General features: G+C 45.6%; 3 pseudogenes across 3 annotated transcripts in view; 2 read left to right on the top strand and 1 right to left on the bottom strand.

Moving 5' to 3' along the window:
* The first annotated feature begins 6118 nt into the window (after positions 1-6118).
* Positions 6119-9528, top strand: LOC309869601 (mediator of RNA polymerase II transcription subunit 24 pseudogene; annotated as a pseudogene). The gene has a single exon. The product of its transcript is annotated as a mediator of RNA polymerase II transcription subunit 24 pseudogene (transcript).
* A 12106-nt stretch (positions 9529-21634) lies between these two features.
* Positions 21635-42925, bottom strand: LOC309869459 (cationic amino acid transporter 3 pseudogene; annotated as a pseudogene). Its single transcript, XR_014316496.1, has 2 exons — positions 42797-42925; positions 21635-24921 (listed from the first exon to the last, which is right to left on the bottom strand). The product of XR_014316496.1 is annotated as a cationic amino acid transporter 3 pseudogene (transcript).
* Positions 42926-61005: 18080 nt separating this feature from the next.
* LOC309869456 (cationic amino acid transporter 3 pseudogene) overlaps positions 61006-72089 on the top strand; it is a 180784-nt pseudogene continuing 169700 nt past the window's right edge. Inside the window, exon 1 of the transcript XR_014316492.1 lies at positions 61006-61038. The product of XR_014316492.1 is annotated as a cationic amino acid transporter 3 pseudogene (transcript). The remainder of the gene's footprint in view (positions 61039-72089) is intronic.

Here is a 72089-nt window from a genome sequence, read left to right as displayed (position 1 = left end):
AAGTAGGCAGAGAGGCAGGCAGAGAGAGAGGAAGGGAAGCAGGCTCCCTGCTGAGCAGAGAGCCCAATGCGAGACTCGATCCCAGGACCCTGCGATCATGACCTGAGCTGAAGGCAGCGGCTTAACCCACTGAGCCACCCAGGTGCCCCGCAGGGAGATATATTTAGCAGCTGTAAAGATACCTAATTTCTTGAACTTGGAAGACGAAGACCCCAAGTCCTCTGTCATGCTGGTGGACCATTCTATCACAGTGGACCTGCTATTCTGCAAAGTGGACACTGATGTCCTCCCCAAGAAGATATGACATAGAGACATTCAGAATCTCCAGTGAGAAATAAGGGAAAACATGAAGGAGGCTGCAGATCCAGGTAGAAGAATCTTTACTCATTCCAGGATCATGTCTAAATAGACTATGATCTGGGGCCTGTGGGAGAGAGAAAGATGAAGAAAGCAAGCTCTGCAGCAGGTCAGAAAGGAAAAGCCAGGAATAGGGCAGGGCAAAGAGGTGGGAAGGATGCTGGAGAAAAAGCACCAAGGAACAACCTCCTCTAACTCATATTTTGCTCACCAGAGCTGAGAACATTTCTGATCTGGAGGGAAACAAAGAGTGTAGGCGTCCACATCACTCTGACCCCAGCAAACCTACCTGCCCTTCCCAAACTCACAAGGCCTCTGCTCTGTACCCCACAATCCAAACACTAGCTCTAGTTCCAAGAAACACCCTTTGCTCGAACTCTAAGGGCTTTCACAGCCAGTGGTAGTACACAGTCAACTTTCTTCCTCTGTGGCTCTCAGTTTTCTTGCCAACTCTATAAACACAAGAAATCACTTACCAGTGGGCCTTTCCTGTCTAAGAGGAGAAAGACCTCAAAAGAAACTGCAAGCCAAACCCAGGAAGAGGTAAGGAGATTGACCAAGCAGAGTCAGGACTTGGAGTAGAGCTTAGCTTGGCCTTTATGGAAATAGGACCCTCAGGAGGGGGGACCTTCTGGGAGGAGGGACCTTCAAGAGACGTGGCATGAGCAAGACTGGGTCTCAGGGAGTTGGGGCCATTAGGAGGCAGATACAAGGGAAGGGTGGGAACGGGAAAGGAGGTGGCTTAAATAGAATCCTGGAAGAAAGCAGGAGGTGGGCAATGGAAGACTAGTGGGGCTCTGCGTGGGTAAGGAAGTGGACTGAGGATGGAACTAAATGGAACCTTGCTGGAGACCTTGTAGGAAGGAAGATGAGAATTTAGAAGTAAATAAGCTTTTCAGGGTCTTGGCTATACAGGTGGTCCTGGCTGACAGGAAGAGGGCGTGGGAGGCCTGGTGGAGCCGAGCCTGTGCTGATTTGGAGGCCAGTCTCAGATCCAGTTAAAGAGCCCACTCAACAGTCCTTTATTTTATTTTATTTTATTTTTTCACAGATTTTGTTTTTTTTAAAAGATTTCTTTTTGAATTAATTTAATTTTAATTAATTTATTTTTTTAAGATTTTTAAAAGTTATTTTAAAGATGAATATTGATTTATTTGTCGGGAAGGGAAGGAGAATGAGAGGGAGAGTGAGAGCGCGCATAAGCAGAGGGAGCAGGGAGAGGGAGAAACAGGATTCCAACTGAGCAAGGAGGCTGATGAAGAACTTGATCCCGGGGCCCTGGACCATGACCTGGGCTGAAGGCAGACACTTAGCTACTGAGCCTCCCCGGGGTCCCTCAGCAATCCTTTAAACAAGAACATAAATAAGGACAGACGTGCCCCCGCACTATGTTCCTCAACCACACTATCCATCCCCCACTCCCTCCCCCGCCCCCTCACCCATGTTTCCTATCACTCCAGGAATAAAAACAAAAGGGATCTGGCTTACGCATCACCACAAGGATTTCCTGAGACAGTCGCTCAGTGTTCACAGCATATTCTGACTGAATGAGTATTGAGCCTTGGGCTGGAGGAAGTAAAGATGTGGTCCCTGCCTGCAGAGCTTCCTGCTCTAGACAGTCATAATGAGGGGATCCCAAGACCCTGAAACAGTGACCAAAGGAAGGTGCCTGTTTATTTCCACAATGTTAATCTTCAAGCAGAGGCAAGACTTTTCAGAAATGCAGAAGGTGGGGCCTACTTAGAGACCCAGGGCTGAATGCACAGGTGACGCGCCCACGAATCCGTGGGTCTCAAGGTAAAGCGGCACCATCACTGTCTCCACTTGATGCTGCTGACATGCCTCTAAACCCTCAACTGTGTGCCTTAAAGCCTGGGGTGGAGATGAAAGGAATAGAGAGATGGTAATGGCAGGTCCCTAAAGGGTCAGAGTCTGTACTAGCTATAGGAAGAGACACTGAACTTGGAGCAGAAAGAATTGCTCCTGATCACAGGAAGAACCTCCAGCTGAGGAGAAACCATAAATCACACTGACCCTGCCCTAACACATCTGCAGGAGGCCTGGACCAAGGGCACTAACTGAGCGCCTCCTGTGTTCCAGGTACTGTGCGGGGTAGGGGAGGAGTGGCCCAGCCAAGACTACAGAGCCAGAATTCCCAGAGGCAAAAGGGGCAGGCAGGACTGGAAGGACAACTTTCATGACAGAACAGAAGGGGAGGGGCACCTGGGTGTTTGATCTGTGTCTGTTCCAACAGTCCTGGGCTGTCTCCCCGCCTCAACTGGGATTTCCCCAGATGTGCACCTGCTTGAGGGCAGGAAGGGTAGATACAGGGGAGGGTCAGTCTATCCATACAACTGGTCCCCAGAGCAATCTCTTCCCCTTTCTCCCTGTGCTACTCACTGCCTGCTGTATAGAGGGTGTGAGGCTGGGGAAAATGCCAGGTTCTCCAGACTATCAATAGGTAAGGAAGACAACTGGCCCAGGACTGGGGGAATGCAGAGGATACAGATTTGGGGCCAGAAGTCTCCCCTGGGGGAGGGGGACAGAATGCGGGAAACTGGAAGGTGGAGCTCACCCAGGTGATGTCACCAGGAAGTGTCTGCACTTTGAGGAGGGAAGGAGGGAAGAGGAGAAGAGGCAGGGGTGTGAGGCAGAGATAGGAAAAGGGGCTGAGAGAAAAAAAGATAAAAGAAGCAGGGAAGAGAGCTGGGAGGGAGAGCAGAGAGGGACCAGGGGTGGGGGAGGCAGCACAGGACACAGACAGGAGGAGATGCGGGGGAGACACTGACAGGTTCACAGGGTGAGACTCAGACAGATGTGATGGGAAGAGAGACCCTCAGACTCTGGGGGAGGGATGCAGGGAGAGGGACAGCCCGAAGGGAGAGCTGAGGGCAGACCCAGTCCTGGGACATCTCAGACCACAGAATATCTGCAGTCAGACAGACAGACAAACAGGCCCAAAGACAGACAGATGTGCTGATGGGGTGAAGATGAAGGAGGCCAAGCTGGAAGGAAGCAGACAGGGCTGCAGGGAGGAGGGAAGGAGCAGACAGAGAGAGAGGAGGCAGGAGTGCAGCAGGAGCCAGGCAAGGAGGGGGCTGCATAGTTGCTCCAGGAGCCTCTTCCCTCTCACCTGATTCCTGATGAGCCTGGGCCCTTCTCAGGAGCTGCTCCTGATGGAAGGGCACAGAAACCTGAGAAGGCGGGGCTGCCTCCCAGTGCCCACCTGGGGTCCCAGAGGCCATGCATGGGTATGGACCTCACCTCTCCTCGCCCTACAGTGCTGCCAGGCTTAGAGGACTGAGCTCAGCCTTCATTTCTCAGGATTCATGCAGCCTGACACACCCAGTGCAGGGGAGTGGGAGCCAAGGAGAAAGAGAAACTGGGTCAGGCAGGCAAGGGAGGCTGACAAGCTCTGGAGAAGGTGCTGGGACAGTCTGGTTAGTGATCCTCTCCATGTTCCTGCTCCTTGCTAGCTGAGTCAATATTCTTGTCTCCTCAAAAACCTTCCAGAGTTCTGTATCTTCCTCCATCTTTCCTCCTGTGGTCATTGTCAGTTTCTCATCATTCAAGTCATGGCGTCTGGTCCAGTTGCCCTTGAGCAACTCAGCTCACACACATTTGCTGAGGGAGTGCCCAGAGCACTGTGTCTCTCTGTCCTGCCATCAGCTTCCTCTTCCCAGCTGTCAGGGAGCTTCCCTGGCCAGGGCCCTTTCCCATCTGGGTCCTCACCTTTTTCACCAGCCTCAGAGAAACCTTGACAATTTTCTAAAATTAGATCCGCCCTAAAGGACAAAAATGTGCCTCTGGTGAGTATGTTCAGAGCTGTACTGAATGTTGTAACGGAGATCCTGAAACAGAGGACTCCAGAGCGGGAGATAAGGAGTCCTGCCAGCATTTGTCTCATAGGCCATCTCCCTCCAGCATCCCTGCCTCCTCCTGCCTGGCTCCAGCCAATCTGTCTCCTTTAAGGCTGATGCACTGAGCTCAGGCACAAATTCACAGAAGCCTAGACTCATAATCCCGGTCTGCTCTAGACCCATTCTTTCCAGGATGTCATACCCCTGCCGCTTTCTTTAAAAACTCTGCAACCCTGGGAGCTGAGGTTGTAGATGGAGACCAAGAGAAAGAGAAATTGCTCTCTCTGCTCAATATCTTTATCTCAGCCGTTTGTCTACACCGCACATCCCCCAAAGCAGAACTAAAACCTCAGACAACGGCAAAAGGGATGAAATCTCAGGAAGACTTTCCCAGCCTTAAGGAGGTCCTGAGTGCCTCCAGAAAGCAGGGCATTTGGAGGGAAAGATGAAGTTGGAGGACCACAGAATGCTTCTTGTGGTACACGCAATTTCCACCAGGGGGCGAGGATAGGAGGGGAAGCTACTTAGCAGAGGCTTGCTAAGCGCTCTGCGGCCACAAGATGGCAGCAGAGAACGGCGCTCCCTGCAGAGCAAGCCCTGAGCCCTGGGCGCTGGTACTGGGCTCCCCTGGAGGGAGGGAGGGAGGGACCCGTTGCCAGGGGAGCATCAAAAGACTGAAGAACCATGAGGGGATGGAGTAAAATGTATAGAACAATATCCCCAACTCTACCAAGGTCAAAATCTTCCTGAGAAGGGGAACCATCAGGCTTGAACTACTGACTAAACTATGTCCCAGGAGGAAGCAGTGTTGGGAAAGGGTGAACGCGTGTAGAAGCTCCAGGTACCAGTGACATATTCTTCTTACCCACTCCCAGGCCTTTTCTAATGTGACCCCTGATGTGCAAGAGACAGAAACTAATACTACCAACTTGTTCTGAAGGAGGCCGGTGGGAAAGAGGTCAAAGGAAGACCTTGGTATGAACTGCTTACCTGAGGCTGCTGGGATACTGGCGGACTGCTTGCCCCTCAGAGCCTGGGCTGTCTTCAGCCTTGGAGCAGGGATCCAGGGATGACTGGGGTCAGAGGGTGGGGGCCTCTAAAGTCACTCAGGGGATATTTCCCTCCTCCCTGAAGCCCAAAAACCCTGACCCAAAGAGAACCGAGCCCAGAACTCACTGAGACTGAGGTGGGAGGTGAGAGGAAGTCTCTGTGACAGCGATTTGCCTCTCTCATTGTGTACTTCTGTCTCCATCTCTTCACATCCTGGGCCATTATTTCAGACACCACTATCTTCATCTGTCTCCAAGTCTGTAGCAAGATCAAAGCTCTTAACTCTGCTTTGCTTGTAAATCCTCAGCTGGAGAAGAGGTGGCAGGGTCCATTCTGAGAAAAGGGGAGAGCCCTGACTTACCCTCTTCCCAAGGCAGCAGGGAGGTTGGAAGTTGGACCAAAGAAGGAACCAATCTACTGGTTGGGTAAAAATTTCCTAATAAAATGATCTATACCTGAAAGTATCATGACCTGACCTATATTAACGGTAATATCCTTAATCAACATTCATAATGCACTTACTTCTACATCTCTACACATGGCCTCCTTCCCTGCAATTGTATACCTTGCATGCAATTATTTAACAATTCTTAGGTTCTGTGTTGGGCCCAGTGGAGAGAATGTAAAAATATACAGGGTGCAGTCTCCCCACTCCAAAAGCTTAGAGTTGAGTAAGGGACAAAGAAGATACAGGGTAACTACAACAGAAGACAATATGTGGAGAGATAACTATGGTAGATTGACACAGAGGAGTAAAGGTGGTTGAAGGAAATAAATTGCTTCTGATGTGAGTTATCTAGGAAGGTGTATGCAAGAAGTAGATTTAAACTTGGTCTGTGATGGATCTAGGATCTAGACCTAGCTTGTACGCTCAGTTTCTTCCAACGCAGAGCTGACCACCACCGGCCCCTTCTCAGAGTGAAATCATGAAGGTAGTGAACTTGAAGCAAGCCATTTCGCAAGCCTGGAAGGAGCGATGGAGTGACTATAAGTGGGCAATCAACATGAAGAAATTCTTTTCCAAAGGAGCCACCTGGGACATTCTCAACCTAGCAGAAGCACTACTGGAGCAGGCCATGACTGGACCTTCCCCCAATCCTCTTGTCCTGTCCTACCTGAAGTATGCCATTAGTTCCCAGATGGTGTCCTACTCCTCTGTTCTCACAGCTATCAGTAAGTTTGATGACGTTTCCCGGGACTTGTGTGTCCAAGCTTTGCTGGATATCATGGACATGTTTTGTGACCGACTGAGCTGACATGGCAAAGCCGAGGAGTGCATCAGGCTGTGCCGGGCCCTTCTCAGCGTCCTCCACTGGCTGCTGCGCTGCACTGCAGCCTCTGCGGAGTGGCTCTGGGAGGGGCTGGAGGCCGGCATTCCAGCCGCGGGGGAGAAGCAGCTTGCCATGTGCCTTCTGCGCCTGGAGAAGACCCTCAGCAGCACCAAGAATCAAGCCCTGCTCCACATCGCCAAACTAGACGAGGCCTCCTCCTGGACTGCTATTGAGCATTTCTCTCTTGAAGCTTGGGGAGATCCTGGCCAATCTCAGCAACCCCCAGCTCCGGAGCCAGGCTGAGCAGTGTGGCACGCTTATTAGGAGCATCCCCACGATGCTGGCTGTACACTCGGAGCAGCTGCACAAGACGGGCTACCCCACAGTTCATGCGGTGGTCCTGCTCAAGGGCACCATGAACCTGACAGGCGAGACACAGCCCCTGGTGGAACAGCTGATGATGGTGAAGCGCATGCAGCATATTCCCATCCCACTTTTTGTCCTGGAAATCTGGAAGGCTTGCTTCGTGGGGCTCATCGAGTTTCCCGAGGGTACAGAGGAGCTCAAGTGGACAGCTTTCACCTTCCTCAAGATCCCACAGGTGTTGGTGAAGTTAAAGAAATACTGTCATGGGGACAAGGACTTTACAGAGGACGTCAGCTGTGCTTTCGAGTTCCTGCAGAAGCTCACACTCTTGCTGGATAAAGCTGACCAGCGCTGCAACTGTGACTGTACAAAATTCCTACTCCAAAAATGTAGCAAGCAGGGGCTTCTGTCTGAAGCCAGTGTGACCAACCTCATGGCCAAGTGCTCAGCAGACCGGGAGCATGCACCCCAGCTGAAATCAGGAGAAAATGCCAACATCCAGCCCAATCCTGGGCTCATCCTCCGGGCAGAGCCCACTGTCACAAATATCCTCAAGACGATGGATGCAGACCACTCCAAGTCCCCAGAGGGCCTGCTAGGAGTCCTGGGCCACATGCTGTCCGGGAAGAGTCTGGATCTGCTGCTGGCCGCTGCCCCCGCCACTGGGAAGCTTAAATCCTTCGCCCGGAAATTCATCAGTTTGAATGAATTCACAACACACGGCAATGAAGAACTCGCCAAAGCAGCCTCCGTTCGCGCCTTGCTCTTCAACATCTCCTTCCTCATGTTGTGCCACGTGGCTCAGACCTATGGTTCAGAGGTGATTCTGTCCGAGTCAAGCCCAGGAGCACAGGGGCCCTTCTTTGAGACGTGGATGCAGACTTGCATGCCCGAGGAGGGCAAAATCCTGAACCCTGACCACCCCTGCTTCTGGCCTGACTCCACCAGGTGGAGTGGTGGTGGCTTTGCTCAACAACTCCTCGGAGATGAAGTTGGTGCAGATGAAGGGGCACGGAGCCACAGCATTTCAGCGGCCATCTTGGAGATCCTCAGTGCCTGGGAGAATGGGGTACTGGCCTTCGAGTCCATCCAGAAAATCACAGATAACATCAAGGAGAAGGTGTGCAGTCTGGCAGTGTGTGCTGTGGCTTGGCTTGTGGCTCAGGTGCGGATGCTGGGTCTGGATGAGCGCGAGAAGTCACTGCAGATGATCTGCCAGCTGGCAGGGCCACTGTACAGTGAGAACACGCTGCAGTTCTACAGTGAGAGGGTGGTGATCATGAGCTCGATCCTGGAGCACATGTGTGCCGACGTGCTGCAGCAGACGGCCACCCAGATCAAGTTCCCGTCCATGGGTGTGGACACAATGCCCTACCGGAACCTGCTGCCTCCCAAGCGACCCATCAAGGAGGTGCTGACGGACATAGTCGCCAAGGTGCTAGAGAAGGGGTGGGTGGTCAGCCGCTCCATCCACATCTTTGATACCCTGCTGCACATGGGAGGCGTCTACTGGTTCTGCAACAACCTCATTAAGGAGCTGCTGAAGGAGACGTGGAAGGAGCACACGCTGCAGGCAGTGGAGCTGCTCTACTCTAACTTCTGTCTGGACATGCAGCAGGTGACCCTGGTCCTGCTGGGCCACATCCTGCCGGGGCTGCTCATCGAGTCCTGCAAGTGGCACAGCCTCATGGCACTGTGCTGGCCAAGCTAGCCGTCTGCTATGCCCTGAGTTCCTATTCCTCCCATAAGGGACAGGCGTCCTCCAGCCAAAAGAAGAGACACCATGAAGACATCGAGGATTATATCAGTCTCTTCCCCTTGGATGACATGCGGCTCTCAAAACTGATGCGACTGCTGAGCTCCAATGAGGAAGATGCCAACATCCTCTGGAGTCGCACTGACCGCTCCATGAGCAGCTCCCTGTCAGCCTCCCAGCTGCACACGGTTAACAGGAGAGACCCGCTGAACCGAGTCCTGGCCAACCTCTTCCTGCTCATCTCGTCCATCCTGGGCTCGCGGACCGCGGGCCCACACACTCAGTTTGTGCAGTGGTTCATGGAGGAGTGTGTGGATTGCCTGGAGCAGGGCAGCCGAGGCCAGTATCCTGCACTTCACGCCCTTCACCACCGTATCGGAACTGGTGAAGGTGTCAGCCATGTCCAGCCCCAAGGTGGTTCTGGCCATCACGGACCTCAGTCTGTCCCTGGGCCGCCAGGTGGCTGCCAAGGCCATTGCTGCGCTCTGACAGGCTGGGGGGTGGCCGCAGGGGCCGTGTGGGGGACCACAGCCCCAGGCGCCTCACAAGGGAACAGTGAGGAAAGATGAGACAGCATTGCTCATATCCATGTGATGTAAGAGCCCTATGTCATTTCCAGAGTATTCCCCTATCCTGACATCTGACCTCTAAGATGTCTCCCAGTTTCTTTCATAATTTCCTCTGCCCACTGCCAGCACTAAGGACTGTGTGCAGCCTGGCTGTTAGCCTGGGGCCCTCAGCACCCCACACCCCTCCCCCTTCGGACAGTAGATGTACCTCTGGGAACTTTGCAGGTGCAGAGTGTGTATATTTATATTTTTGTAACACATGAGGGAAGTTTCTCTCAGTTCATTTGTAAATAAAGATCTTTGTGGGAAAACAAAAAAACAACAACAACAAAAAAACTTGGACTGTGATGATTGTGTAGAATTTCAGTAGTCAGAGATTGGAAGTATGGAAAAGACATAAGGAAAAGACATAGTTACTGGGAAGGATTTCTTGACTTAGGGCATTATTTGACACTGACCTTCTGTCATCATGATAGTGAAATACAAGGGCCAGTGAAATTCAAGGTATTACTGCAGAAGCCAGAAGCTTTCTATAGGGAAATAAGGGTCAGGACCTGAGTCCCAGGGTCCATTTATTCCCCCCTTCTCTTGCACCTGATCTTATTAAAGGTCTGTACTGTTCAAATGGAGCAGGGTACCCATTATGCCTCCATCTATAGGTCTCTCATCTCTTCTCTCCCTCCCCTGAGTTCCTTATTGACAATGAGCGGATTTCTTAATCTCATTACTGAGAAAAGCACAAAGAATATACCACACCACTTAATTTGGATAATTTGCGTACCTGAAGGAAAGAGAGAAACCCCTCCTCCTCCCATCTCCATAGTCAATTTTCCTTGATCTTTAGACACTATATGTCAGTAAATACCTATATTTCCTCCTTCACTGGATAAGAGATGCCATTAAAGGTCAGATGCAAAGTTTGTCATAAAAATCCCTCATAAAACAGTCTCCCAAGTGCTGGCATTAGAAGATGGAAAAAGGGGTTCCTGGTCTGTGTCTGCCTTCAAACCACGTGCAGGTTGTCCTGCGTCCTGTTTCCGGAGCTTTGCTTCAGGTGCTCTAAATAAGGAAACAGAGACATTCAACTCCTCGTACATCCTTTCTTCTGTCAAAGCTCCTTGTTTTCTATGAAGTTCATTTCACAAGTCCCCTATTTCTCACAATCTCAACTCTACATTCCTGAGTTAATATAATTTTTAATTCCCCACTTTCTGGGATGGCTCAAATAGAAAGTCCCATTTGGAAGCAAAGATGTAAATAAAATAGCTTCTTTTAGTACCTTCCATGAAGGGGTTCTAGGAGAGGGGAGGTGGTTACATGGGTGGTATACATACAAGGATGGCTGTGTATTAGGCTAGAAAGAAAAGTCATGAGGCAATTTCCTCTGGTTGCTGTGCTCTTTCTCTGTAACCTCTCCTGGCTATAACAGATTTATAGGGGCTCCAAAGCATCCCAACATCTTAGCCATGAATTTCCCAGAAAGAAAACTCATGGATGTTCCCTTGAAAGTAGATGAAAAGTTGATTATCAGGATTTGGTACAAACACACAAACCAGGGCTGAGGAAAAAGGCAGTTAGTTCATTACAGCCTGTTGAACTCCTTCAGGATTTGTGTATGCACACACAAACAGAGGCACACAAACACACACACAGAGGCACACACATCATACCTAACAACCATGGTCATATTTATAGAGGAAATATACCCCATTCCTTGGTGCTTATTTCCACTCAAATTCAATGACATATGTCCATATATCTGGCACACACACATCTTTCAACGAGGCGCTTTATCAATATAATATACCCAGCCTTTCCCCTTTCCAAGCTCCTATCATCAGGGTGGGGCAGAGTGAAGTTGAGAGAATATCTGAGTACAAGCTTGCCTGTGTCACTAACTGTGACTCTGACCATAGGACACAAACAAATAAAAATTGTTTATTCATTATTCACTAACTGTAATTATCCATTATGTTTCCATTATCTCTATGCCATCAAATTTCAATGATCATCTATCCCTCACTGAGTGGCTGCTCTGTGCAGACTATAGCTTAAGGAGGGGTTAGCAGTATGAACTTTGCTCAGAGTTGGTACAAGTCTTAGCTTCAGTACTCAGTTTGCACAAATTACTTCATTGCATTTTGCACCTCTCTGAGCCTTAGTTACAGCTTTTCTTTTTAAATTAACATATAATGTATTATTTGCGCCCAGGGGTACAAGTCTGTGAATTATCAGGGTTACACATTTCACAGCACTCACCATAGCACATACCCTCCCCAGTGTCTATAAGCCAACCACCCTATCCCTATCTCCTCCATCCCCCAGCAACCCGCAATTTGTTTTGAGAGATTGAGAGTCTCTTATGGTTTGTCTTCCTCCCAACCCATCTTGTTTCATTTTTTACCTCCTTAGTCAGCTTTTGTAAAGTGAATATAAAAATACTCAACCCCTACAACTTTTGTATTAGATATGTGATCTTGTAAAGTGCTTGAAACAAAGCATAGGGCAGAGTATTCAGTAAATAGTAGCTATTATTTTCGTCATCACTCTGTAGGCATTGGAGATATAAAGAAATAATACATAAAAGAGATGTTCTATTCCCTTGGAGGTTTTTCAATCTCATCAATGAGATAATATATATACAAGTAGACAGGAAGAACACGAAAACCTAAAACTCTTATTTGAGCCCTAACATGCAACTTATTCTCCTAAACCTGAGACTTGATTACAATTTTTAAAAATTTTTTAATAAACATATAATGAATTATTTGCCCCAGGGGTACAGGTCTGTGAATTGCCAGGTTTACACACTTACAGCACTCACATTATCACATACACTGCCCAATGTCCATAACCCCATCACCCTTCCCCTGGGCACCCTCCGTTTGTTTTGTGACATTAAGAGGCTCTTATGAAAAAAAAAAAAAGAAAAAAGAAAAAAAAAAGAAAAAAAGAAAAAACAAAGAGTCTCTTATGGTTTTCTCCCTCCAGATCCCATCTTGTTTCATTTATTCTTTTCCTACGCCCCAACCCCCCCACGTTGCATCTCCACTTCCTCATATCAGGGAGATCATATGATAGTTGTCTTTCTCCGATTGACTTATTTTGCTAAGCATAATACCCTCTAGTTCCATCCACGTCATCACAAATGGCAAGATTTCATTTCTTTTGATGGCTGCATAGTATTCCATTGTACATATGTACCACTTCTTCTTTATCCATTTATCTGTTGGAAAGGTTCTTTCCATAGTTTGGCTATTGTGGACTTGCTGTTATAAACATTCGGGTGCACATGCCCCTTTGGATCACTACATTTGTATCTTTAGGGTAAATATCCAATAGAGCAATTGCTGGGTCATAGGGTAGCTCTATTTTAAAGGTTTTGAGGAACCTCCATGCTGTTTTCCAGAGTGGCTGCACCAGCTTGCATTCCCCCCAACAGCGTAGAAGTGTTCCCCTTTCTCCACATCCTCGCCAGCATCTGTCATTTCCTGACTTTTTAATTTTAGCCATTCTGACTGGTGTGAGGTGGTATCTCATTGTGGTTTTGATTTGTATTTCCCTGATGCCGAGTGATGTGGAGCACTTTTTCATGTGTCTGTTGGCCATCTGGATGTCTCCTTTGCAGAAACGTCTGTTCATGTCCTCTGCCCATTTCTTGATTGGATTATTTGTTCTTTGGGTGTTGAGTTTGATAAGTTCTTTATAGATTTTGTATACTAGCCCTTTATCTGATATGTTGTCTGCAAATTTCTTCTCCCATTCTGTCAGTTGTCTTTTGGTTTTGTTGACTATTTCCTTTGCTGTGCAAAAGCTTTTGATCTTGATGAAATCCCAATAGTTCATTTTTGCCCTTGCTTCCCTTACCTTTGGTGATGTTCCTAGGAAGAAATTGTTGCAGCTGAGGTTGAAGAGGTTGCTGCCTGTGTTATCTTCAAGGCTTTTGATGGATTCCTTTCTCACATTGAGGTCCTTCATCCATTTTGAGTCTATTTTTGTGTGTGGTGTAAGGAAATGTTCCAATTTCATTTTTCTGCATGTGGCTGTCCAATTTTCCCAACACCATTTATTGAAGAGGCTGTCTTTTTTTTATTGGACATTCTTTCCTGCTTTGTCGAAGATTAGTTGACGATAGAGTTGAGGGTCTATTTCTGGACTCTCTATTCTGTTCCATTGATCTATGTGTCTGTTTTTGTGCCAGTACCATACTGTCTTGATAATGACAGCTTTGTAATAGAGCTTGAAGTCCGGAATTGTGATGCCACCAACTTTAGCTTTCTTTTTCAATATTCCTTTGGCTATTCAAGGTCTTTTCTGGTTCCATATAAATTTAAGGATTATTTGTTCCATTTCTTTGAAAAAAATGGATGGGATTTTAATAGGGATTTCATTAAATGTATAGATTGTTTTAGGTAACACAAACATTTTCACAGTATTTATTGTTCCAATCCAGGAGCATGGAACATTTTTCCAGTTCTTTGTGCCTTCCACAATTTCTTTCATGAGTACTGTATAGTTTTCTGAGTATAGATTCTTTGCCTCTTTGGTTAGGTTTCTTCCTAGGTATCTTATGGTTTTGGGTGCAATTGTAAATGGGATTGACTTCTTAATTTCTCTTTCTTCTGTCTTGTTGTTGGTGTAAAGAAATGCAACTGATTTCTGCACATTGATTTTATATCCTGACACTTTACTGAATTCATGTACAAGTTCTAGCAGATTTTGAGTGGAGTCTTTTGGGTTTTCCACATATAGTATCATATCATCTGCAAAGAGTGATAGTTTGACTTCTTCTTTGCCAATTTGGATGCCTTTAATTTCTTTTTGTTGCCTGGTTGCTGAGGCTAGGACTTCTAGTACTATGTTGAATAGCAGTGGTGATAATGGGCATCCCTGCCGTGTTCCTGACCTTAGTGGAAGAGCTCTCAGTTTTTCTCCATTGAGAATGATATTTGCAGTGGGCTTTTCATAGATGACTTTGATATTGAGGTGTGTGCCCTCTATCCCTACACTTTGGAGAGTTTTAATCAGGAAGGGATGTTGTATATCGTCAAATGCTTCTTCAGCATTTACTGAGAGTATCATATCATTCTTTCTTTTATTCTTTTCTTTCTTTTATTGTTCTTTCTTTTATTAATGTGTTGTTTCACATTGATTGATTTACGGGTGTTGAACCAACCTTGCAGCCCTGGAATAAATCCCACTTGGTCATGGTGAATAATCCTTTCAATGTACTGTTGGATCCTATTGGCTAGTATTTCGGTGAGAATTTTAGCATCTGTGTTCTTCGAGGCATTGGTCTATAATTCCCTTTTTTGATGGGATCCTTGTCTGGTTTGGGGATCAAGGTGATGCTGGTCTTGTAAAATGTGTTTGGAAGTTTTCCTTCCATTTCTATTTTTTGGAACAGTTTCAGGAGAACAGGAAATAATTCTTCTTTAAATGCTTGGTAGAATTCCCCTGCAAAGCCATCTGGCCCTGGGCTTTTGTTTTTTAGGAGATTTTTGATAACTGCCTCAATCTTATTTGTTTGGGTATGTTCAGGTTTTCTATTTCTTCCTGATTCAGTTGTGGTAGTTTATATGTCTCGAGGAATGCATCCATTTCTTCCAGATTGTCAAATTTCTTGGTGTAGAGCTGCTCATAATGTGTTCTTATAATTGTTTGTATTTCTTAGGTGTCGGTTGTGATCTCTCCTCTTTCATTCATGAATTTATTTATTTGGGTCCTTTCTCTTTTCTTTTTGATAAATCTGGCCATGGGATTATCAATCTTATTAATTCTTTCAAAGAACCAGCTCCTAGTTTCATTGATTTGTTCTATTTTTTTTTTTTTTTTTGGTTTCTATTTCATTGATTTCTGCTCTGATCTTTATTATTTCTCTTCTCCTACTGGGTTTAGGCTTTCTTTGTTCTTTCTCTAGCTCCTTTAGGTGTAGGGTTAGGTTGTGTATTTGAGACCTTTCTTGTTTCTTAAGAAAGTCTTGTATCACTCTATTTTCCTCTCAGGACTGCCTTTGCTGTGTCCCACAGACTTTGAACTGCTGTGTTTTCATTATAATGTGTTTCCATGAATTTTTTTCAATTCTTCTTTAATTTCCTGGTTGGTCCATTCATTCTTTAGAAGGATGCTGTTCAGTCTCCATGTATTTGTGTTCTTTCCAAATTTACTCTTGTGATTGAGTTCTAGCTTCAGAGCGTTGTGGTCTGAATATATGCAGGGGATGATACCAATCTTTTGATACCAGTTGAAACCTGATTTATGACCCAGGATGTGATCTATTCTGGAGAATTTTCCATGTGATCTAGAGAAGAATGTGTATTCTGTTGCTTTGGGATGGAATGTCCTGAATATATCTGTGATGTCCATCTGGTCCAGTGTGTCATTTAAGGCCTTTATTTCCTTGTTGATCTTTTGCTTAGATGATCTGTCCATTTCAGGGAGGGGAGTGTTAAAGTTCCCTACCATTATTGTATTCTTGTCAATTTGTTTCTTTGATTTTTTTATTAACTGGTTTATATAGTTGGCTGCTCCCACATTAGAGGCATAGATATTTAAAATTGTTAGATCTTCTTTTTGGACAGACCCTTTGAGTATGATATAGTGTCCTTCCTCATCTTTTATTATAGACTTTGGCTTAAAATCTAATTTATCTGATATAAGATTGCCACCCCACCTTTCTTTTGATGCCCATTAGCATGATGAATTGTTTTCCACCCCTCACTTTAAATCTGGAGGTGTCTTTGGGTCTAAAATGAGTTTCTTGCAGACAGCATATTGATGGGTTTTTTTTTTTTTTATTCATTCTGATACCCTGTGCCTTTTGATTGGGGCATTTAGCCCATTAACATTCAGGATAACTATTGAGAGATATGAATTTAGTGCCATTGTATTGCCTGTAAGGTGGCTGTTACTGTATATTGTCTCTGTTCCTCTCTGGTCTACAACTTTTAGGCTCTCTCTTTGCTTAGAGGACCCCTTTCAAGATTTCCTGTAGAACTGGTTTGGTGTTTGCAAATTCTTCAGTTTTTGTTTCCTGGAAGCTTTTTGTCTCCCTTTCTATTTCAATGATAGCCTAGCTGGGTATAGTATTCTTGGCTGCATGTTTTTCTCCTTTAGTGCTCTGAATATATGATGCCAGTTCTTTCTAGCCTGCCAGGTCTCTGTGGAGGTCTGCTGCCAATCTAATATTTTTACCATTGTATGTTACAGACTTCTTGTCCCGGACTACTTTCAGGATTTTCTCTTTGTCGCTAAGACTTGTAAATTTTACTATTAGATGATGGGATGTGGACATATTCTTATTGATTTTGAGGGGGGTTCTCTGCACCTCCTGGATTTTGATGCTTGTTCCCTTTGCCATATTAAGGAAATTCTCTACAATAATTTTCTCCAATATACCTTCTGCTCCCCTCTCTCTTTCTTCTTCTTCTGGAATCCCAATTATTCTAATGTTGTTTCATCTTATGGTATCACTTATCTCTCGAATTCTCCCATCGTGGTCCAGTAGTTGTTTTCTCTCTTTTGCTCAGGTTCTTTATTCTCTGTCATTTGGTCTTCTATATCACTAATTCTTTTTTCTGCCTCATTTATCCTAGCAGTAAGAGCCTCCATTTTTTATTGCACCTCATTAATAGCTTTTTTAAAATTTCAACTTGGCTAAATTTTAGTTCTTTTATTTCTCCAGAAAGGGCTCTTATTTCTCCAGAGAGGGTTTCTCTAATATCTTCAATGCCTTTTTCAAGCCCAGCTAGAACCTTGAGAATCGTCATTCTGAACTCTAGATCTGACATATTACCCATGTCTGTATTGATTAGATCCATAGCCTTCGGTACTGCCTCTTGTTCTTTTTTTTTGTGGTGAGTTTTTCCACCTTGTCATTTTGTCCAGATAAGAATACATGAAGGAGAAAATAGAATACTAAAAGGGTGGCAAAGACCCCAGGAAAATGTGCTTTAACCAAATCAGAAGAGACCCCAAATCATGGGGAGGGGGAGAAAGGGGGTAAAAAGAAGTTCAGAAAAACAAATTAAAAAAATAAAACAAATAAAGAAAAATATCAAAAAATGCATATATATATAATAGACTTGTGATTAGAACAGGGTCACCAACTACTTTTGGGAGTATTTTGATCTCTTAGAAGAAACTACCTCCCAAATTTTAAAGAAAGAAAAATGTATATAAGGGTAAATACAATGAAGGGATGGAATATGACCATAGAGATGAAAAATTTTTTTTTTTTAATTTCTAAAAAAGGAATTGATAAAGTAAGTTGGTTGGGAGAATAAAGAAAAAGAAGGTGGAGAGAATTTGCTCAGTCTGGAGACTAGAATGATCCCCATGTTATATTTAGGGTGTATTTTGATCTATTAGAAGAAGTTGTATCCCAAATTTTTTAGAAGAAAAAGCCCTATGTGCATACAAAATATAAAGTTAGATATAATGAAGGATAAAATATGACTATAATAATGAAGGTTCAAAAACGATTATTTTTTAATGAAAGGTATTGTTAAGATAAACTAGTTAAAAAACATTAAAAGAGCAAAGAGTAAAAGTTAAAAACATTTAGTAGAAAAAAATTAAATTAAAAAAAGTAATTAACTTTGCAAGACTAAAGATTCATGGGGAGAAAGCCATGAATTCCATGCTTTGCTTTCTCCTCCTCTGGGGAATTCTGCTGTTTTCCTTGGTAAGTGAACTTGTTCTTGGCTGAATTTCTTATTGATCTTCTGGAGAAGGGGCCTGTTGTAGTGATTCTCAAGTGATTTTTTCTGAGGCAGAATTGCACCACCCTTACCAGGGTCCAGGCTAAGTAATTTGCTCGGGTTCACTTTTGGGAGCTTTTGTTCCCTGAACACTTTCTGTAGAGTTTCTGAGGACAGGAATGAAAGTGGCAGCCTCCCAATCAGCCTCCCTCTCAACCCTCTCCCCTGAGCCAAGAGCTTGGGGCCCACTCCTCAGTGCACCTTCAGAGAAAAGTGCTCAATCACTCCCATCTCCCTGGCCTCCAGCTGCACTCCGAGCTCACCCAGCCTGTGACCAAGCATCTCTGTCTCTGGCACACAGCTCCACCTGGAGTCTCTGAACCCCGCAGATCCCTGAGGTCCTCTGGGGGGGTCTCCCTAGATCTTGGGGGACCCCACTCTCAGAGCCATGGCCTGTGCCACAAATTACGGTTCAAGGTAGCCCTGAGTTGAGAGCTCACTCCTCATCTCCGTCTCTGTAGCTGGTTTCCCTGCTCTAATACCTGTGAACTCTGTGATACTCAGACACCCCGATCCTTCTGTGACCCCGTGGGACCTGAGGCCATGCTGTCCCTGCATGGACTTCATCCTGGTTTAGCCTCTGGAGCGATGTCCCTCAGTGGAGCAGACTTTTTTTTTTTTTTTTGGAGCAGACTTTTAAAAGTCCTGATTTTGTTCTCCATTGCTCCACCGCTTGCCGGGTGCCGAGCCCTCCCCCTGTGGTCTATCTTTCTGTCGCTTTGGATTCACTTCTCTCCCGGTCCTACCTTTCAGAAAGTAGTCAATTTTCTGTTTCTAGAATTGTTTCTCTTCTTCTCTTTGATCTCCTATTGGATTTGTAGGTGTTCAGAATGGTTTGGTAAGCTATCTAGCTGATCTGCTACCTGATGTCGTCTCACCCTGCTACTTCTCCACCTTCTTGACTCCTCTTCTCCTGATTACAATTTTTAGCAGATTTCAATGCTCAAATGTTTTTTTCTTTTGTAATTCATCATCCCCATGCCTCGCCATCTTATCTACACCACACACTCAAACCAGTCTTTCACTTAACAAGTTGACTGGAGATTTCTTGGGGCAACAGTAATTTTGAGAGTTCATTTTATCCATTTTTCTGGTTCTGGGCAGGAGCCCATTTGAAGCATAACACATCCAAGTGAGACAGCCATATCCCCCATCACCTTGCTAATCTCAGAATATTTTTCCTTTTGTTCAACTCAGTCTGTTTTCCTTCAATATTGGCCTGTCTTCCTCACTCATTCTGATTTAGGATGAGGTACATCAACCCTCAAAAGTGTAAGAAAACTCCCAAATGCCCACCTGGTAACATTGTTCTATTGCCTATCAGCAGGTCTCTGGAATTACAGGTCTCATATAGTTTGTTATTAACCCATTAAGAATCATCAAAAGATCTCTTAAAAAGCATTAGTTTTGGGCCCTGTCAGGGTATAACCACCCATGTAGTCATCTGATGTCTTCATACAGTTTTTAAAAGATGAAGTATCCTAATTTCCAGGACAGATACTTAAGAAATCCTATTTCAATCCGCCCAACCTCCAGAGCCTCCTTGATTAGTGTCATTATATTATCACTCATTTGATTAAGGGACAGTACAACCCTGAGTCAGGACATGACTAAGATGACCGCCCCCATCCCTTTAAGGCCATCGTATGAAGAAGAGGTACGAGAATGGGCAGCAGTCCCTACATATGCAATTCTTATGCCAGGGGAGCACCTGAAGACCAAGTAGATTCCTGGGAGGGCACAACAGGCATTGTCCCAAAGTGGGCAGAGTGCCAAAACCTGCCATAGTGACCAGTGTGGGAGGCCTGGAGACAAGAGGGAAGCGAATGACTATACTCTCCCTCTTCCTCAAATTCAACTCCCCCAGCCTAGGCTCATCCTCTTGTACTCCCAGTTCCAAAGTTTTCAGACCTTTTGTAGTGTCCCTCTAAGACCAGATACCTATCACTGATCACCTCAGGCCAATGCTTCTCAAACCTGAAAGAACATACAAATTACTTGGAAGCCTGCTAAAATGCAGATTCTGATTCTGTAGGTCTGGGTTGGGGTCTAAGACGTTACATTTCTACAAGCTCCCAAGCGATACCCATACTACTAGAGCAAGGATCTAGATGATATAGCAGGTGCTACAACTGTCTCGCAGGAAGAGTCTATCTGTCCACATCCTTCTGCTGTCTATCCTCCAGATGGCAATGAGAATCATGTCATTCCTTCCTGATTCAGGAGTCTCTCTCCATGACACAATACACAATATAAACCTGGCTCATATTCCCTTGAAATGTGGAAAAAAAAAAATCCCTCAGAAGAGTCTCATTCTTTCATGACTCTTAAAGGTCCATGTGCCTAGAATGACTGTCCCATTTCTCTTCCAGCTCACCTTTCACTTTTTTATTTCCCAAATTTATCCATAAGTGTCTTCCTCCAGGAAGTGTCCCTAGACTAATACCTCTTTCTCCGTTTCTACTCATACTTTTTCTTCCAAAGGAATGATGCCTTAACTCCTATCCAGTTATTAATTCCTCCTATGTCAGTCCATTTCCCTCCACATTTGGGGTATGCATTCTTTTTTACCAAGATATCTTAGATGCTCTCACAAGGTCTTTGCACCAGTCCTACAAAGAAGCATCCAAAGGAGTGTGTAAATATATGAGAGGTCCTGCCTCCACCAGGCTTCCCTGGAGTCACCTACCCTGTGTGGGGAAAATGAGAAATCTCGTGAGTAAAAAAGTAGCTTCCTAGCCCTCTATCCCAGGGCAGGCCCCATACATAAATGCAATAGAAAAACACTGGCCCTTCTGTTCCAGTCATTGACTGCATCAAAAAAGATGCCTGTTGTGCCCACACTGGAGCCAGTCTCATCTTTAGGAATTCCCTGGAGTTAGAGAGAGCAGGTTGGGCCTTTCATCAATTTCACTACTTCTGGCTCCTTCCCATATTCCATGGAAAGACATGGAGCAGGACCAATGGAGGTCATGTTGGGTATGTTCCTGTTCCAGGTCTGCATTTTTCCTGTTGCTCTCTGAATGAACAACACTGTTTTTAATGTTGGGTCGAGAGGAAGGAAAGAAATAACTTCTTGCTTGGAGTAAGACTCCATTCTGATAGAAGAGACAGGATAGTCACCAGAATTCAGGCATAGCCACACAAAGGCAAAACTTGTAATAGCTTAGTACAGGTCTAGAGGCACTTCTAGATTTAGTTCTGAAAGTAGAGAAATGCTGTTTGTCAAGGAAGTCTTCCAGATGATAGTCTTAAAGGAATAACATAGCACTAGCCTAAAATGAGAATTTTCTGCATCAAAGAAATATGTAAGGTTCAATTCACTTTAACATGAATTTACTAAATGCTCATTATGTGCCCAGCTCCCAGCTGGATGCTCTCAGCAGTAAACAAGATACACTCCTGGGGCACCTGGGTGGCTCAGTGGGTTAAGCCTCTGACCTTTGGCTCAGGTCATGATCTCAGGGTACTGATACTCTCTGCTCAGTGGGGAGCCTGCTTCCCCCTTTCTCTCTGCCTGCTTCTCTGCCTACTTGTGATCTCTCACTGTCAAATAAATAAATACAATCTTTAAAAAAAAGATACACTCCTTACCTATGATTTACAATCATAAAGAAATAAAGACACACAGATAGCTTTGGTATTTCATATTTAAAATTTCAGCTTTATTGAGGTATAATTGACATAGAAAATTATAAGTTACTTAATGAGTACACTGTGGTGATTTGGTATACATATACATTGTGAAATGATTCACTCTGATATCCCCACTAGGAGAGGATTAATGGATGTTATTTTAATCTAAATATCTCATTAAATGAAAAAAAAATCTCATTAAATGAAAGTCAATGGTCAAAGCACACCTTTCTTTCCCTCACTTAATCTTTGTATCATCAGGGCCTTCAGGTGGAGCTTTCCTTTTCAGTTGTGTTCCCTGGACCAGAGGCATCAGCCCTACCTGTGAACTTGTTAGAACTACAAGTATTGGGGGCCACTCTGACCCACTGAATTCCAAAGGCTGGGGTGGGGCCCAGTGATCTGTTTTCACAAGTCCTATGGATGAGGTGGCACCTGCTGAAGTTTGAGCACCACTCAGCAGTGTACTTACTAGTCCTGGTCTCTCTCTTCTCATCCCCCTTCACTGTGACTTCAATTAATGAGTTAAAGAGACAACCATGAGCATGCCCAGCTCAGACACTTTCACTTTTTTGTTAAGTTCCTTTTTTTATCCAGAATCAAGTTACCTACAGGACACTTGATATATCTAAAGAGGTGTTAATATCCAAAGTATATACAGAACTTCTACAAGTCAACACCAGAAAACTCGAACAATCCTATAAATGGATTGAAGGCTTGAATAAACATTTTCCAGAGAAGACATACCAGATGGGTAACAGACACATGAAAAATGGGCAACATCATTATTCATCAGGGAATGTATCTTAAAACCACACTGAGATATCATTTTACACCCAATAGAATGGCTAAAATAAAAGAGCAAGAAATAGCAAGTGTTGATGAGGATATAAAGAAAAGTGAACCCTCAGTTACCATCAGTGGGAATGCAAATTGATGCTGCCATTATGGAAATCATTATGGAATTTCCTCAGAAAATTAAAAATAAAACTACCATTTTACCCAGTATTTCCCTACTGGATATAAACAGAAAGAAAAACACTTTTTCTGGTTTCTTTTAATAATAACTTTCAAAACCTAGTATGTAGTACAAACACATTTGGAAAGTAGACAGAAAAAAGGAGAAAGAGCAAAGACACATCCTTCATTTCATTATAAATAGAGTTGTATTAGTGTTCTCCCACCAACTACCCATGGGAAGCCAAGCTTTCCATGTGCCCCAAAGTACTCTATTATCACAGGGGACCAGACTTCATTCAAGTGTGATGATGTCAACTCGAATACAGACTGCCACTGCTAAGTTCACTGCTGAGTCTACAGTTTTGGTCCTAACTAAAGTAGGGTTAAGGGACCAAGCTGTGCTGGATCCCGTAGCCAAAGTATATAGTAAACCCAGTCAGCATCCAGACACCAAATCGGGCCCAGGTGCCAGCTGACATCTGCATCATAAGATAAACATTCACAGAGATGCTCAGGAGTGGGAGGAGAGGCAGAGCAGGGACTTTAAAGTGAAGGGGAGTGGAACTCTGTGGCTGTCTCCAGATGACCCCAGTGATCCCAGTGATGAGCACCAGGAGCAGCACAACCACTGTGATCGCCCCTGCATCTCCAGAAAGCAGACCTGGCCAGTGGGCCAGCACCAGGCAGAGGAGAGCCAGCAGCAGAACAAGTAGTGAGGAGCAAACAATGACAACCCAGCCAGATAGTGGAGTGGGGGTGGGGCTCCCTGGAAAAAACAATTCTTGTAGTGTTAGCTTCTCTGCTGCCTGTCCATTCTCTTCCTGCTCCTGTGCTTTTTTTACCCCGTTCCTCCTCTCAGGCTGGTACCTGAGGATGAGAACACAAAGAGCCATCAGGGAGTAAGCTAGCAGGGCCCCAACTGACATGAGATCCAGAAGATCAGTGAGTCCAAGGAAGAATGCCATGATTCCTACGATGATGCCCAAGATTACAGTGGACACATTGGGCATGTATGTGCTGGTCTGGATTCTGGCAAGGACAGGGAACAGGAGGCCATCCTGTGCCATCATGTATATCAGATTACGTATGGGGAACATAAAGCCAAAGATGCTGACAGAAAGACTACAGAGGAATACAAAAGCTATAGCATAGTAGGCAGTTGTCCAGCCAATATGAAGAAATATCTCTGGCAATGTGCTCCCAGGTCGAAGCTGGTAGTAAGGAACCATAAGTGTTAGTGCTGCAGCGACACCAAAATACAACAAAAAGCAGATGAGCAGTGAAACCACAATGCCCATGGGGATGGAACGCTCAGGATTCTGGGCTTCTTCCACTCTTGTAATAATAATGCTAAAACCAATAAATGCATAGAAACAGGTAGCTACTCCACGGAGAATCCCCCTGAACCCAAAAGGCACAAATCCTCCAGAGCCCAGAGGGCCCAAGCTAGAGGTGTCATTGAGTCCTGCCTTTACATAGTCCTCTTCTGTGAGCTTCCAGTTGTGCAGGTCTCCCTTAATGAAGCCTGAGATGATGACAAAACTGAGAGCCAAAAGTTTCACCAACGTGACCACTTTGGAAACCGGGAAAATCCACCTATTCCTCAGAGTCAGCAATTCCATCAGCAACAACATAAGGCCCACAACAATGAAGCCTAGAATTTCTCCCAGGTGCTGGGGAACATTTGGTGAGATGCTCTCATGCAGGGTCTGAGAGATCTGGTTCCCAAGCAGATTGTCAAAAGCTAAGGTCCAAGCCCGAGCCACAGTGGCTGTATGAGCAACAAAGAAGACAATGAGGTTCCAGCCAGTGATGAAAGCCCAGATTTCACCCATAGTGACATAGGTGTAGAGATATGAAGAGCCAGCATAGGGAACCTGGACACCAAACTCTGCATAGCACAGCCCAGCCAACCCAGAAGACAGGCTGGCTCCCAACAAGCAGACCACAATGGATGGTCCTGTTACATCTCTAGCCACCTCCCCAGCCAGGACAAACACACCTACTCCCACTGTGCAGCCCACACCCAGGGCCACTAAATCCAGAATGGTCCGTCTTCTGGCAGGGGCCATCTCATTCACATCTTCTTCCAGCATTCGTCTGCGTACCAGCTTTGGACCAATTCTGCGAAGTGCCTGACATGGCATTCTAGCTGGAATGAAGAGGACTCTAGGATTAGAGAGCTGTAGAAAGTCCAGGAGTGGAGAGTCTGAGATCAGGTTCAATGAGGCTGAGTTAAGCTGAGTTGAGTTGGGGCTGTTGAGTTCTGTTGCTCAGGCTTCAGAGCTGCTGCTTCATATTTTTTTTCTGTTATGTGTTATCCCTCCATAATGCCTAAGTAAACAATAAATATTTACTGGAAAATGGTGTTCAATCAACCAACTAAGGCTCACAAGTCCCATGTCACTTGTTACAGCACAAATATCATAGAAACTTATACAAATATCATAGAAACATAGAGGACATCATAGAAAAATCAATATTGCTTTCCCTCCAGGAAAAAGGACAATGGTTCCCCACATTCTGCTTTTAAACATACCACAGGACATATTCCAAATTGGGTTCATCCAACTCATGTAGTGTCATGTACTAATTAAGCCATAAGACAAGAGGTCATGAATTATTGTAGAGTAATTCTCACATAGGACGTGCGAGCAGTGTTTGAGTGTGAGTCATGACAGGTTAATTCATGGACTGGTCAGCCTCATCACAAGTGTAGACCCATCTTGAAAATATCATCTGAGATTAAAATATAACTTTGGCCCCCCAGTCATAAACCTTTAGCTCCAACATCAGCTAGCCAAGGTCAGCTGGCACTTTAGTCCCTTTCTCCTCATTCCGCATCATCCATTTAGCTGTGCTGAGGGCCAAGCATGGACAGTCCACCCCTTCCCTTTACCAACTAGGCCCATAAGGGTGCAGTGAACAGAGAGGAAGAAGGGGAAAGGGGCAGGACCTTCATAACCACCTGCAAGAAGGAAAGGACCAGGCTGTCTGAGAAGGAAACACTGGAGAAATGGGGGCAGCAGCCAATCTACGGTCCATGACTAAGAAGGGAGAGGAGCGAGGAATTGAGTTTTGTGAATTCTTACATTCAACACACCTCACCCAAAGCAACTAGGAAAGATTCACTACAGTTTTTATGTCCACGGTTATGAATGTGTGGTGGATAGAGAGAAAAGAAATCAGTTCCCTAACTCAGTGGCTCATAACCTAAATATTTCCCTCTCTCTCCTGCCTCTCTGTGTTCCAGGAGAGAAGGTGAGGCCACTTCTGCAGGCAGTCTCCTCACGGGCTACACAGTGCTCCACACACACCCTGTGTGATCTGTGATGTCAGCTGCCAGGGACTTGGAGGTTATGCCCCACTCTGTGAGCTTGTATTAGAACACACATTTTTAACTTCCTATTAATTTTTCACAAGGAATTATTTTTAACTCCCTTGAAACATTGCCTGAGTATGTCAAATATATATTCTTAATGAATGAACCCTGGATGTGGTTCTTCTTTCCCCCTGCTGCTATTCAAATGACTACTGCCCAGGAGGAGATCAAGTCTTTGGATGAACAATTCACAGCCATGCCCAGAAAAGAACTTCAGAATACAGAGAAAACAAAGGGAGGCAGTCCCCACTGTCCTCCCTGCTCAGGCTTTGGTTCTGAGATAATTTTAGGAGATGTTTGCAGAAGTTTTCTTTTTTTTTATTTTTTTAAGATTTTATTTATTTATTTGACAGAGAAATCACAAGTAGGCAGAGAGGCAGGCAGAGAGAGAGAGGGGAAAGCAGGCTCCCTGCTGAGCAGAGAGCCAGATGCAGGGCTCAGTGCCAGGACCCTGGGATCATGACCTGAGCCGAAGGCAGAGACTTAACCCACTGAGCCACCCAGGTGCCCCTGCAGAAGTTTTTAAAGATAGAAAGATCAAGTCAAAATTGGAAAGTCTTACACAGAATACACTGAGGGCTGCTGCAGGGAAGCGGATGGGTATGGGCTAAAATGGTAATGGGTACTAAGGAGGACACTTGTGGTGAGAACTGGTGTTATATATAAGTAATGAATCACTAAATTCTACTCCTGAAATCAATAATCAATATTACCATATATGTTAACTAAGTAGAATTTAAATTTCAAATATTAAATTAAAAAAAACCAAGAAAATAATTGTACAATCTTCTCTATACATTGTTGAAAGGAAACTGACGTATGGGCCAGACCTTCTGACTGCAAATCCATCTAGACTCCTTATTTGCCAATCACTAGTTCCAGTGTTATGATTTCCCAACTCACTTAAGATAGAAAAGGAGAGTCAATTCTTAATGTACGGAAGCTTACACTATAAATATGATTGAGTCATCCTCCACCCACCCCCAGGCTCCAAACCCTTCAGTGGTTCCCCACTCTCCTTCCTTCATCATCTGACATAGGCTTGCTCCTCTAGCGTCATCCCCTGGTGTTAAACACATGGGGTCCTAAGCTTAGGGAATTAAACCAAACATCAAAAATATGCAATAATAATAGTAATAGTAGTAGTAGTAACAATAATAATAATAATCTGTTCACCTGTGGATGGCTCATCTTATTCCTGGGAGAGGCAGTGCTGGTTACTATAGAGTAAGAGCAATGACCATTACGTCAGAAATTCTGCATGTGAGCCCTGACCCTTTCTCGTAACTACATTAACTCAGGGAATCTGCTCGCTCTAAGCCTCTGTCTCCTCATCCACAAGGGACCTCACCTGACTTTCGCTGGATCAGCATGAGAATTCATTGAGGAGACACAAACCATCACACACTGTTGGTGGAGTGTCACGGGGCACCATCCTGAAGGACAATCCCAGTGGAATTAAGAACTCACACTCCCTCTCAACCCACAATCTCTCTCCCTCCAAGGGGCATACCCCCGGGAAACTCTCTCCTGAGTCTGTAATGGACCCATGCGAGCATGTTCATCACATGACTGTTTGTGGTGGCAGGAAGTGGGACCCGTGCCAGACTCTGTTTCTAGAATAATATATAAGTAAAATGTGCGGTGTATGCACAATGAAATGTACACAGCAGTCAGAGTTGATAAAGTACCTTTACAGAGAACAACTTGGGTAGATCTCAGAGACCAAGTTAGGTAGCCAAAGTGAAAGCAGTGTGATGTGTCTAGCACAATGCCATCTATGTACATTTTAAAAACAGCCAAAAAATGCTGTGTATTTGTCAAGGATACATGTATACCTGTTTTTTTTTAAATTTTTTATTTTTTATAAACATATATTTTTATCCTCAGGGGTACCTGTTTAAAACATCATGTTATTCTTGTGCTCAAAACCTTCCATTGGTCTCTCTTTTAATTTAGAATAGAAACCAAAGTCTGTATTTTCAGTGACCTACAAAGTCCTACAGGATCTGTCACTGACTCAGTGACTGCTCAGCCTTCTGTTTCTCTCGTCCCACTCATTTCTTTGTAGTCACTGGCCTCCTAATCATTTGGCCTCCTAATATATCAGACAAAGCCCTACCTCAGGGCCTTTGTATTTGCTGTCTCCTATAACTGCACCACTTCTGTCCCAAATATCCACATGGCAGCTCCCTTCCCTGCATTTGGTGAAATAACATGTCTGTAGCACAGCCTTCCTGAATCACCCCACATACAACTGCAATCTGCTCCTAACCACAGACAAGAGACCTCGTCTCTCCAGCCTTCATTTTTCCACAGCACTTGTCACTATTTAAGGCACAATGTGTTTTACTTATTTATTTGCTCATGATTTGTCTCACTCCATAAGCATGCAAGATCCATGAAAGAAGGATTTTTTGTTCTGTTTTGCTCCTGTCTGTAGTCCCCCATCTACACCTGTGCCTGACAGAGATGGCACTGTGTTTGTTGAAAGGAAGACAATATCTAACTACACATAGAGAACATGGACCAGAAAAATGTTTGTTAAATACACTAAAATAAGTGTCTCCAGTGAGGAGGGTGAATGAGAATGAGATAAGGATGAAGGGGATAATAAAATGCACCAGCTGTCAGAGCCCTGCTGTAACTCTCCCCCTACCCTCAGGCCTATCACTTCCTCCCTAACTCAGCTCCTCACATCCTGACATACCCTTCCTGGGATGAGCCTGTGGGTTGGGTGAGTCACCTGCCCTGCCAGGGACACCCTCCTCCCTCCTTCTGTCCAGTCTTGACCTTCTAGCTCCTCTCAGCCCTATTCTATGATCTTCCCTCCACATCTAGGAAGACTTTCTTAAGCCATCCTTACTGATCCCCATCTCCAACCTTTCTCACCTTCCTGTCAGCATTATAGGTCCTCCTGATGGTCAGCTGAGACTGATTTTCAGCTGGTGGTGTCCTTGTGTGCCACTTATATTCCTTTACAGTGCAAAAGCATCCAGACGGCAGGGCCAAGATCTACGTACTTACTCCTCCATCTAAATTCCACACCCCCACTTTCAACCCTCACCCCCCAGTATAAGGATCTGCTCATAATTATACTAAGCAACTATATGTGGCATTTAGGACAGAGAGAATGCATATATAGAGATGTATTGATTGACTACTATATCTTAAGATCCCTAGAGACTTTTAAATTTTTCTTTTAATTCTAGAAAGAGTGAAAGGGCCAAACAGAGATATAAACAAGAGACTAGAATATGCCCCATCATCTATTTCAAGAACATTTCCTGAGGACATTTCCTAATGAGGGCCCTGGGTGTGTGAATCTTGGTTAAAACAGGAAACAGTCTCTCTAAAAAGGAGGTGCTTGGCACAGGGGAGGTGCTTACAGAAATGCAGAGAGGGGGCAGGGAACATGAAGCAGCTTATATGAATTCCATAATGCTCCCAGCTCCCCCTCCCTTCCCTTTCCTTCCTAAAGAGCTTCAAAGACGATTTGGATATCATTTGCTTTGCTAGAAGTTTGATAAAGACTTGAGAGAACAGTTAATGAGGGTGTTCAATAATTATTTTCAAGTTCTCAAAGTTTCAGAAAAGTAGACTTTAAATGTAACATCTCTAGAGATTATACCAGCCCTCTGTATCCAAGCACAGCTCCTTTCTGATCCTAAAGTGTATAAATACTCTCATCCTTCTTGAAGTTTCCAGATAATAAAAATGCACCCTTATTTCCCTCACTCCATCTTTACATCGTTAACGCCTTCAGCTGGAGCTTTGTTTTTCAGTGTGTGGTCCCTGGACCAGCAATGTCAGCATCACGTGGGAACTTGTTAGAAGTATAAGTTCTGGGCCCCATCCTGACCTGCTGAATCCCAGATGCTGTGGTGGGGCACAACAACCTGTGTTTTCACAAGCCCTCCAAGTGAGGTGGCACCTGCTGGAGTTTGAGCACTACTGAGCAGGGTACTATTCCTGGTCTCTCAGCACCACCACCCCTCTCACTGGGACTTGATTGTGAGTTGAGGAGATAGCAGTGAGCATGCTCTGCTTAGTGCCTTCCAGTTTTTGTTGGCTTCCTTTTTTTATCCAGAACCAACCCGCGCACAGGACACACACATTCCAACCTGCTGATACACCAGAAAATCTAATAAGAGCAGGCTCTCTCCTATGATAGAAGGCAGAGGTTGCTCAGCACAACTGGTGATGACGAATATGTCTGCCTGACTAATGCAAGACTGACTATCAAGTCAATTAGGCTGCAGATCTACAGCTGATGATTTAATCGTCTGTCTCTATGTCATGATTATCAATAGGTTCCAAACACAGGAGTGGGGAGATGGGATGTTATTTATTGGACCCCTACAGCTCCAACTATGGGTTGTAATGAAAAGTGGACAGGATGCAGGCTCAGATGGTGTGCAGTAATAGGGCAGAAGAACCAGAGGCAATCCTAGATTTTTTCAAGGAAATGGAACTTGAGAAATGATCAGCTGTGACCTCTCCCATTACAGACAAATAATCAGAGCATGGAAGGAACTGAAATGGTTTGCTCAAGGTCACATTGCTAGTTAGTGGTGGATTCAGGATGAGAATCCAGGGTACATGACTCTCAGCTGTGTACTTTCTGAGCAGGTGGACCAAAGCAGACAACAGCAGAGAAACTTTAAAGTCCAAGAATGTAGACATGGCTAAGTAGAAGAAGCAGCCCCAGGGTTTTTCAGCATGGGTGGTGGGTTCAAAGCAAAGTGCTTTTTGCTCAGAGGAAAGCTCTGGCTCCAGTCCACGTGTGCCTGCTCTGTTGTCCCGTCACACCGCCGAGGCTCAAGATACACAGCCTGCTCAGTGTGCTCTGAACATGGCTTCATATTCCTGTGCTTTTCCTGGTGTTGTCCTCTCTGCCTTCAAATCTTTCCCTCCTGCCCATGTGTGGAAAATTCCATCTGGGCTTAGAGAGTGCTAGTTTAAATGCCATTCTTCTACAAAGTCTTCTCTGATTTCATCAGTCAACTTTTACCACTGTGCCAGCCACAAAAGATATCCTTAAATCCAAATTCCCAAGACACATTATTTGCTTATTACTTATGGCAGTACTTTACTTAAGCCAACATTGTTTAAAAAAATACTACAGAAAATTCCAAAAGCTATAACATAGTAGGTCCAACCAATACAGAGAAATGCCTCAGGCAAGGTGCTCCCAGGTCAAAGCTGGTAGTAAGAAACCATAAGTATAAGTACTGCAGAGACACCAAAAGACACCAAAAAGCAGGTGAGCAGTGAAATCACAATCCCCATGGGGAGTAGCATTCAGGAATCATGACTTCTTCAACTCTTGTAATAATAAGGGTGAAACCAGCAAAAGGATAGATACAGATAGCTGATCCATGAAGAATCCCCTGGAAGCCAAAAGGCACAAATCCTCCAGAGCCCAGAGGGCCCAAGCTAGAGGTGTCATTGAGTCCTGCCTTTACATAGTCCTCTTCTGTGAGCTTCCAGTTGTGCAGGTCTCCCTTAATGAAGCCTGAGATGATGACAAAACTGAGAATGAAAATGTCCATGAATGTGAACATGATGAGAATCAGGAAAATCTGCCTAGTTTCCAAATCAGCAATTCTATGAGCAAGAACACAAGGGTCACAATAAAGAAGCCTAGAATTTCTGCAAAGACATGGGAAACATGCAATGGGATGCTCTCATGAAGGATCTGAGAGATCCTGTCACCAGAAAGATTGTCAAAAGGTAAGGTCCAAGCTAGAAAAACAATGTTTATCCTAGCAATGTTGGAGAGGATGAGGTTCCAGCCAATGGTGAAAACCCCAAGTTTACCTACAGTGACAAAGATGTAGAGATATGCTGAGCCAGAATGGGGAACCTGGGCACTAATCTGCATAGCACAGCACAGGCAACATAGAAGCTAAGCCAGCCACCAAAAAGCAGATCACAGTGCCTGGTCCTGCTATATCTCTAGCCACCTCCCCAGCCAGGATATACACAATCATATCCACTGGGTTGTCCACACGCAGGACCACTAAATCCAGAGAGTTCTGGCTTCTGGCAGAGCCAGTCTCAGCCTTGTGTTACTCCACCATATGTCTGTGCACCAGCTTTTGACCAAGGTTTGGATCTTCAAAGTGTCTGACACAGCATGGTAGCTGGGATTGAAGATGAGTCTAGGATCAAGGAGCTATAGCAAGCTCAGGGAGCTGAGAGTCTCAGATCAAGTTCAGTGAGGTTGAGTTAAGCAGAGTTGGGTTGGGGCTGCCAAGGTCCGTTGCTCAAGTTTTTAAAGTTGCTGCTTCATATTTCTTCTGGTATGTACTCTCCCTCCATAATGCCAAGACATGGTAAACAATAAATTTTTACTAAATCCATTATTCAACCCACCAACCAAAGCTCAGAAACCCCACGTAACCTGTTGCAGGCCAAAGATCACAGAAACTGACATCAAAGGACATCATAGAGAAATTAGTCCTGCTTTCCCCCCAGAAAAAGTGTGAAATACCTCCCAACATTCTCATTTTTACGCACTACATATTGCAATGCCATTTGGGTTCATCTAACATTTAGCTTCATATACTAACTAAGCAGCAAGACACAATAGGATATGAATATATTGTGCAATAAATCACACACCGAATGTGTGCTTGGTACTTGAGCATGAGTTATGATACATTAATTCACAGACTAGATGTCTCATTGCAATTACCCATTTTTTTTTTTTTTATAAATCATTTGAGCTTAAAATACAAATATTGGTTTTCTGGTCTTAAACTTTTGGGCCCCAAATCAGCTAGCTAAGTTCAGATGGCACTTTGGCCCCCTTTCACCTCATTCTGCATTACACATTCAGCTGTACTGATGACCATGAATGTACTTTCCACCCCTTCTATAATGAGGGGAGATAATAATAGAGATAAGGATGAAGGGGAAAATAAAATGCATTGAAAGGGGGCCTGAGAGGGTGTGATGGTGGGAACACGTCATGAATGAGGGAGGGACAGACTTCACTTTGAACACTGCAGATTCAACACAGGAATTGCAGGAGATAATGTGAGAGGACCTGGTACAGAGCCTGATAAGTGGCAGACATTCAGTAGATTTAACATGAGGGGGAACCAGAATCCTGTAATTGTCCAGGATATGGAGAATACAATACCTGCTAGAAAAAGAATTCAGAACAAGGGAAGATGGGGCACCCCTTCGACTAGTCCCTCTGAACCCATGACCCTTTTCCCCATTCCTCTTTCTCCTCCAGCTCCTTCAACTATCTATGGAGGCTCCTGTCATTGGCACTAAGGATGTTTGTATCATGTTTCTGTCTCTGGGGAACCATCACCAGCCATCTACCTCCCAAAAAAGACACAACAGTGGTCCTTCACATTTGTTGACTCACACAAGGTTGGTCACCTTTAAAAAAATGTCATATGCTCTGCTGAAGTCCATCCATGGACCCTGAGCAGGAATCCCAGAGGAGGACCATCTGAATGGCAGGAGCAGAGAGCGGTCATACTTGATAACTTCTGTTTCTCTCAACTATGTTTTGCAGGATGGTCTTTATGCTCTTTCCACTTTTACTGAAGGTGAAGCAAAGTGGGCCTATGACAGAGTATGAAAATGATAGAGAAGCAGGGGTGCCTGGGTGGCTCAGTGGGTTAAGCCTCTGTCTTCAGTTCAGGTCATGATCTCAGGGTCCTGGGATCAAGCCCCACATCAGGCTTTCTGCTCAGCTCAGCTCTCCCTTTCTCTCTCTGCCTGCCTCTCTGCCTACTTGTGATATCTCTACGTCTGTCAGATAAATAAAATCTCGAAAAAAAAATCACTACAATATAAAAAAAATAATAGAGAAGCAGCCCAAAGAACAAAACATCTGGGAATTAAATAATATTTTGTGACTCCAACAGAGGTAGGCAGAACAAATAAATTAAGAAGCAAACTTAGGGAAAATAAAGCAAACCCATGATTGGGAATCCTGAGAGAGTTTACTACAAATACAACTTATAACAGCACAGATAAACATCATCCTCAAATACTACTTTCAGAAATACCCTTTCTCATGAAATAATCTGCAAGTATTCCTATAGTTTCTGTTCAGTCCAAATTCTCTGACCCAGCTGTGGGAGCTCCCCTCAGACCCATCACCTCCTCCCTAACTCAGCTCCTCACATACTGATTTAGCCTTCCTGAGATGTACCTTTGGCTTTGGTAAGTACCTGCCCTGCCAGGGATGCCCTCCTCACTCCTTTCTGTTCAGTTTTGACTTTCTAGTCCTTCCCAACCATATTCTATAACATTTTCCCCACATCTAGGAAACCTTTCCTAAGCCATCCTGACTGATCCCTATCTCCAACCTTCCTCCCCTTCTCACCAGCCCTTACAGCCTGACCTGATGATCAGTTGAAACATTTTCCCATCCTATCAGCTAGTGTCCTAGGTGTGTCACTTAAATTCCTTTACAGTCTAAAAGCTTCCAGAGGGGGCGCCTGGGTGGCTCGGTGGGTTGGGCCTCTGCCTTCGGCTCGGGTCATGGTCCTGGGGTCCTGGGATCGAGCCCCGCGTCGGGCTCTCTGCTCATCGGGGAGCCTGCTTCCCTCTCTAGCTCTCTGCCTGCCTCTCTGCCTACTTGTGATCTCTCTCTCTCTGTCAAATAAATAAATAAAATCTTTAAAAAAAAAATAAATAAAAGCTTCCAGAGGGCAGGGTCAGGATCCGTATACCTCCTCCTTCTGATTTCCATACTTCTACCCCCAACCTGCACTACTTAGGACAAGGATCTGTTCATGATTGTGACAAGCAACCAAAAGAGGCTTTTAGGACAGAGAAAAGGAATATAGATATGTATTGATTAACTACTGTATCTTGAGATTCCTAGAAGTTTTTGTTTTTGTTTTTTGTTTTTGTTTGTTTATTTGTTTTAAAGAGATAAAGGGCAAAAAGAGAGACTAGAACATGCTCTCTCACAAAAGAGGTGCTTTCTCGGGGGGCATATTTAAAGAAATGCAGATAGGGGTCAGAGAATAGGAAGCCAGCTTGCAGGAATTCCTTAATGTCCCCAGCTTCCCCTTCCCTCCCTCCTCCTCCCTGTGTTTCTCTCAGTCTCTAAGCTCCTTCCACAAACTCAGAAACCAGTTTCCATCCCAAGTCTCCAAGAAAAACTCCTGCCAAATCCTGTAACAATCCACCCACTAAACTAAAGTGGCAAATCAAGAAATGGATTTGGTAGGGCTTGTTTCACTTTTCGGGTGTTGGGAATAATGCTGTTACGAATACAGGTATACAAATATCTTTTTCTGTCTCTGCCTTCCACTCATTGGGCTGTATACCCAGAAGTGGGATCGCTGGATCATATGGTAACTGTGAGAAATCACAATTTTTAGAGAAATCTCCATAACAGCTACAACATTTTACATTCCCTCCAACCATGCACAAGCGTCCCATTTTCTCCACATCTTCATGCTCTGTCTCTTGCTCTCTCTCTCTCTCTCAAATGAATAAATAAAATCTTTTAAAAAACCTGGAGGAAATATTTCAAAACATAGATGAAAGTATGTCACTCTCCAGCTTAAAAATCCTTTGACTTTCCTTTGTGCTTCTCCACCATTACAGTTTTCATGCTTTCCTTACACACTAGAGGGCTGCTCTTGATCTCTCTGCCATCCTTACCTCCACAGGCCACATGGTCCCCTCAACACCATTTTCACTTGGCCACATTTCAATTCCTGAAAATGAGCCTTTGCACTCATGCAGATCCTTCTGCTTTGACTAATCTTCTCCTTACTTTTCACAGCCAACATCACTTCCTCACAGGTTGAACGTTTGCCAAAATGGCATTGTCCTCTTTATCCTTAACCCAGAAGAGCCAGAACCAGAAAAATATCAGCTCATCAGTTGCTTCAAAACATGATTAATGTCTTTCCATAGCTAAGATGACAGAGTGATGCTGGAAAGAATATTTTAGCTATATCAGATTGATATTTCTGGCTTGGTTGTTGTTGACAACCAGAAACCTGACCTATTAGACTATTAAAAAATGGGCATTTGTGTTTCCCATTATGACCCATGTCTGTGACCAGCTCTGAGCTCACAGCACTTAGAGCATTGTTAGTATTTATTCATTATCCATGGAAATAAGCACAAAGACCAATGGACATTAGGCATCAGTACAGAACTCTTTCTCTTTTGTTAAAGTTACTAAGGAGTATGGCCACAAGATAAGGAAAAATAGATATTTTGAATATGCTATTATTGTGGGAAGATCAACAGAGAAAGTAACGGATTGCCTTTCTGTTTTAGTTTCAAAAGGAAAAAAATGCCACATATGTTCAGAAACAGGATTGACAAAGCAGCCTTTGGAGCCTGACTTTATTCAGGTAAATTGCATAAAAATTTAGAATAAATCTCGGAAACTACAATTGAACTCATTTGTTGGGAATCACCAATCTAGACCTCAATTCAATTCAGCTAACATGAAATCACTTAGACATTTAGCACATTATCCACATGAGACCTCTATCTAGTAGGTTCCTACAGTTTGCAAATACTGCATATCCAGGACCAGCTTCCTGCCATACTCCCTGTCCACCTTCCTGGTCCATAATATTGGTAACTCTAAGCAATGAGAACCTCTCAGCTCTCGCTCAGATTCACCCAACAGCTGTCAGAGAGTGCTGCCCTTGAAAGCCCTCAATCACATTCTTCCTGACAACTGCATTGCTTCAGATAACTGAAGTGTGAGTGCTCTCTATCCTCCTTCTGGAAAATGACACTTTTCCTCAAGTCTTAAAAAGACTCATGCATACACACACACACACACACACACACACACACACACACACACACACCTAGACTCAGAGTTTCCTACTCTCCATTAAGTCAAAACTTCTAAGATTATTTTTCTAAGTCTTTCTTCTCATTGTTGTTCTACCAATTATTCCTAGTATTAACCATTTCTGTGGCTCCTACTTAAACAGAACAAATATTTCACCACACATGTACATCTTGCTGGCATTATCATCAGCTCTCACACAGACCATCCCTCTGCCTAGAACAGCCTCTTTCCAAACCCTGTTCAGCAAGATCCTCCTTCCTTCCCAAAGTTTCTCTGGCCACACCTATAGATAGATATCTGATCTCTCCAGTATGCTCTCTCTCTCTCTTCAATGTCCAATGTCATAAGTCACTGGCTTAGACTTTTGCATGGGGAGAACATACCATTAGAGAGAAGGTTAGGAGTAGTAGGTGGTGAAGTGGAGCCCAAGAGCGGAGCTTCTGCCTGAGGATGCTTCTAGCTTGCCTTTCCCTTCCCAGATGAACAGTTAACTGGCCACAGCCAAGGAAGGACCCCAAGCTCCACAGACCAATTTGGATGTCAGAGATCTGACACAAGAACTGAGGTCCAAGTCTCTTTCACCACAACAAAGCAAAAGTAGAAGGGAAGTAACCCAAGGCAGCCTAGACAAAGTGTGTTATCTGTGACATTTATGATTCACCGCAGTGTCTTCCCCTCAATGTGTGACAACTGAACAGACAGATGACACAGAGAATTATTACTCCCACTGCTTTACTTGTTTGGAAAACAAGTCACCTAATGCTCTGACGTTAGGTAACGTGACATGATACTCAAGCTGCAATAACTACAAGTAAATCTCGTCTGCAGAAGGGAGAGTAGGACAATATTCAAAGGATTGAATGGGTGTAGAATAGGATTTCACTTGTCAGGAGGATAGGGAAGTATACTTACAGTGTAAGCTCCCAGAGAAAAGGTATTTCTGGATTTGCTACCTTTTGCCTGCACTGTTTATAAATAACCACACAGATGGGTTCTCTGTACTTTGGGTTGGAGCTAAAGTGAGGGTAATGGTGGTAGAGTTGATAATTTAGGGTGAATAAAAATGTTGTTTTTCCTCTAAGTCTTTTGAACAAAGGATTAGTGTGGTACCTAATCACACACTTGGTCCCTCAAGTAGAAGCCAAAAAAGTTTCTAAGTTAGAAAGACTGGATTTAGTCTATTAGAGATAAGATTTTGGGGCTCCTGGGTGGCTCCATCAGTTAAGTATCAGCCTTTGGCTCAGGTTGAGATCCTGGGATCAGGCTCCCATTGGGGCTCCCTCCTAGGCAGGGAGTCTGTTTCTCCCTCTGCTTCTTCCCCCACTCATGCACTGGCATGTGCTCTCTCTCTCTCTCTCAAATAAATAAATACAGTCATTAAATGGATCAAGAAGATGTGGTATATATACACAATGGAATACTATGCAGCCATCAAAAGAAATGAAATCTTGCCATTTGCGACAATGTGGATGGAACTAGAGCGTATCATGCTTAGCGAAATAAGTCAAGCAGAGAAAGACAACTATCATATGATCTCCCTGATATGAGGAAGTGGTGATGCAACATGGGGGCTTAAGTGGGTACGAGAAGAATAAATGAAACAAGATGGGATTGGGAGGGAGACAAACCATAAGTGACTCTTAATCTCACAAAACAAACTGAGGGTTGCTGGGGGGAGGGGGTTTGGGAGAAGGGGGTGGTATTATGGACATTGGGGAGGGTATGTGCTTTGGTGAGTGCTGTGAAGTATGTAAACCTGGTGATTCACAGACCTGTACCCCTGGGGATAAAAATATATGTTTATAAAAAATAAAAATTATATTTAAAAAAAATAAATACAGTCATTAAAGAAATAAGATTTCAACTAAGTATAAAGGAATACAAAGGCAAATTCCACATGAGAAAATTTAGGTACCACACTAATCCTTTGTTCAAAAGACTTAGAGGAAAAACAACATTTTTATTCACCCTAAATTATCAACTCTACCACCATTACCCCCATCATATGTTCAGTTACACACAGTAAAAGAGAATAGTGGAAAACAAAGAATTTCCCTCTCTGGGAACTTACAATTAAGGGCATTTCATGAACCTCCCCACCTGCCAAAATAAGTAAAAGATATATCAGCTACGACCAAGAAGGGTATTCCTCAATAAGAAATGAACAGTCATGGTAAGAGTATGTCAAGATCCCAGATGGCTTCCTTGGTAATGGAAGGTAAGAGTACTAAGGATCAGATTTTCTACTATTGGAGAAACTAGAGAGTATCTTCTGTACACCATGGGTCAACCTGAGAAGGCGGCATGGAAGAGGGGGAATTACCCTATCATGGCATTGTGAGTAACTACTTCCCAGGAAGACACCTGTTCAAGCTATATCTTCAGGTTGGGCCATGATCCAATAAACAGAGCCCCTTTCAGGCCTTCCATCCATGTCCCCACCAGAAACACAAAGCAAAAGCCACCACATCTTGAACCAGTAAATCTAATTGCCCAACCAGACAGATCCGGTTAAATATTTGCTACAGATCTATATACCAAGATACAATACTAATTCATCATCATCATCATCATCATCATCATCATCGTCATCATCATCCTCATCATCTCAGTCTTGGTCTATGCAGGAAAGAAAAAGAGAGAGAAACCATTGAAGTAGTAATAAAATATAAACTCTCCCCTGAGGAATGAGAAGTAAGGCTTCCCTGAAAAGTCAGAAAGAAAGTTGAAGTAACCAAATTCAGCTCAGTCTAAAGGAAATAAATATCCAAACTTATCTCCCAGGAGTTTTCTGAGAACAACCTCACCTAATGGATCACTTTCCAGGTATCCTCCCACCTGTGATCTTACTTTGTATTATATTCTGTTTGCATGATACTTTGAAGAAGCTTTCGTCTCCCTTTCTAAAATAAAAACTCCTTGGGATACAACTTGCTTCATGTTCTTTCAAAGAGACTAGAAACCCTAGTTCTGCAAATAAATATTATTGCATGCAACTAAGACTTGAACTTGGAAACACGGAACCCCTCAAACTATCTGCTTATTAGACCCAGAGGAAACACAGCTACCTCCTCCAACTCAGCCACCTACCCTACCACCCCCAGTATTACACCTCTCAAATCCCCTCCCAGTCAGATAGAGATTGAATTCCAAGTCAGTGAAACCCATCCTGATGCAGAATAACACAGCAGACCAACTGTATGTTGACCAAATCCATCCACCCAAATGTAGCCCAAAATCTATGCAGATGTAGACCAAAACATATGTGCTTCCTTCCTATAACCTATGGAGTCCATTCTACATGTAGGCATAATATAGTGTCCTTGTACCATATTTGGGTAAATGATCAGATAGCCAGGGCTTTTCTAGAGGCTGTATATACTCCAAATTACCTAGTATCATTCTGGGATGGTTGTGAACATGTACCTTTTCTTAGTCCCTTTGGAATAACTGAAGAATGCAATGTTCCTCATTCATGATTTGGCACATACAGGTTTAGTTTCAGTTAGAATCCAGTGTTGGAAATTCTTTTTTTTTTCCCCAAGATTTTATTTATTTATTTAACAGAGAGATACATAGTGAGAGAGGGAACACAAGAGGGGTAGTGGGAGAGGGAGAAGCAGGCTTTCTGCCAAGCAGGGAGCCAGAAGCAGGGTTCGATCTTGGGACCCTGGGATCATGACCTGAGCCGAAGGCTAATGCTTAATGTCTGAGCCACCCAGGTGTTGGAAATTCTTAACATTCTATCATGCCAAAACAAAGTGAACTACTTGACAAATGTTTCTGCAGTTCTTCAGAAAATAGATGGGCTACCAGGAAGAAAGAGAATTAGATTTTCTAAAAAGGAATCAGGAAGAGACTAGCCTTTTAGCCAGGAAGGGTATGAAATTAAGGGATTGACATTGATGTCAACAGTGAAAATCAATTTCTTCTCTACTTCCCCATGAGTCTCTACACACTTTTCTCTACCCTGGATGTTGTCAACACAGAATTTCTAATAAAAGTCCTCAAGAGAAACCAGTAGAAGGAAACCCATATGGCTACCCACTTCATTTCCTAACTACAATTGTGATATAGGAAGGCCTTTGTCTACAATGAGCACTGACCTCAAGTCATTTTTTCTAAGAAGCCTCGATAAACTCCTTTGCTTTCTTCCCTCAAATTTTTACTTTCCTTGTAAGCACAGAATCTAGAAATTCACCCAGTGTTTCCATCCATCACTATACTCTGTCTCTACTGTTAGACTAGCAGTTGTGAATGGTCAGAGCCCATGGCGCCTTCTTCCATGTACCTTCTCCCAATAGACACTCTCAGTAATACACTGCATACAACATGGCTTAGAAAAGGCCAACTGTCTCTCTGGTTATCTTCCTTCATACCTTTAATGTGTCCTTCTGTCCTCCCATGTGAGGATTTGGCTGTCTCTGTCCTCTCTCATCAACTGTGCTTTGTCCTTTCAAAACCGTAGGTAGTTGTTTCACCACTTGCTCCCTTGGAAAGTTAATTGGTTTTGTTTTGGTTTGTTGTTGGAAAGATACCAGATCATCGGATTCATATGAAAGTTGTATCCTGGCTCAAAGTCCTGAGCTCTTCTCTAAATAGAGATCCAGATGACTTCTCCACCAAGAACCACCTAACTCACACCAGCTCAGGCAACATAATCTACAACAACCAGCTTCTGCCACCACTTTTTTTTTTTTTCTGCCACCACTTTTTAAGGGAAACTCTTTATACCTCTTCCTAGTTCTTTCTCATCCCCACTCTGCTTTGTGATTTCTGTGATAACTAAAGAAAAAAGGGACAAGGATAAACCAAGTGAATATCATCCAAAAATCCTACTGATCAATTTGGAATATAATTGCTGAAGAAATTGGTCTTGCCACATGATTTTGCTTTAATTAAGGTTGAAATGAATCTGCCTTCTGGAAGCATATAACATATACCAATTGATAATGGAGAGAAGTAACCCAAGAACTACTAGAGGGTTAGAGAAATCAACATTCACCACATATAACCAAGAAAACAGGTGTCACGCATGGATAAGTGTTGTCTGGGCTTCTGGTGTTGGGGTGCTGCCCACAGCATACAGGGCAGTAGGGAGGCGGGGAGGGTAGAGAAGAGTTTAATACTCCAAAGGCCTTTGAAATGAAAGAGTTGCAAATATGTTTTGTGATAACAGCAAACTGCCTCTTGGTGACCCAGTTTTTAAAGACCCCAAGGCAGCCACACCCCAGGGAACCTGGGAAATCTTTCCGCCTCTAGACTGACCTGGCTCATAATCAATCCCCCACCATAACATTTAAAATTAGATAAGAAAGGCAGGGAGATACCTTGAGCAGCTGTAAAAATAGATACCTAGCTCCTTGAGCCTGGAGGAAGAAGACCCTCAAATCCTCTCTGGTGATGGGGGACCCCCTTATCACACTGGACCTGCTATTCTGCAAAGTGCATACCGATGTCCTCTCCCAGAAGATAGGACACAGAGACTTTCAAACTCTCCAGTGAGAAATGAGGTGAAACGTGAAGGAGGCAGCAGAGCCAGATGGAAAATTTTCCATTCATTAAGAAAACATGTATATGCTTACTATGTGCTGGGCCCTGTGGGAGAGACAAAGATGAAGAAAGCAAGCTCTGCACCAGGTCAGAAAGGAAAGACTGGGAATAGGCCAGGGCAAAGAGGTGGGAAGAACACTGGAGGAGAAACACCAAGGAATAACTTCCCTTAACTCACATTTTCTCATCAGAGCTGAGAACCTTTCTGGGCTGGAAGAGAACAGAGTGTAGGCCTGTGTATCACTCTGACCTCAGTAAACCTGCCTACCCTTCCCAAACTCATAAGGTACTGATCTATCCCCACCCCCCACCAAACCAAAGTCTAATTCAGGTGCCATGAAATACCCTCTACTCAAACCCCACAGGGCTAGACAGCCAGGGGCACTCCAAGCCCAGACTTCTTCTTCCTGCCAACTTTCCTGCCAACTCTATAAGCAGGAGAAATCACTTACCCCTGGGCTTCTTCTGCCTCAGAGGAGAAACGCTTGGGAAGAAAGTGCAAGCCAAACCCAGGAAGAAGAAGAAGCTTGGCCAAGAAGAGTCAAGACTAGGAGTGGAGCTCACAGGGTGCCCTAGAGGAGTTGAGGCTCTAGAGAGGCGGGGCCTTCACAGAGGAGGGGCCTCAAGAGTGTGAGCTCTGAGGAGGCTGGGCCTCAGGGGGCTGGGGCCAAAGGGCAGAAGGGGCCTGGAAAGGATGTGTAAGTAGGAAGAAGATGGTTTAGCTGGAATCCTGGATAAAGGCTAACGGTGGGCAATGGAAGACTAGTGAGGCCCTAAATGGGTGAGGAGGTGACTGAAGGTTTAAATGGGGCTTTGCTGGGGACTATGTTGGCAGTAGATGTGAATTTAGAAGTAAACAAACTTTCCAGGGTCTGGGTATAGAAGAGGTCCTGGTTGGCAAGAGGTGGGTGTGGGAAGCCTAGAGTAGCCCAGCCTGTGGTGATTAGAGGCAAATCCCAGATCCAGTTACAGAGCCCACGCAGCAGTCCTGTATTAAGGATAGAAGCACCTCCCCCAACCCAGGTGCTTCTCCCAGAATCTCCTACTGGTTCCTCCACCATTGCCACCCATCCTTGCCTCAGCCACATTTACTCCAGGAGTAATACTTTAGTATTACTAAATACTGGCTCAAGCTTTCCCCCGAAGGATTTCCCGAGACAGTCACTCAGCGTTCACAGCATATTCTGACTGAATGAGCATCGAGCCTTGTGCTGGAGGAAATAAAGACATGGTCCCTGCCTGCAGAGCTTCCTGCTCTAGACAGTCATAATGAAGGGACCCCAAGACCCTGAAACAGTGACCAAAGGAAGGTGCTTCCTCCTCCCCGAACATTAATCTTCAGACAGAGGCAGGATTTCTCAGAGATGGATGGTGGGGGTGGGGCCTACTTAGAGACCCAGGGCTGAATGCCCAAGTGAAGGGCCCACAAGCCATGGGTCTCAGGGAAAAGGGAAACCACTGCCTCTCCTTGATACTGCTGACATGCCTCTAAACTGTCAATTATGTGCCTTAAAGACTTGGGATGGAGGTGGAGGGAGGGGAGAGGAGGGTAACAGCATGTCCCTAAAGAGACAGAGTCTATACTAACTATACTAAGAGCACTGAACTTGGAGGAGAAAGAATTGCTACAGATTTCATAAGAACCTCCTACAAATCATACTGACACATCTACAGGAGGGCCAAGGGCACTAACTGAGCACCTCCTGTATTCCAGGTGCTGTGCTGGGTAGGGGAGGAGTGGGCCAACCAAGACTACAGAGCCAGAATTTTTTGAGGCAAAGTGGGCAGGCAGGACTGGAAGGGTGGCTGTCATGACAGAACAGTAGGGAAAGGGCATCTGGGTGTTTGATCTGTGTCTGTTGCAACAGACCTAGGTTGTCTTTCCCTGCCTCAGCTGGGATTTCCCCAGATGGTCACCTGCTTGAGGGCAAGAAGGGCAGGTGCAGGGGAGGGTCTGTCTATCTGGTCCCCAGAGCAATCTCTTCCCCTTTTTCCCTGTGCTATTCGCTGCCTGCTGGGTAGAGGTGAGAGACTAGGAGGAATCCCAGGGACTCCAGTCACCAGGTAATGAAGAGAACTGGCCCAGGCCCTTCTTTCCCTATCTATCTCTGGCCAGCTGCTGTGGGCTGGCAGCCTGAGGTCCTGGGGCCTTGCATTAGGTATGGCCCAGCCCAGCAGTTCAGGGGTGGTACCTCGAGTCTGGCCACTGCAGGCCTCATGCCTCTAGTCCCTGTTGTCTCCAGACGCCCCATCGTGGACGAGGCTATGTTCCCTCTGTTCCCTTGCATGCTACTGCCCACCCTACTTGCCGGTGGAAAGGGCAGCCTCCTGAACTTCTCACCACTTCTAGGTCAGGCCCAGACCCCGTGCAAGGTGGACCTGAGCTCCATTCCCCTTCTTTGCTTCCCATGGCTACCCTCAGTGTCCATTTCTTCTGGTGCCAGCACCCCTAGCCGTGCCCCAGCCCCCAGACACTGCCCATCCAGATGCACTTGCTCCCTCTTCCAGTCGTCCCCCAAGAGTCCACTGCCACCTCTGCTGCCCTTGCTGCTGTGCCCCACCCAGCCACACGAACAGTGGACACAGCAGCTCTGAAGTGCCCTCTGCCGCCCCCACTGGTGGTGTCACCCATTGTATAGGTCGCGTCCATCTCTGCCACCACCATCCCTGCAGCCACCACTGTTGCCTTAGTAGCCACAACCTCAATGGTGGCCATGACCGGGTCTCATCCGTCTGGGAGAAGAAGACGAAGACCAAGGGGCCTTACACGTGTGCCCTGTGCATCAAGGAGTTCCAGAACAGCTACAAATTCAGGAGGCAGAGACCATCTACATAGGAGCAAAGCTGGCCAGCTCCCCTGCATGCTATGGAGATGCCTACCGTGGTGCCCCCAAGCCTCCTGAATGTCCTCAGCTGAGTGGAGCCATTGGGGGAGGGGCGGATGGGGTTGTGGGCTGCGGAGAGGCCACAGAGGCGCAGGGGCCACAGGTGGCGGGTGGGAGGTGACAGGGACCATTTCAGGAGGGCACACGTGGGGTAGCACACCTTGAGAGGTGCTACAAGGCATTCCTCGGTGTCTTCCATCTGAATCCATGGGAGCTATGGAGCTGTGTCTAGGAGCCCTGCCCGTGCCCGGTGTGCCTGCGGCACCGCAAGCACGAGGACCCCATGAGCTACCGCGTGTGCACAGGACAGGAACTGCAGTGCACAAGTCCTACAGCCGCTCCCACTATGGCCAGAGCTTCCCCCACAGGATCCCTTCAGCAGTCACGCTCCACAGTGAACTCCACAGATGGACTTCACATGTCACATGTGTGACAGCTTTTGCTATGAAGGACCTACTGCAGGACACATGGTACCACACGGGGAGAAGGTGCAGTGTCACATGTGTGGCAAGATGTGAAGCTCGGCTTCTGTTTCCGACCACATGCTGGTGTGGACATCACGCTCTCTGTGAGCTGTGCAGCAAATACCCCTGAGGACAGCAGTGGTGAAAGGGGCCAGGCAGACCTGACCCCACACACCTGTCCTCCCAGTTGTGCTGAAGCCCCCTGGACAGTGGGCAGAGGTGACAGAGGATAAGAGCAGCCACTGCCTTCACCCCTCTCCTCTCTGTACCCCTGTCCTGCCCTTCCAGGTCTGTGAGCCTTCTCCATGATGCTCCTTGCTCCCCTCCTTCCTCACCCCTCCCACTACTGTCTGCAGCTCCCCCTACACCTTACTGTTTTTGTTTCTTACCAGGAAGGAAGAGAATCAAAGATTCTACCCAAAGTGGGGAAGGGGTAGGATTGGAGAAGAGAGAAGAAGGGAAGACAAGGGTACAACCTTGAGAAGGTGGGGATGTTTGGGTTCAGGCTCTAGACAAATAAGGAGCCACTAGATCCGGAGGAGGGATAAGAGACAGAATTTTAAGGCATTAGGGTAAACAGGAGGATCCAGTCGGTATAGGACCTTCCTGGAAGTGGATGAAGTTTACTGGGTTCAGAGTTTAGAACCTTATACAAACATATAGAATTATTGGTATTCAGCTGGTTTGGGCTCCTACAGTCTATTACTATGCTTCTTCTCTCTTTTAAACACTTATTTTCCTCCCAGCTAAGGGCCAGGGGAGTGGAGTGAGGAAGGGCAGACACGAAGAGCTCATAGACACTGGCGCACACTGGGTGCTGAGGCTGTGGCCTTCCCACCATAGTGCTGATGCCCACTGCAGCCTGGTGAAGGATTTCTCGCAGCCCTGACAGGCATTCCCCACCTGGTACAGGTAAGTGGGTCCAGGCGAGGAGGCTACAGGGGGAGGAACAGGGCCCAGACCTCCTATTTCCCCAGCCCCCCACCAGGGAAGTCCTGGCAGAGCCTGGGAACCAGAAGGCCTTGCCTGCAGCTTCAGGATGGGGAGGGGGGGGAGGAAACAGGGCACACTGTATCTCTGGGGGCATCTCTGGGGTGAGTGCAAAGCCCTGGGAGCACACCTGTAACCCAGCTCGAGAAATGCCATTGAAAGAGAGAACCTGGGCAGAAGCACACAGAGGGCAGGGAGGAGGCTGAGAGGGGGCAGCAGTCAAAGACAGAGCCTGGGAGAGTAGAAGGAGGATCTGCAGGGGGAGGCCAAGGCGGGTGTGGGCAGAGCAGAAGGGCAATGATGTGGAAGAACCAGGCCTGGTGCAGAGGGTCGGGTGCCAGGGAGGCAGAGATAGCAGGGGCATGGGGAGGAAAGATAAAGGCCAGGGGAAAGGATGGAAACAGGAGGGAGGGAGGGAGCCTGTGGAGTAGATGTGGGCCTGAGGCCAATAGAGGAGCCCAGGGTCAGAGGCAGGGTGCACTGAGAGGGGGAGATGGAGTCTGGCCCAAAGGGGAGTGGGGTGGCAGGGCTGGGGAAGGAGTGAAGGTAGGGAACACACACACACAACAGACAAGCTCATGCACGCGTGCGCGTGCACATGCACACACGCACACACACACACTCAAGTAAAAGGAGCAATTCTGAGTCCCCAGCCCTATCACCACACACCCTGGCAGGCATGTGGAGGCCATGGAAGGCAGGGCCATAGGGATGAGAGGAGGGGAGGGGAGAGGAAGGTCATGAGCCAGGGAGTGTGTGTCCTGTGCCTGTTAGTGCCTGTGAGGGCACCTGCTCTTCAGAGCAGCCTGTGCCTGCAGGACTCCACAGACCACTGGCCCTCAGGCTCCTCATTCAGGCTTCCTCTGTGGGCATCTGCACAGGGTTTACACTGATTCTATTCTCTGTGCATAGAGCAGTTTGTCATTTTGTTGTTTGCCTCCTTGTTAGGACCTCAGCAGGGGCAGAGGGAGCCAGAGCAGGGAGAGAGTCAGCAGGGGGTGCTTGGGCGGGTCCCACCTCTCAACATGGGCAAATGTGCGCACACACACACACACACACACACACATGCTGTCTTCCACCCCATGCAACCAAATAAAATACACAAAAGCAGCCGAGACACTACTCATGCATCAGACACAACTGCACACAGGCACTCAGACAGACCAACATGCCATTACCTACACAGATGGACACACAACAGCCTGGGGCCCAAAGCCCCCTGTGTGTGCAGCTCACTGGTCTCAACACACACACACACACACACACACACACACACACACACACACACACACACGAGACCTGTTCACTCGGACATACACTTCCCCAGAAGACTGTGCACACACACATCACTGCCTGACACATCTCAGGGCTCCCTCCAGTGGCCTCATTTCCAATCCCAGCAACTTCAGATCCTTCAGCCCTGCTGTGAGCATCTGCCTCCCTCCTCTCCCCTTCATGCTGGTGTCCCAGTCCAGCTGCTGATTTCCAACCAACTCAGCTGTCTCCTGCCTGGCCTAGGGTTGGCTCATCCTGCTTCAGAAACAGCACAGAGAGCTTCTCCTCCTCTTGTCCTCCATCCCTGCCCTGCTGGGTTTCTCCTTCTACACCCCCTCCTGACTCCCCTCCTCCAGGCAGCCTTTCCTGATGCACTCACTGGCTCTGATTCTGAAATTGCCCTTGTCCTAGGTACCTGTAGGTGTGTGCTGGGTAAGTGTCACCTGGTTACTCTGCATAGGAGTGGGCAGGGAGGGGACTGTGAGCTCCCCAAGGGCAGGACCCCTGGACCCAGTATTTCAGGCAAATGCCAGCCCTCCCCCACCAGCACCAGGCTGGGGATGTTCCTGGGAACTTTGCTACCTGGTTGTAACAAACACACAGAAAAATGACACCAGGGCTGCCGCAGCCCCCAGGAAAGTCCCCCTCTGTCGCAGGCTGCAAGTGTCACCTTCACAATGACCTTCAGAACTATGCAGGTGTAGGCATGATCTCCACTCTGTCTTCCCACATCCACCTGGTTTTCTCTGGAAATAGTGTTTCCCAACGGGGTCCTCACCACTTTCTCCAGCCTGGGAGATCACAGGGCCCACCCTAAAGGACACCTGTGTGCCCCTGGTGAAGAGTCTCAGGGCAGCCCTGCAGGCTGGGAGGGGATCCCCACAGAGGAAGCCAGCATGAGCCAGCCTCCTGCAAGGGACACTGTCACCACCACTGGGAAGAAGGTGGCAGGCAGGGGGATAGGCTCACTGTACTGAAGCCGGGAGAGAGGGACAAGGTCACCCTGAGAACCACGCACAGGAGCCCTGCTTGCCTCCCTTCTGCTCCTGATATGCTTCTCCACAGCCCTGACTCCGCCCTGCCCCTGAGCTGCTTCTCCACAGCCCTGTCTCCCCCTACCCCTCTCCCTAGTATAGTGAGTGGTGCTCTCCCTCCCCCTTTCTCTCCTGCACCCCTGCCTCCAGCCATGTCCTTCTCCACCTCTGTCCTTTTGTGTCCTCTGTCTTTTTCTCTGCTCCCTTCCTCACTCTCAGTTTTCTCTCTCTGAGCTCAGTCTGGACTCTGCCATTTCTTTCCCAGCTCAGTCTGTCTCTAACCTGCATCTGGTTTCTGATCCCCCTCTCTCCTACTACTCAGAGCAGGGCTGCAGATGCAGGAATGCGGGGTCCCTTCAGCACCAGAGGACTCTGGATGTGATTAGAGCTCTGAACTGCTGGGTTTCTCACAGACACACACACACACACACACACACACACACACACACACACACACACACACGAGCCTCTCTGTGCACATTTCTCTGGCTCTGTCCTCATCTTGGCCCTGTGTCCATGGATCTGTCTCCGGGCTCTGGATCCATGGCTTTCCTACCCCCGAGCCTGGGTCCATCTCATGTCTCTGAGTCTGTCTCTACTATCTCTGGCCTCCAGGTGTCTCTCTTGTGTCTGTCTTGGATCCTTAGCTCTGCTATCTGGAGGCTCCTCTATTTCCTCTCCCCTGGCTCTGTCTCTGTCTCCCTCTCTGTTCGACTGACCATTGTCTGTCTCTGTTGACTGTCTCTGGGTCTATTAGACTCTCCAGGTCCATGGACCGACTCTATCTTGTTTTTCTCATCTTTGGTCTTGGCACGAATTTACTAGGCCTTTCTTTCCCTATCACCGTGTCCAGATTTCCCTTTCCCTGCCTCAATCCCTAACCACCCATGGATCCAGGGGTGGGCTGGCACATAAGGGCATGGAGGAGACATGCCTGGCAGTCCTCTGACTGCAGCATTCTGCTCCTCACAGAACATTCTCCAGGACTCCGGATACAGGTCTCCTCCCTGCCTGCTCTGCTGCCTGGTCAGGCCCTGAGGCTTGGCCCTGACCTGCCCCCAGTGCATCCACTGGGAGCCACGGGAAATTCTGCGAGGGCACTCCAGGTCCCCTCAGTCAGCTATCCTGTGTCTTGGGCACTCTGAGAGGGTGAGGATAGGAGTTAGGCTCACTGGAGGTGCTTGCTGAGGGGTGAGGGAGGCTGTGTGCACCACAGAGAGTCAGGGAGCTCTGCCTCTGCATCCCACAGGAGAAGGGCCCAGACAGTCCTTGCACCCCTCAGGCAGGCATATGTGGGACACCCAGGCCAGGGGGGAGCTGTGACAGGGTGCAAGTAGAGGAAGGGGAACAGAAAGTATGTGCGTCCCTCCCATACCCTCTCACGGCACCTGTAACCCTTCCTTGCACACAGGAATTTCTCCATAAAGTCACTGGCTCCTATTTCACCAGGTGTCCCCAAATAAGCCCTTAAATCAGTGGAACTCAATCCCTTTCAATATTCCTTCCCATCCCCAATGACTCACCCTCAGCTCTTCAGTATCTGCCCCCAGGACAGTGTCCCCTGCCAAGCCTACCCAACACCTCAGTGATCAAGGGACCCCTGTTGAAATCCCAGTCATCTGAACCCCTCCTCCTCCCTCATTACCTTTGTCCATCCCTCACCCTCTCCCCCCTCCTTGCCCATCCAATACAGCTTGGTCCCCCGGGCATCTCTCCAACGACCGGTGGTCACTAATGAGCACTGAGCATTAGAAGGAGGGGCCAAGGGCAGCCTGGATGGGGGAGGGGACTCCAGAGCTGGAGATAAGGAGTCCTGCCAGCACCTGTCACACAGGCCATCTCCCTCCAGCGTCCCTGTCTCCTCCCCCCAGGCTCCTGCCAATCCATCTCCTCTGAAGCTGATGGACTGAGCTCAGGTGCAAGTTCACAGAAGCCTAGACTCATAATGCCTGGTCTTCTCCAGACCCATTCTCTCCAGGAGTTTTAGTAGCCCTGCTGTCTTTCCTTCAAAAAATCTCAATGACCCTGGAAGTTGAGGTTGTAGATGGAGCCCCAGGGGGAAAGAAATTGCTCTTGGCTCAATATCTTCATCTCAACCCTTCATCTCCACTGCACATCCCCCAAATCACAACTTAACACTTCAGGCAATGGCAAAGAGGGTGAAATGGGGGCGCCTGGGTGGCTCAGTGTGTTAAAGCCTCTGCCTTCGGCTCAGGTCATGATCCCAGGGTCCTGGGATCGAGCCTCATGTCGGGCTCTCTGCTCAGCAGCGAGCCTGCTTCCCTTCCTCTCTCTGCCTGCCCCTCTGCCTGCTTGTGAGCTATCTGTCAAATAAATAAATAAAATCTTAAAAAAAAAAAAAAGAGGGTGAAATGTCAGGAAGACGTTCCCAGACTTCAGGAGATGCTGATGTCCAGATACCAGAGGAGATGAGGGAAAGATGGACTTGAGAGGCCAAAGATTTCTTTTCCTGATAAATGCAATTTCCACCAGGGGGCAAGGGACAAGGTCCTGAGGACTTGAGGGAAGCTTCTCAGCAGTGACCTGTGAAGGGGTCGGGGCCACAAGATCCCAGGAATTTCTGAATGTAGGAATCCCCTTCCACTGCGCTTCCCACTGGCATCCCTTATTCTGTTCGGGCCCTGAAATGCCATCCCCTGCTCTAGCACCCTTCCCTTTTCTGGTCCCCGGCCCTGGGGATGCTGGCACAGAAGGGCCACCTGGCTTTCTCTTAATTGGTTGGACAGCAGGTGACATTTGAGCTCTCAGAGGTGATGCCTCACAGGGGCCCAGCTGAGAACTAGAGCCAGAGCTGAAGCCCATGTGTTCTTGATTCCAGGGTCTTCCCATTGGTGCTGACCTCGGCTCCTCTAAGAAAGCATACTCTGTAGGGGGGCACCCTGACCCTCTCCTCCGACTTCCTGAGCTGCTGGAATAACTTCTAGTCATTCATCATCTGCTCTTTGCCCTGTGTTTCCAGAGTCTCCTCCCAGCTGCAGACAGGAAAGTCCTTTTCCCTTTCTCGTCTGTTCCCTCCTACCACAGCGCCTGTTTCCAGTTCCCAGGCACTGTCTGGGGCGACAGGGGAAACAGGGAAAATGGGGGGTTGAGCTCTCTTCTCCGAATCTGCCCTGCTGATCACCGCCCTCCTGCCCGGGAAAGGTCTGACCATCTGTGACCCACCAGGCTTTACCCCACATCCTCTCAGTGTCCCTGCAATGTAGGGAAGACATTAGGGTTTGAAGCTGATGGCCAAGAAGAATTATTGAGAATTATCTTTGGTGCAAAATGGTGATTGTTATTAGAGCATGGGGCCAATCCTGGCGTACAGAAAGATCTCCAGTGGGATCATGAGGAGTGGCCCATTATATACTTTCAAGTTGGGAGGGGATTAGGAATAGCCTAAGGAATTCTGGAAGGAAGGTTTCCAGGACCTTGAGGGGCTAGCTGTTGTTGGGGAAAGGTCATTTATTACCATCTAAAAAAATCTTAGTCATGAGACTCTTCAGATATATATCGATAGACCATGTGCTTGGGGGAGGACTGCTAACATGTGTCTTGGGGGGTAGAGATAAAGGAAGTTTCCAAGGGAATTTTTATACAATAAAGTAGACTTACGGGACTTGGGGGGGGGGCGGTTAGGGTGGAGGAGAGCTCAGGCTAGGATTGCTTTTTGCCCTTAGCAATGTATTAACATGCAGTCAGTTGAGTCTCTAGAGGAAAGAATGTTACTCTGCCTTTTTCAAGGACTTGTCAATGGGCTATAGGTAGTAAGGAAGTTTAATGATTTTTCTTCAGTCTTTCTTTCCCACATCACCTATACTCTGACCCACTTACCTGTCCAAAAGAAACTACTTCTGTCCTTGGGGGAGGGGGTGCGCAACTCTAACTTCACAAACAGCCTGGGCTTGGGCACTAATTGCAACAAAAGGAATGAGTTAGAAGCAGTCAGAACTTTCTAGCACAAGGGGTCTGAGAGCCTCAGCTGCTGTGACCTTCAGTAAGAATGCACCCATGGCCTCACCAGACACCTCCAGCAGACAAGGACTTGTTTTTGGACCTGTCAGGGTAGTCTTGACTAGAGACAGAGGTTTTCAGTGTGACTTTGATCATGCCAGCCTCAGCAGGGGGCACACAGGGACCTCTGGAAACTCACAGGCCTTCGGGCAGAATGGATGGAGCCTAGAGTTAGGAACTGCAGTCTGCTTATATCATTCCTGAATCCTGGGGTGGAGCTGGGGAATGCAGGCCAAACACTCCACAGTCTGGCCTCCCTCCCACACTGGCCCCGCCTTTACATCACCTTCCCTGGTCAGAGCAGGACCTCTGAGCTCTTGCAGTGCAGCCCTGAGAGCAGGCCTCAGGACCCAGGCTCCACCCAGCCTCTGACCCAGGACCCTGACACCATCCCACTGTGAGCTGGCAGGGCAGAGACACCCACTGCTCAGGGTCCTTATCCCCACACCCCAGCACTAACAGCCTTCCTCTCCTGGCTTCCTCTCCCTCCCCACCCCATAGCACAGCCTGGAACCTACTGGGAATGTGCACAACTCAAAGACATCTGCCACTATGGGTCTTCAGGCTCCCCTGGGACAGCGCACGTAAACACACATAAACACACACACACACACACGTACACATGCTCACACCTGGGACAGCACACACATGTACACTCACACTCATACACACACACACACACTCACTCACACTTGTACAAACACAGACACGTGCCCTCAAAATACACACATACACACCCATGCATCCAAACACTCTTATGAGTATGCAACACAAAGACACATACAAACTCATTAACAGACAGGCATGCACACCCAGACCTACACACTCTCACACTCTCATTAAACCACTTGTGCACACATACACACCGCTCTAGTTCTTTCTTCTAAGGATCCAGAGATCCTAGAGATCTAGAATGCCTGGGGTAAGAAGGGAAACCCTCAGGAAAGCTATTTCCATTTTCGTGGCCCACACTGGAGCTCCTCTACTCTATCTCTCCTCCTGCCACCAGAGTCTCTAGGGCTGTGACCCACACTGTGGGAGTGCCACCTGCAGAGATAACTCGGTCCTTCACAAAACAAACACTTTAGAGCACCTACTTGCCATCCCCCACCCCATGCCCAACCCCAGGCCTGCAGCTGAGGCAGACACATGAAGGAGAAAGAACTCAAGGCAGATTCGTGCCTCAGTTGGTTAAGCATCTGCCTTTGGCTCAGGTCATGGTCTCAGAATCCAGGCCCCCATCAGGTTCCCTGCTCAGTGGGGAGTCTGCATCTCCCTCTTGGTCTCTCCCTCTTCTCTTCCTCTGCTTGTGCTCTCTCTTGCTGTCTCTTTCTCTCTCTTGCTCCTTCTCTCTCTCAAATAAATAAAATTATTTTTAAAAGAATTTATTTAATTGACACAGAGAGTGCAAGAGAGAGCACAAGCAGGTGGATCTGCAGGCAGAGGGACGAGGGCAAGCCGACTCACTCCTGAGCAAGGAGCCAATGTGGGCCCCATCCCAGGGCCCTGAGATCATGACGTGAACTGAAGGCAATGGTTAACCCATTGAGCCATGCAAGTGTCCCTAAATAAATGAAATCAAAAAAAAAAAAAAAAAAAAAAAAGAGTAAGAACTTCTGCCCAGTGGTGTGGTGGAAAGAACCAGAGCTCAAAAGTTAAGGACCTGAGTTCAAATCCTGCCTTTGTCTCTTCATATGCTGTGTTACTTTGGGTCCTTGACATAACCTCCCTGAGCCTCAGTTTCATCACTAGAAATGATGTTAAAAAATGGACTTAATAATTCTGTGAGGATTAAAAGACAGATAAAGCTTCCATGAACAATGTATCCACCCATGGGAAGTAACCCCCTTCTATTTAACAGCCCCCATGGTGAGTATCTCCCCAACACACTCCCAGGCCTGCTGTTCCTAAAACACAATCCCAGTCTCCTTCAGCCTCAGCCCCTCTGCTGTGCACATGTGGGGAAACTTGATCTCTAATTGCCTGGCTCCACAGGACTCCCCTTACCAATCCCTGCCCCTCCAGATCCATCATGCCTCTCACTCATTTGTAGACTGAGTTTTCCATAGTAACAGTTAATGAAGCTGTCCATGGCCCAAATATTCCCACCAGAGCCCTGAGCCTGAGCATCAGATGGACAGGAGTGCTAATCACCCCCAGGGAGCCATGTCAGAGAAAATCAGCCTCTTAGTCTTTCAGCTTTAGCCAGAACTCTGAGCCCACAAGACTGATTAACCTTTCTTTGTATCCCTATAGATCATGCATGCTTTCCTAGAACAGAACAGAGTCCTCCTGCACATAATAAAAGAGAATCCAGAGACTCCTGCACAACCCACTACCCTGTAGCAAGGAACCAGACCCCCTTACACAACCTCCCAGAACGGAGATAATATCTATAGCTCGTACCGTGGAGTCTGGATGTAATCAGGAAATGTTAGGGACCACTGGACTCCCTTTACTGATGAATTGCCCTAAGGTCCTTTAAAGCCCTCTCCCCGACCCTGGACCAGGCAGAAACCTGAGAGTTGGCCCTTGGACAAGAGTCTTCCCTCTCCTCAGGTGGCAGGCTTCCTGTCCAATCAAAACTTGTCTCCTGAGTATAGACTTTTCAAGGAATTTTTTTTTTGGGGGTTTGTTTTTGTTTTGTTGTTGTTGCTATTGTTTTGTCTTTCCAGAAATCAAAGTTTCTTTTTATTTTAATTTTTATTTTTCATAAACATATATTTTTATCCCCAGGGGTACAGGTCTGTGAATCACCAGGTTTACACACTTCACAGCACTCACCAAAGCACATACCCTCCCCAGTGGCCATAACCCCCCCCCCCCCCAGCAACCCTCAGTTTGTTCTGTGAGATTAAGAGTCACTTATGGTTGGTCTCCCTCCCAATCCCATCTTGTTTCATTTATTCTTCTCCTACCCCCTTAAGCCCCCATGTTGCATCACCACTTCCTCATATCAGGGAGATCATATGACAGTTGTCTTTCTCCGCTTGACTTGTTTTGCTGAGCATGATATGCTCTAGTTTCATCCACGTCGTCGCAAATGGCAAGATTTCATTTTTTTGATGGCTGCATAGTATTCCATTGTGTATATATACCACATCTTCTTGATCCATTCATCTGTTGATGGACATCTAGGTTCTTTCCATAGTTTGGCTATTGTGGACATTGCTGCTATAAACATTCGGGTTTATAGCACATGCCCCTTCGGATCACTACGTTTGTATCTTTGGGGTAAATAACCAGTAGTGCAATTGCTGGGTCATAGGGCAGTTCTATTTTCAACATTTTGAGGAACCTCCATGCTGTTTTCCAGAGTGGCTTCACCAGCTTGCATTTCCACCAACAGTGTAGGAGGGTTCCCTTTTCTCTGCATCCTCGCCAGCATCTGTCATTTCCTGACTTGTTAATTTTAGCCATTCTGACTGGTGTGAGGTGATATCTCATTGTGGTTTTGATTTGTATTTCCCTGATGCTGAGTGATGTGGAGCACTTTTTCATGTGTCTCTTGGCCATCTGGATGAACAGAAATGTCTGTTCATGTCCTCTGCCCATTTCTTGATTGGATTATTTGTTCTTTGGGTGTTGAGTTTGCTAAGTTCTTTATAGATTTTGGATACTAGCCCTTTATCCTGTCATTTGCAAATATCTTCTCCCATTCTGTCAGTTGTCTTTTGGTTTTGTTAACTGCGTCCTTTGCTGTGCAAAAGCTTTTGATCTTGATGAAGTCTGTACAATAGTTCATTTTTGCCCTTGCTTCCCTTGCCTTTGGTGATGTTCCTAGGAAAATGTTGCTGTGGCTGAGGTCGAAGAGGTTGCTGCCTGTGTTCTCCTCAAGGATTTTAATGGATTCCTTTTGCACATTGAGGTCCTTCATCCATTTTGAGTCTATTTTCGTGTGTGGCGTAAGGAAATGGTCCAATTTCATTTTTCTGCATGTGGCTGTCCAATTTTCCCAGCACCACTTATTGAAGAGGCGGTCTTTTTTTCATTGGACATTCTTTCCTGCTTTGTCGAAGATTAGTTGACGATAGAGTTGAGGGTCTATTTCTGGGCTTTCTATTCTGTTCCATTGATCCATGTGTCTGTTTTTGTGCCAGTACCATGCTGTTTTGATGATGACAGCTTTGTAATAGAGCTTGAAGTCCGGAATTGTGATGCCACCAACTTTGGCTTTCTTTTTCAATATTCCTTTGGCTATTCGAGGTCTTTTCTGGTTCCATATAAATTTTAGAATTATTTGTTCCATTTCTTTGAAAAAGATGGATGGTACTTTGATAGGAATTGCATTAAATGTGTAGATTGCTTTAGGTAGCATAGGCATTTTCACAATATTTATTCTTCCAATCCAGGAGCATGGAACATTTTTCCATTTCTTTGTGTCTTCCTCAATTTCTTTCATGAGTACTTTATAGTTTTCTGAGTATAGATTCTGTGCCTCTTTGATTAGGTTTATTCCTAGGTATCTTATGGTTTTGGGTGCAATTGTAAATGGGATTGACCCCTTAATTTCTCTTTCTTCTGTCTTGTTGTTGGTGTAGAGAAATGCACCTGATTTCTGTGCATTGATTTTATATCCTGACACTTTACTGTATTCCTGTACAAGTTCTAGCAGTTTTGGAGTGGAGTCTTTTGGGCTTTCCACATATAGTATCATATCATCTGTGAAGAGTGATAATTTGACTTCTTCTTTGCCGATTTGGATGCCTTTAATTTCCTTTTGTTGTCTGATTGCTGAGGCTAGGACTTCTAGTACTATGCTGAATAGCAGTGGTGATAATGGACATGCCTGCCGTGTTCCTGACCTTAGTGGAAAAGCTTTCAGTTTTTCTCCATTGAGAATGATATTTGTGGTGGGTTTTTCATAGATGGCTTTGATGATATTGAGGTATGTGCCCTCTATCCCTACACTTTGAAGAGTTTTGATCAGGAAGGGATGCTGTACTTTGTCAAATGCTTTTTCAGCATCTATTGAGAGTATCATATGGTTCTTGTTCTTTCTTTTATTGATGTGTTGTATCACATTAACTGATTTGCAGATGTTGAACCAACCTTGCAGCCCTTGAATAAATCCCACTTGGTCGTGGTGAATAATCCTTTTAATGTACTGTTGAATTCTATTGGCTAGTATTTTGGTGAGAATTTTCGCATCTGTGTTCATCAAGGATATTGGTCTATAGTTATTTTTTGGATGGGATCCTTGTCTGGTTTTGGGATCAAGGTGATGCTGGCCTCATAAAATGAGTTTGGAAGTTTTCCTTCCATTTCTATTTTTTGGAACAGTTTCAGGAGAATAGGAATTAGTTCTTCTTTAAATGTTTGGTAGAATTCCCCCGGGAAGCTCTCTGGCCCTGGGCTTTTGTGTGTTTGGAGATTTTTAATGACTGTTTTAATGTCCTTTCTGGTTATGGATCTGTTCAGGCTTTATATTTCTTCCTGGTTCAGTTGTGGTAGTTTATATGTTTCTAGGAATACATCCATTTCTTCCAGATTGTCAAATTTGTTGGCGTAGAGTTGCTCATAGTATGTTTTATAATAGTTTGTATTTCTTTGGTGTTAGTTGTGATCTCTCCTCTTTCATTCATGATTTTATTTATTTGGGTCCTTTCTCTTTTCTTTTTGATAAGTCTGGCCAGGGGATTATCAATTATTAATTCTTTCAAAGAACCAGCTCCTAGTTTCGTTGATTTGTTCTATTGTTTTTTTTTTTGGTTTCTATTTCATTGATTCTGCTCTGATCTTTATGATTTCTCTTCTCCTGCTGGGCTTAGGGTTTCTTTCTTGTTCTTTCTCCAGCTCCTTTAGGTGTAGGGTTAGGTTGTGTACCTGAGACCTTTCTTGTTTCTTGAGAAAGGCTTGTACCGCTATATATTTTCCTCTCAGGACTGTCTTTGTTTTGTCCCACAGATTTTGAACCGTTGTGTTTTCATTATCATTTGTTTCCATGGTTTTTTTTTTCAATTCTTCTTTAATTTCCCGGTTGATCCATTCATTCTTTAGAAGGATGTTGTTTAGTCTCCATGTATTTGGGTTCTTTCCAAACTTCCTCTTGTGGTTAAGTTCTAGCTTCAGAGCATTGTGGTCTGAACATATGCAGGGAATGATCCCAATCTTTTGTTACCGGTTGAGTCCTGATTTAAGACCGAGGATGTGATCTATTCTGGAGAATGTTCCATGTGCACTAGAGAAGAATGTGTATTCTGGTGCTTTGGGATGAAATGTTCTGAATATATCTGTGATGTCCATCTGGTCCAGTGTGTCATTTAAAGCCTTAATTTCTTTGTTGACCTTTTGCTTGGATGATCTGTCCATTTCAGCGAGGGGAATGTTAAAGTCCTCTACTATTATTGTATTATTGTTGATGTGTTTCTTTGATTTTGTTATTAATTGGTTTATATAGTTGGCTGCTCCCACATTGGGGGCATAGATATTTAAAATTGTTAGATCTTCTTGTTGGACAGACCCTTTGAGTATGATATAGTGTCCTTCCTCATCTCTTATCATAGTCTTTGGCTTAAAATCTAATTGATCTGATAGAAGGATTGCCACTCCTGCTTTCTTCTGATGTTAATTAGCATGGTAAATTCTTTTCCACCCCCTCACTTTAAATCTGTGAGTTTCTTGTAGGCAACATATAGATTGGTTTTGTTTTTTTTTATCCACTCTGATACCCTGTGTCTTTTTTATTCGGGCATTTAGCCCATTAACATTCAGGGTAACTATTGAGAGATATGAATTTAGTGCCATTGTATTGCCTGTAAGGTGACTGTTGCTGTATATTGTCTCTGTTCCTTTCTGATCTACCACTTGTAGGCCCTCTCTTTGCTTAGAGGACCCCTTTCATATTTCCTGTAGAGCTGGTTTGGTGTTTGCAAATTCTTTCAGTTTTTGTTTGTCCTGGAAGCTTTTAATATCTCCTTCTATTTTCAATGACACCCTAGCTGGATATAGTATTCTTGGCTGCATGTTTTTCTCGTTTAGTGCTCTGAATATATCATGCCAGCTCTTTCTGGCCTGCCAGGTCTCTGTGGATAAGTCTGCTGCCAAGCTAATATTTTTAACATTGTATTTTACAGACTTCTTTTCCCGGACTGCTTTTCAGATTTTCTTCTGCCTCATTTATCCTAGCAGTGAGAGCCTCCATTTTTTTATTGTACCGCATTAATAGTTTTTATGATTTCAACTTGGTTAGATTTTAGTTCTTTTATTTCTCCAGAAAGGGCTTTTATATCTCCCAAGAGGGTTTCTCTAATATCTTCCATGCCTTTTTTGAACCCGGCTAGAACCTTGAGAATTGTCATTCTGAACTCTAGATCTGACATATTACCAATGTCTGTATTGATTAGGTCCCTAGCCTGCGGTACTGCCTCTTGTTCTTTTTATTGTGGTGAATTTTTCCACCTTGTCATTTTGTCCAGATAAGAGTATATGAAGGAGAATGTAAAATACAAAAAAGTGGCAACAACCCCAGGAAAATATGCTTTAACCAAATCAGAAGATTTCCCAAATTGTGAGGGGGGAGAAAGGGGATAAAAAGAGGTTCAGAAAAAAAGAAAGAGAAAAGAAAAAAAAAAAAAGAAAAGAATTAAAAAAAGAAAACGAATAAAGAAAAGTATAAAAAAGACAAAATATATATATATTAGATAAACTAGTTAAAAAACGTTTAAAAGGAAAAGGGTAAAAGTAAAAAAAAAAAATTAGCGGAAGAAGAGAAAAAAAATGATAAAGAAAAAAAATTAAATTAACTGCAAGACTAAAGAATCTTAGGGAGAAAGCCAAGAGTTCCGTCCTTTGCTTTCTCCTTCTCTGGAATTCTGCTGCTCCCCTTGGTATTGAAAGTGTACTCCTTGGTAGGTGAACTTGGTCTTGGCTGGATTTCTTGTTGATCTTCTGGGGGAGGGGCCTGTTGTAGTGATTCTCAAGTGTCTTTGCCCCAGGCGGAATTGCACCACCCTTACCAGGGGCTGGGCTGAGTAATCCGCTCATGTTTGCTTTCAGGAGCTTTTGTTCCTTGAGCACTTTCTGTAGAGTTCCGGAGGACGGGAATGAAAATGGCAGCCTCCTGGTCTCCGGCCCAGAGGACCCGAGAGCCCAGGGCCCCACTCCTCAGTGCGCCCTCAGAGAACAGTGCCCAGTAACTCCCGTCTGCCTGACCTCTGGCCGAACCTCGAGCTCACTGAGCCTGTGACTGGTTCAAGGTAACCCTGTGCTGTGAGCTCACTGTCGGGTCTGTCTCTGTAGCCGGCTTCCCCATTCTAATCCTGTAAGCTCTGCGACACTCAGACACCCCTGATCCTTCTGTGACCCTGCGGAACCTGAGGCCATGCTGACCCCGCATGGGCTTCACCCCAGTTTAGCCTCGGAGAGATGTCCCTCAGCGGAACAGACTTTTAAAAGTCCTGATTTTGTGCTCCATTGCTCCTCTGCTTGCCGGGAGCCAGCCCCTCCCCCCAGGGTCTATCTTCCCGTCGCATCGGATTCACTTCTCCGCCAGTCCTACCTTTCACAAAGTGGTTGTTTTTCTGTTTCTAGAATTACTGTTCTTCTTCTCTTTGATCTACCGATGGATTTGTAGGTGTTTGCAATCTTTAGATAAGCTATCTAGCTGATCTCCTGCTAGCTGAAGTAGTCTCAGCCTGCTACTTCTCCGCCATCTTGACTCCTCCCCTCTATTTTTAATTTCTTGAGGACTCTCCACACTGTTCTCCAAAGAGGCTGCACCAACTTGCATTCCCACCAACAGTGTAAGAGGGTTCCCCTTTCTCCACATCCCCTCCAACACATGTTGTTTCCTGTCTTGCTAATTTTGGCCATTCTAACTGGTGTAAGGTAATATCTCAATGTGGTTTTAATTTCAATCTCCCAACGGACCAATGGATAAGGAAGATGTGGTCCATATACACTATGGAGTATTATGCCTCCATCAGAAAGGACAAATACCCAACTTCTGTAGCAACATGGACAGGACTGGAAGAGAGTATGCTGAGCGAAATAAGTCAAGCAGAGAGAGTCAATTATCATATGGTTTCACTTATTTGTGGAGCATAACAAATAGCATGGAGGACATGGGGAGATAGAGAGGAGAAGGGAGTTGAGGGAAATTGGAGGGGGAGGTGAACCATGAAAGACTATGGACTCTGAAAAACAATCTGAGGGTTTTGAAGGGGCAGGGGGTGGGAGGTTGGGGTACGAGGTGATGGGTATAATAGAGGGCACAGATTGCATGGAGCACTGGGTGTGGTGCAAAAATAATGAATACTGTTATGCTGAAAATAAATTAAAAATAAATTTTAAAAAAAGATTTCTTTTTGGCATGACCATTACAGGTAGCAAAGAGCATTGCTTGATATCCAAGAACAGGCTGGCAATTGAAAGCCTATATTAATGTATCACACCATTTCCATTTCTTCTCCCCATTCTTTTTTCCTCTTTTTAAAGATTTGTGTATTTATTTTAGAAAGAGAGAGAGAGAGAGCACGCGAGTGGGGAGAGTATCAGGGAGAGATGGGGAGAGAGAATCCCAAACAGACTCCAAGCTAAGTATGGAAGCTGAATCGGGGCTCCATGTCAAGACTCTGAGATCATGACCAGAGCCAAAATCAAGAGTCACACGCTTAACCCACTGGGCCACCAGGGTGCCTCCCACTTCATTCTTCTTAAGCATCATGGGACTTCTGTTTCTCCAACTTAGGTTAAATGGGGAAGGATTTATGATGCCTTTGAAAGAGGCAGCCAGCTAAGCTGGGATTCATTACCATGGTGATCTGGTGATTATGTACCAAGAGTATTTAAGAAAAACAGTGCCAGTTTCATTCTGATTTTCATCCTGTTCTTTATCCACCAACTGAACAGTTGGCTCACCTAATCCAATTTTTTCCCATTTTTCTCATTATCATTTTAATGTTTCTGTTAGCCTTCTTTGTTCTTTAGAATGGCTTCTTATTACTAAAGCAATACATGGCAGATATGGTATCAAGAGGTTGTTTCCTATGTGGTTTATCGCCCTCTGAGCATGAGGTTGAAATAAGGTGGCTCAGGCAGAAGGAACTGCCTGTATCACAAGGCGTATGGTTGTTTGGAGGCACATGATTTTGGCTAGGTAATTGCTTGTCATCACAAAACCAATCTCAACTTGCTTGTACATGTAACATTTTTTTAAAATATAATTTTTTATTTTTTATAAACATATATTTTTATCCCCAGGGGTACAGGTCTGTGAATCACCAGGTTTACACACTTCACAGCACTCACCAAAGCACATACCCTCCCCAATGTCCATAATCCCACCCTCTTCTCCCAACCCCCCTCCCCCCAGCAACCCTCAGTTTGTTTTGTGAGATTAAGAGTCACTTATGGTTTGTCTCCCTCCCAATCCCATCTTGTTTCTTTTATTCTTCTCCTACCCACTTAAGCCTCCATGTTGCATCACCACTTCCTCATATCAGGGAGATCATATGATAGTTGTCTTTCTCTGCTTGACTTATTTCGCTAAGCATGACATGCTCTAGTTCCATACATGTTGTCGCAAATGGCAAGATTTCATTTCTTTTGATGGCTGCATAGTATTCCATTGTGTATATATACCACATCTTCGTGATCCATTCATCTGTTGATGGACATCTAGGTTCTTTCCATAGTTTGGCTATTGTGGACATTGCTGCTATAAACATTCGGGTGCATGTGCCCCTTTGGATCACTACGTTTGTATCTTTAGGGTAAATACCCAATAGTGCAATTGCTGGGTCATAGGGCAGTTCTATTTTCAACATTCTGAGGAACCTCCATGCTGTTTTCCAGAGTGGCTGCACCAGCTTGCATTCCCACCAACAATGTACATGTAACATTTTTAAGGGGTTCAGGGTATATTTCATTATTTAAAGAAGGCAAGACAATCAAGTGGTAAAATTTTCAGCATAAACTTGCTCAATTCATGACTTCATTCATTCCAAATTCGTTAATTCAATTACATCTAAGTTCTGGAGAATTTTATGTGTGTTGAATTCTGCTGGGACTCAGCCTGACTAGTCCATTCTGTTCAGTTATGTCTACCATGAAATTGTAAGTCTCCCAATTATTTAACTAACAAATCTGAGAGAATGAAGATTTATCAGGGACTGGCTAATATTTTCAAAGTGTCAAATTCCTTTGAACTATATTCACAAGCTCCTGTGGTCCCCCCTCTCCTGTGTCATATGCCTGGGAGTCTGGCTAGTGATTAATGAACATAGCTGAATAAAATCATAACTGACTACAGTATTTCTCCAATTCCCAGCAGAACCTTCCTTGTACAATAACACTTTTCAACTGTTTTATCTACATGACTGACTCTTTTCTTATGTTTTCAGCAATTCTACTTACACTAAAAATCAACTAAGTACTAACCCAGTTATAGTCCTTCTCAGTCTCCTCCTCTCAATTGTCCTTTCCTTATGAATTTATTTTGCCAGCTCAATAGGAGTTGAAACTTTTCACTCATAAATAATAAGTAAACAAACCAACAAACCTCTATCACAGAAATTTTGCTGCTTTGTACCAAAGTGGGTCAGCAACTGTCCTGGTATTGAAACCTGAGCTCTTTCTTCCCTCATCCTTGCCTAATCACAAAGTACCCTTGCCATATTGAGTTGTAGGTCTGAAAGTCAAGATGCCAGCCTGTAAGATCTACAGCGATTAAATATCAGTAGTGGTCTTGGGTTCTGATTGGTAATCAAACTCATAAAGCACAATAATCTTCACAAACCACCAAGTTCATTAGCTTTCATGAAGGTTAAATATCAGGGAACAACATGCACAGTGGCCGAAGAGCAATTATCTCTTGACTCTCAGAACCATCTTCTGAATATCCCCTAAATTCCATATTAAGGTTATGACTGAGAGTTGATACTGGGTTTTTAAAAGATATTTATTTATTTACTATTAATTAATTAATTTACTTACTTACTTATTTATTTATGTGTGCATGAAAGAGAGAGAGAGAGAGAGCACGTTCTCAAGTACGCAAGCCAGAGAAGAGAGAGAGGAAAACGGAGAGGCAGACCCCCTGCTCTGGAGGGAACTTAACTCAGGGCTCCATCCCTGGACCCTGGTATCATGACCTGAGTGGAAGGCAGATGCTTAACCGACAGAACAACCCAGGCACCCCTGATACTGAATTAAGTAACATGGAGGATGACTGGTTACTTTGACAAAAAAGTTATAGTGTTATCATGGTGTGAAAACCTGATTAGAGAGGGTTAATGAGAAATAGAGGCAGTATAGGCAGAAACTATATATAACACTCTTAATGAGATGGACAACAGAGGAATGGGCAGAGACTTGAAGCAAAGGTCAAATCAGAAATGGCTTTGAAATGGAAGCATTTGCTGCTGATGATAAACCAGTAGAGTAGGAAAAATAAAATATGCAGAAGGAAGAGGAAAGCATCACTAGAATGATGTACTTGTGTAGGCAAGAAGTGAGTACTGTGCATTGTTGGAGTACTCGGAATATTTCCAGATTCTTCTCATGTGTCATTACACTACTTACTGTTACTTCAGGCTTCAGAAGAGATAAATATATGCTAGCAACTCTTCATTTCATTGCTAGTACTTTTGGTTCCTTTTTGAACATTTAGTATTATAATTTCTTATTGAAATGTTTTAGGGTGAATTTTAATTCAGAGAAATGAGGAAATCCACTAATCGTGTCCAGATTCCATTGTCCTGTGAAGAAATGTTTCCCAAGATTTTAGTTGCTCAGAGAAAACTAACAACATTTATTTCTCCCTGTTATAGATACTGTATGAGCATTTCCTGGTGTGGGAAAAGTCATCCGGATGCCCATCCCACAGGCAAAGAAATAGCAGTCAAGTGAAGGCTTTCCTTTTCTGTTCGGGTGTGATAAGAGTGCGTGGCTGTGTATTTCTCTGGTTCTAACATTTACCAACCCAATCTCTAAGGAAATCCTTTGTAAAGTGTGTTTGAAATGTTATTGCTAAAATTAAATCCATTTCTCTAGTGGAGGCGGTATCTGAAGTCCTGAGTCTGGTGCCATGTGTTTCATAAAAGATGTGTGTCCAGGGGCGACAAGGAGAGTAACTGATAGAACTTGGAGAAGAAATGTAATTACCAGCTCCTGGATTTAATTACATGGAAGCCCTGGACATTCTGAACTTTATTACACTTCTCTGTGCCCGTGGGAGTGGGATGAACTGGTGGGATTGGCTCCCAGGTCATCTCTGCAGGACTTCTCTGGAAGGTTCCCTCTACACCCTCCCTCCTGCTGCTACAGCCACTCCTTAGGCTCTAGGTATCACCAGACATTTGGCCTCTGGGACCTTCAAATATTGCTGCAGGGAAGAGGAGGGCGAACAATACCTTGTAGATTGCTTGAGTTAATGTTCTTAGGGTCTCCCCTGCCCAGAGAGGAGCTGGGGGAGCTGGTCTTTGCAGAATATCAAGAAAGCCTGGGGAAAAAGGCAAGGTCCAGCTTTACATGCTAAGCCTTAGGTCTTTGCACTTGGCTGATTTCTCCATCACTGGTCCCTTAAAACCTAGACTTAAGCATATACATTGATCTCAAGGTCACTATACTCTGCCTCAGTTTATCCTTTTGTGGACTTCATATGTGCATTTGTGGGGGCCCTTTAGTGAGGAGCTGCTTGAGGTCATGGATGATGACTGCTCAGAAGGCAGTCTACATTGTTTTCTACACTGTTGACCCCAAATTAACGGACAGTCACTAGTAGGTTATTTGCTCATACTGTGCGTGGTCCTTCAGCTCTCTATGCAGACCCAGTCCCAGAGCTCCACTTCTCCTCCCTCTCCTTCATGGTATCCCTAACCACTCTGTCCCAGCACCTTCTCCAGAGCTTCTTAGCCTCCCTTGCTTGCCTGCCTTAGTTTCTCTTTCTTCTTAGCCCCACTCCCCTGGGAGTGTCAGGCTGCATGAACCCTGAGAAATGAGGACTGAGCTCAGGCCTCTTAGTATGGCAGCACTGGGTGGGGGATTAGGCGGGGTCCATACCCAAGCAGAGCCTCTGGGACCCCAGGTGGACACTGGGAGGCAGCCCCACCCTCTCAGCTTTCTGGACCCTTCTATCAGGAGTAGCTCCTGAGAGGAGCCCAGGCTCATCAGGAACCAGGTGGGAGGGAAGAGGCTCTTGGACCAACTATGCAGCCCCCTCCCTGTCTGGCTTCCCCTTCCTGCTGCCCCCCCTCCCCCGCCACCCTGCCTCCTTCTCTCTCTCTGTCTGCTCCTTCCCTCTCCTCCCTGCAGCCCTGTCTGCTTCCTTCCATCTTGGCCTCCTTCACCTTCATCCCTGTCAGCACATCTGTCTGTCTTTGGGCCTGTTTGTCGGTCTGTCTGACTGCAGATATTCTGTGGTCTGAGATGTCCCAGGACTGGGTCTGCCCTCAGCTCTCCCTTCTGGCTGTCCCTCTCCCCGCATCCCTCCACCAGAGTCTGAGGGTCTCTCTTCCCATCACATCTGTCTGAGTCTCACCCTGTGAGCCTTCAGTGTCTGCCCTGCACCTCCTCCTGTCTGTGTTCTGTGCTGTGCTGCCCCCCACCCCCACCTCTGGTCTCTCTCTACTCGGCCTCCCATCTCTCTCCCTGCTTCTCTGTGTCTCTCAGCCTCTCCCCCTGTCTCTGCCTCACACCCCTGCCTCTTCTCCTCTTCTCGCCTCCCCTTCTAAGGTGCAGACACTTCTGTGACATCACCTGGGTGGGCTCCACCTGCCAGTTCCGCCCATCTGTCCTCCTCCCCCAGGAGAGGCTTCGGGCCCCACCTCTGCATCCTCTGCATTCCCCCAGCCCTGGGCCAGTTATTGTAATAGGTCCATGCAGTTGGAGGGATGAAGAGAGGGAACATGCAGGGGACATGGGAACAAGGTGACATGGCCAGGGCCACAGCTTGTCTCCTGTGAGAACTGGATGAAAAGAAGGGGTTAGGGATGGAGTTCGGGGAACAAGGGATGGGGGTCTCTGAGGGTCTTGTCCATCCACTTCCAGGGAATCCAATGATTTCCTGACTGGTTCCCTTGGTTATCCTGGTGCCTTAAAATGACATCTCTTATCCTGCCTCTGGCTCTGGTGGCTCCTTATTTTACTCCCATGACTTGTTTTACCCTGATGGATCTTAAGTAGAATGATGTTTAGAGCCTGAACCCAAGTGTCCCCACCTTCTGAAGGTTGTACCCTTGTCTTTCCTGCTTCTCTCTTCTCCAATCTTACCCCTTCCACACTTTGGGTAGAATTTTTGATTCCCCTCCTTCCTCCCCAATCTCCACCTGGTAAGAAACAAAAACAGTAATTGGTGGGGGGTGGGTGGTGGAGCTGCAGACAGTAGTGGGAGGGGTGAGGAAGGAGGGGAGCAAGGAGCATCCTGGAGAAGGCTCACAGACCTGGAAGGGCAGGACAGGGGTACAGAGAGGAGAGGGGTGAAGGCAGTGGCTGCTCCTGGCCTCTGCCACCCCAGCCCACTGTCCAGGGGGCTTCAGCACAATCGAGGGGATGGGTGTGCACATCAGCAGTATCAAGTAGAAACAGTGCTGCTGCTTTACCTTGAGACCCACCGATTCTTGGGCCCATCACCTGTGCATTCAGCCCTGGGTCTCTAAGTAGGCCCCACTTTCTCCACCTCTGAGAAGTCCTGCCTCTGTTTGAAGGTTAATGTTATGGGAAGAAGGAAGCACCTTCCTTTGGTTCCTGTTTCAGGGTCTTGGGGTCCCTTCATTATGATTGTCTAGAGCCCGGAGCTCTGTAGGCAGGGACCATGTCTTTAGTTCCTCCAGCACAAGGCTCGATGCTCATTCAGTCAGAATATGCTGTGAACGCTGAGTCTGTCTTGGGAAACCCCTTGTGGTGAAGCCTGAGCCAGATCCCTTTATTTCTGGAATGATAGGAAACTGGGGTGAGGGGATGGGGATGGATGGTGGTGATAGAAATAATTTTAGGAGATTCTGGGAGAGGCGGCTGGGTCGGGGAAGGTGCTTCTTTCATTGTTTGTAGGACTGCTGAGTGGGCTCCGTAGCTGGATCTGGGACTGGCCTCCAAATCACCACCGGCTGGGCTCTACCACGCTCCCCACACTCTCCTCCTACCAGCTAGACCTTCCCCATACCCAGAACCCTGAAGAACTTGTTTAATTCTAAGTTCACATCTTGCTGCCAAAAAAAAAAGTCCCCAGCAATGCCCCATTTAAGCCCTCAGTCCACTTCCTCACCCATGCAGGGCCCCACTATCTTCCATTGCCCACTTCCCGCTTTCCTCCAGCATTCCCACTAAACCACCTCCTTCCTACTGTCCTACTGTCACATCCTTCCCAGGTCCTGCCTCCTGAGCACCCTGCCTCTCGGAGAGCCTGAACTCCCTGAGGGCTCCGCTAAGCTCCACTCCAAGTCCTGACTCTGCTTAGCCAAGCTCCTTCCTTGTCCCTGGTTTGGGCTTGCACTTTCTTCCTAATTGTTTTTCCTTTGAGACAGAAAAAGCTCATGGGTAAGTGATTTCTTCTGTTTATAGAGTTGGAAGGAAATTGAGACAGAGCCAGAGAGGAAAATGGCCGGGCTGGGAAGGCAAGTTATATGAGGGACCTAGAATAGTCAATAGTCAAATTAGGAGACAGAACGTAGAATGGTGGTTGATAGGAGCTGCTAGGAGGGAAGAATGGGTATGAGTTTCAGCTGAGGAAGATGAACAGGTTCTGGAGATGGTTGGTGGTGGCTGCACTGCAGTGTGAAGGTGAAGCTGTCTTGGACCACCCATGTTAAAATCATGACACCCACTCAGAGTACCTCCTAACCTTTTCTTGCTTTCCTTTTCTCTGCTGCACTGATTACAAATCCAACACAATATATATTTTTATTCCTTATGTGTTTATTGTTTGCTTCATAATGTGGGAATGTTAGCAATTGAGTGGAGGCATGTTTGTGGGTTTTTTTTTTTTTTTTTGCTTTATCCACAGTGCTGAATAAATGGGGCTAGTGTATTTATTGAATGAATAAATGAAGGACCATCATTAAACACAGACTTCTAGAGAAGGCACAAACAGAAAAAGAAAATGGACAGATTCCCTTTTTCATTTTGTTTTGTTGACTAATTTCTTCAACTATTGGGCATGAGACTGTTCATCGTGGCTTTTGCTGTATTTGCTTTTTCGTATGTATTTGACCTATTTCTACTATGGACATGTTGGTTACACATGCACCATACTTACTACTCTTTCAAGCTCTTGCCTAAACTCAAAGCCTCTACTCTTATATTCCTGACTGCCCACTATCTGAGTTGCAAGGCTGCTCAAGTTAAAAATCCAGAAACTCCGGGGAAGCTCAAGTATCCAAAGAAGAAATTATACTTGTTTGAACCACTGATTTGATTGGCTCTGCAGTTTTCATTGTCTGGAAAGTTTAAGGAGGAAGAGAGTTTTATACACTTTGGAGAAGCTGTGCTTGGATACAAAGGGATTGATATAATTTCTTGAGACATTGAATTTTTTTTTTTAAAGATTTTATTTATTTATTTGTCAGAGAGAGAGCGAGCGAGAGTGAGCACAGGCAGACAGAGTGGAAGGCAGAGTCAGAGGGAGAAGCAGGCTCCCTGCGGAGCAAGGAGCCCGATGTGGGACTCGATCCCAGGACGCTGGATCATGACCTGAGGCGAAGGCAGCTGCTTAACCAACTGAGCCACCCAGGCGTTCCGAGACATTGAATTTAAAGTCACTTCTGTTGCTAGGACTTCCAGTGCTATGTTGAACAATAGTGGTGAGAGCGAGCATCCTTGCTGTGCTCCTGATCTCAATGGGAAGACTGTCAGCTTTCCCCATTAAGAATTATATTCGCTATGGTCTTTTCATTGATGGTTCTTAATGAAATTGAGGAATATTTCCTCTATCCTTATACTCTGAAGAGTTTTAATGAGGAAAGGATGCTGTACTTTGTCAAATGTTTCTTCTGCATCAATTGAGAGGACCATGTGGCTCTTGTCTCTTCTCTTATTTATGTGTCCTATCGCATTGATCGATTTCCGAATGTTGAAGCACTCTTTCATCCCAGAGATAAATCCCACCTGGTCATGATGGATAATCCTTTTAACGGACTACTGGATTCTATTAGTGAGGATCTTGTGGAGAATTTTGGCATTCATATTCCTCAGGGATATTGGTCAGTAATTCTCCTTTTTGGTTGGGTCTTTGCCTGGTTTGGGGATCAAGGTGATGCTGGCCTCATAGAATGAGTCTGGAAATTTTCCGTCTGTTTCTACTTTTTGAAAAAGCTTCAGGATAATAGGATTATTTCTCCTTAATGTTTGGTTGAATTCACTGGGAAATGCCCTTAGGAAACGCACCTGAAATAGATGACTGAACATGTTCTAGCTTCCTGTTCCCAACTAGGTTTGGCCCTTTCTCTTAAAACAAACAAACAAAGAAACAAACAAACAAAAAACCAACTACTAGGAATGTCAAGATGTAGTAATCAGTACATTTATATATTCATTTTTTTTTCTGTCCTAAATGCCTCTATTGTTGCTTTCTATAATTATGAGCAGATCCTCATCCTGTGTAGTGAGGGTTGATGGTGACAGTATAGAAATCAGGAGGAGGAGGATTATATATCTTGGTCTTGCCCTCTGGATGCTTCTGGACTGTAACATAATTTCAATGACACACTCAGAGCTCCAGCAGACAGAAAAGGAAAATTCATTTCAGCTAAGTGTCAAGGGCCACTATAAATGCTGGCAAGAAGGAGTAGAAGGTTGGAGATGGGGATCAGTCAGGATGGCTTAGGAAATGCTTCCTAGACATGGTGGGAGTAAAGGTTGTAGAATAGGGTTGAGAAGAGCTAGAGGGTCAAGACTGGACAGGAAGGAGTGAGAAGTGCATTCCTGGCAGGAAGGGTGCTTATACAGGGCAAAGACTCATCCCAGGAGGGGTAAGTCAGGCTGTGAGGAGCTGAGTTAGAAAGGAGGTAATGGACCTATGTGTAGGGGGAGAATTAGGACAAGGCTATGGCTGCTTGGGGCAGAGAGTCTGGACTAAATAGAAACCATTGGAATAACTGTAGATTATTGGACAGAAAAGGGGCTTTTCTGGATGTGGCATTAGCG

Source organism: Mustela nivalis (genome assembly GCF_964662115.1).
Source record: "Mustela nivalis genome assembly, chromosome: 7".
NCBI lineage: Eukaryota > Metazoa > Chordata > Mammalia > Carnivora > Mustelidae > Mustela > Mustela nivalis.
The sequence above is the reverse complement of the archived record's forward strand: the minus strand, read 5'-3'. Positions and strand labels throughout refer to the sequence as shown.